The 60,948-nt window shown below is 37.3% G+C and overlaps 2 protein-coding genes across 2 annotated transcripts; both read right to left on the bottom strand.

The window, feature by feature from the left end:
* Positions 1–2,987: 2,987 nt before the first annotated feature.
* Positions 2,988–7,749, bottom strand: LOC308646562 (molybdopterin synthase catalytic subunit). Its single transcript, XM_081289683.1, has 4 exons — positions 7,628–7,749; positions 6,863–7,013; positions 5,867–5,990; positions 2,988–3,681 (listed from the first exon to the last, which is right to left on the bottom strand). Exons 1-4 carry the CDS (start codon positions 7,746–7,748, stop codon positions 3,613–3,615), a joined length of 465 nt encoding a protein of 154 aa, XP_081145809.1. The 5' UTR covers position 7,749; the 3' UTR covers positions 2,988–3,612.
* A 3,057-nt stretch (positions 7,750–10,806) lies between these two features.
* Positions 10,807–13,478, bottom strand: MOCS2 (molybdenum cofactor synthesis 2). The gene is made up of 3 exons (XM_081289693.1): positions 13,349–13,478; positions 12,216–12,337; positions 10,807–10,951 (listed from the first exon to the last, which is right to left on the bottom strand). Exons 1-3 carry the CDS (start codon positions 13,364–13,366, stop codon positions 10,825–10,827), a joined length of 267 nt encoding a protein of 88 aa, XP_081145819.1. The 5' UTR covers positions 13,367–13,478; the 3' UTR covers positions 10,807–10,824.
* Positions 13,479–60,948: the final 47,470 nt, after the last annotated feature.

Genomic DNA, 60,948 nt, shown 5'->3' with positions numbered 1-60,948 from the left:
TCATTGCATAAAATGGTGCTCTCGTACAGAGTTTGGGTAGAACATCCATTTGTGCTGCCATTTATATCAGTGCACAGAAGTCTCCTGTTCCTGTCAGGCATGCTGTCACATGCCTCCATGACCACCTCATGGTAATGAAACAGCTATGGACAATTTACTGCAGAACAACTACCAACACATGTGGCATCTCTCTCACATTAAATTCAATGTTAGAAAAAAGAGAGCATTAGTAGTTTTTAACACAGCAAGTTAGCAAAGATCTGTATTAAAGCTATCATTTTGTCCTATGAAGTTCACTGGAAAATAATCTCATATTTACTCATTTTTAAGGGTAATTCCTTTTACTTATTCTATATTACCTGTTAAAAACTACAAACAGCATTTTTTAAAAATTCTTCTCTCATCCTACCATAACTCTTTAATTTTAAAGTAAAATACTAATGAAAGATTGGACATCATCTTACACAAAATAGGGCCTATTTTCACTGAAGGACAACTCCCACCTTATATTAAAGAAAATGGCCACTAAACTGAACTTTTTCATGCAAAATAAAACTGAAGATTCAAAGTTGTTTTTACTATACCCTGACTCTATCACCCTCTGCTGGATGATACACCTAACTACAGCCAAAGTTCATCACTGCTGTAAAAGAGATCCTAATATTCTAGATGTCATGGTACGAAAGTAGGAAAAGGAGTGGAAAAGACAAGTTCATCTACCCATTCAGTAATTTATCCAGATGTTTTTTCACACTTTTAAAATACGACAATTATACATGCTTCAGGTATGTTTAATTTGGGACAGAATATATAACACTGGTAATTCATTCACCAAATATTTGAGTGGCAGACATAGTACATCAAGTATCACTAAGTACCACAACAAAATAAAAATCAGAGAAGGGGACAGTTTCCCAGTTTTTAAAGAGGTAGCCAGAAAAACTCTCTGTGGGAGGTAACATTTAATCAGAGACTGAAATAAAGAGAGGAAGCTGACCATGGGGATGTCTGTAGGAAGAGTAATCTAGAAAGAACAAGTAAAGCTTCTCCAAGGTAGAAATATTCTACCAGCACCAGTCCCCACAAAGCAGCAAGATTTGAGCAAGATGGGGGGTGAGGGGCAGGCTAGGGCCCCACTGCTCGGGACTTCAGGCCATGGTGAGAACTGTGAGGTCTGAGGATGTGGTTAACTATGAGAAGGCCCTTACAGATCTACTTTAGGGAGGGAAGCATGGCAGCAGGACTGTCAGCAGGCCAAGCAAATCCACAATCACAAGAAGTAGATTGGAGGTCTGGACCATGGAAGGGGTAGTAAAGGAAAGGAAGAAACAACTAGGTTCAAAATATATCCAGAAATCCACCTTCTAACTCTCAAATAGGTTTATTTTCAGGGATCCAAAATCAAGACCCAAACTACTGCCTTCTTAATCACCAATTCTCAAAAAATACTGGAAATATACTGGGATTCTAAACATCATATTCAAAAGACAAAAATATCCACAGAATATTTCACTCATTGAATATCAGCTGTTACTTTCAAATATGATGAAATCTTTCCCATTAAAAATACTTGGAGCATAAATATGAATTTCCCAATTCTTGAATGAATTCACCTACTAATCAGTCAAAGCTTCAAGGTGACCTTGAAAACCTTGCAGGCAATCCACTTAAAGGCTGATTTTTTTTGTTTGTTTTAGGTTACTCTTCTATTAGTTGTGTAGTCAAGTTGCAAAGGCTACATGTCAGAATGATACCAGCCCCTTAATATCTCAACTACCAATTAATTCAGCCACTCCTAAGGAAGTAAGGATTAATGAAGATTCTATTTAGGTCCAGTATAATGCATTATAAAACTTTAAAAAATGTTCCAGATTCAGCATGCTCCAGGTGAAATATTTCACTTCTACATATATCTCATATTAACATTATACATTAAACATAATAAACATTATGTTAACAACATAGGTAAATCCTAGAAATAACTACAATGGCCCACTAACTTTAGTATGCTTTCAGATACAGTGCAACTGACTTTATCCAATACCTGAACCCTGATCTCCAGTGGGGTCAGGTGACAACTCTAGGAAAGGAGAGGAAGGCATTGAGCTGAAAGGGTAAGGCTGAGACCAGAAAGACTAACCTAACCAGTGAGGAATTGGTGGATATTTGTCTTTCTTACCAGTGTCCTTCTAGCATACTCTCTCCATACAGGCCAAGGAATAGGAGCTAAGTAACAGGAGATTCCTAAAGTGGATGTGGCTATCTTATAGTTCCCAGCCAGAGAGTACATGCAGAATCTTCCTTGTGATATTTCTTGGAAGACAAGGATGGATGTCTGGCACAGAACAGATATTCAATATGTATCTATTGAATAAATGAGTTCCTTACAGATAGGTTTTTCTTTTTGTCACAGAAAGTAGGAAAACTTTTAACCTAATTGTCTGAAACTACAGTTTTTGTTCTTAATAGGCAAATGCTAATTTTATGATGATGCCCATTGCCCAAAGTAGGCCAATATTTTGTTACTTTAAGAACTGCAATACCTCAATAAAGCTGGAAAATCTTTCATAAAAAATTGTATGGGGGGCTGGGGATGTGGCTCAAGTGGTAGCGCATTCGCCTGGCATGCGCGGGGCACTGGGTTCGATCCTCAGCACCACATAAAAATAAAATAAAAGATGTTGTGTCCACTGAAAACTAAAAAATAAATATTAAAAAATTCTCTCTCTCTCTCTCTTAAAAAAAAATTGTATGGGATTTATACTCAAATCTATCAAAACACCATATGTAGGTTGACTAATCAAAAATTTGATCATTGTTTAGTATAAGAAGGAAAACTATCCTAAAAATGCTTTAACAAATAATCATATAATTTCTCTTACATTAATTTCCTTAATATAATTTGTTTAAATAGCTATGGGTCAAATTTTAAAAATCAACTAACATATTAACACAAACCAATGAAGTGTTGCTAGTTAGGCTGGTAGTTAGGTTCAATAATTTTATATGGACTTGTATATTAACAAATATTAATAACTAATAAGACAGAATATTATGGTATAATTACAGATTCCAAAATACTAAAAGTCTTTGCAATATAAAATATTTTAGGTATTATTTAATTTTTAAAAACAAAAAAGTACTATTTTTTTACTTTTGAAAATCATGGGTTTATTTAGGTTTATTTTTTTAAAATATGTATGTTCTGAAAATATATAACATACAATATCAAAACTGACAATGACTTTCCAGTTCGACCAATATTTCCAAAATACACCCTGATATTAACACCATCAATGCAATGGCATGGAAGTAGTGAGGAGGGGGCCATACTTCAATGATATTTGAGTTTCAATTGAAAATTAGTCATGAAGGGATATGATATATCTCCACAGACATCTCTCAATTATCACAGTTCTTCCCTATTGCTAGCCCCAAGTAATCCTTCATCCTACATACCCACGTATTTTGCTTTCTTTTTTGTCATTTGTCCCACAGGTATAACCTGTGCTTCAGTAAACTTCAGTAAACTGTGGAGAAGAAAGATCAAAATGTGATCAACAATAGAACTTTACTAAATTTAAGATTTAGTGCTCGAAAAAACATAAGTGATTAACTGTTGGTTGCCCAAAAGCATTCTTTGTTTCTTTTCCAAGATGATGATGATTCTTCATATAGTTCCTAAAAAACAGAACCAAAATAGGTACTCAAAATAGATCATTTTAATAAATAAAAATATATTTGAATAAATTAGACAAATGAATAACATATCTATTTCAACCTGCTCCACTTTTAATAATCCAATCAACATTTTTACATAAGGCACTGAGAACAGAAAAGTGAATACACGTGTTCCCTACACTTAAGGACTCCCAACCCTAATTGGGGGAATGAGAGCCCAGAAGCTCTATCAAGACGAAGTACAACTACAGGAGGATAAGTAATTAATTCCACTCAGGCCATGACAAGAGACATCAGTTTATGCAAGGGAAGATGGAAAGTTGTTAGTTTTAAACATTTTTTTTATTTCCAACACACCTACTACCTTACATTGCTAAGCAGTACACTTTTCCAAAGGGAAATGGGATATTCCATTAGTTGTGAAAGCAGCTAATGCACTCTGGTGTGAAAGGCTCAATACAGTATGAGCCTACCTGCCGGCTACTTTCTTACACCTCAGATGATCTCCAAGCCTAGAGGCTAGACTGAGACTAGATTTCAGATCCCTGTAGAAGGAGGGGAGAGAACACACTGCTTTCTTTTCCCACCCTAGTCAGAACCCTTATGGAGGAGATTCCAAAGTCAACTGACTTTAAGTTCATTCACTGTAGTTTTCAGCTCCAGGATCTGTCTCTTTTTTCAAAATTGTTTTCATTATTTCAATTTCTTTGTTAAATTTTCTGATAAATTTCTGAATTGCTTTTCTGAATTCTTTTGGAGCTGAGTTTCCTCAAAACAGCCATTTTGAATTCTTGGTCTGAATGGCCTCTCAGCTCCATCTAATGAGGATTGGGCACTGGTATCCTGTTGGTTCCATTTGGTGAGCTTAACATTCCCTGTAAGATCTTAACTCTCATGGACATAATCACTGAATACACGCAATTCCCCCAACCCTCTACAGAGAGAGAAAAGCAAATAGAAAACCCAGCTGGTCCTTAAAGCCTAAAAATGACAGTATGTCTCAACTCCTGCCCTTTGCCCTTACTTCCTGGGGCTACCCTCTCTTCTACATTCTGTTGGCTCACTGTGAACTCCTTTATCCTTGGTAAAGAAAGCCATCCCTGCTGCCTAGGCTGGAAGCTCATTTTGAAATGCCTTTCCTACCTCTCCTTCTTCCAGGGCCTGCCTTAGGCTCTGTAAAAAGCCTATGACTGCCTTGTTCATAGCAAAGCAACAATACATCTGGGCTTTACTAAGCTTCCTTTCATATATCCTATCCTCTAATCCCCAATTATTTCCTAAAATCTGAAACCTAATAATACATTTCAGATTTTATTCAGAAAATTAGGATATGAAACTCCTTAGGCCCTGGTTCAGAGTCCTACTTGCTCATCTTTCCTACTGACTGAGGCCAGAGGCTCCTGAAAGGACAGAAGATTCACCCTTTAAAGCCTTGGCCCTCTCCTCTCCTCTGCTCTTCTGATCCCCTGAGCTGCTCATTAATTCCTCAGCTTTGCCAATAGCCATACTGCTATGGGCAACTCTGTGGTTAGAAGTATAATTACACGTGTTTATAAGTACAGAACAATGCCACTGTTAATGCTCCAAAACCAGGGGAGAAATTAGAGGAGTTTAGAATGCTCTATTTAAAAAGAGAAATGCTTGTGCTTGACTTATTGACAAAAAATAAGCTATGATTTTCTATTTATGCTTTTAAATTCACTCACTATGCATTTCTCAGAGGCAGCAATATCTAACCCTTTTATTTATTTATTTCATATAAAGAAGCTTTAGAAAAAAGCTCTTTTGCCCTGAGGAATTTCTATTTTAGCCATTGCCTAAGTAGTCAGAGACCATGTACAACTCTGCACAAGAAAGACCCTCTAATTGAAGGGGATTCTCCCAAGGGAATACTTCACCCATGGATCCCAGAGAACACTGCCGTCTACAAATTCTAACTGCTTCTGCTTGCTGGGCCTGCTATGTGCCATGCATTCTTTGGGGCCTGTGTTTGTCAAGCTTAACAAACTTGGAAGGGAGGTATTACATAAATGTGCTGTTTTACATATAAAGAAAACAAGATTCAATTATTAAGGAAAGTACATAAGTACAAATTGTGTATGTTCTCCTATTCCCCATGCTTTATCAAAGAACTCCTAAGAAAAATAATGTCCACATGGCAAAATGAGGCAACTTCTTAACCTACCTTTTTCCATATGGGCACCCTGGCTTTTAAAGTGTCAATGGCATAGGTGACAGCTTCAAGGGATGCAGCCCTGTGGGCTGAGGACACAGCAATAATTATGCTTGCTTCAGACACTGGAACCAAACTTGAAAAAGATGATGAAAAAAAATTACCATCACCTCCTAATATACATGTAGGAAAAAATCCAGTTATACATTAGAACATATGGTAGTTCTATTTCAAACATCCAATTTAATTAGAAAACAGTAATTCATTCCAGTTGCATTCAGCAGAGGGGATGCTGAGGCTGATCTTGTGGCCAATTTGTTAGCAACTATCCACAAATCCCCTTTGTTAGGGACTAAGAAAAAAAAAAAGAGTCCTTTTGTTGACCCAATAAATATCTGACTCTAACAAAGCACACTGCCAGGTAACTCCTAAAGCTACAAAGTTGCCACATGATAAGAATAACATAGAATTTAAATAATAAATAGCAAACGATATTAAGGAATAGGACTGATCATGCTTGTTATTAATAAAAATACTGGTTATTAACAAAAGTATAATTAACAACAAAATAACAACTAACATGACAGATATAGGCTTAACTGCTGATTCTTTTTAAAGTTTTACACTCTAATCTTTTTAGTTTTACAAAAAGGGAAATTACTTCAATGATTCAGATCTATAACAGATTCTTATATAAACAGAGTACAGACCATAAGACAATTCTCAAAGACCTCAAGGACTTTAACATAGGCCCTTAGCCCCAGGGTCTGAAAATCTTGGCACATTTGCACTTTGTTACAGCAAAAGAGACAGTAAGGGCTCTCCAAAATTACAACCCAACAAGTAGCCTTTAAGGTACTGGGAACTATCTTCATTGTCCTCCAGAAAAATATTCAAACCTTCCTCTTACGGTAACATAGGATTCCTAAGATTACAGAAACAGCATTCATTCGTACAAATATGGAAAACAATCATGCTCAACTTCAAGACTGGTAAAGAAAATCATACCCAAGTCTATGGAACACTGCTATGTGCTTGACTGGCCATTTTTGCCTAATGTCACTACAAATTTTTCTGATTTCATTTTCTGCCATTGGTAGATATGCTTCATATTCTAAGCTAATAACTTTTTTTCCTTCAAAGTTATTTCTTGTAGTCCCTAAAAAAAAAAGAAGAAACAATTAGGCTTTCCCCCCCGACAACAGAAATAACACATTAACAGAATTTAAAAGGATTATGGTTGAGTTAAAAGGATTATATTTAAATTGTAAATAAACAGCATAAATTTTTGTCTGAAAATTGCTTTGAAATTTCCTAAGAACAAAACTTGATTAGGAAAATCACAGATAATCATCCCAAAAATGTTAAGGAAATAAGAGAACACTGATTAAGCAAGCTTACTGAAAACATTTGCATGACAAAACAGGCTATATTACTTTTCTGAGTAATAGCATTTGACATTTAAAAAGAAAAATATTTTTGTTTTTAGAATTATAATCAAGTATATGTTTTACTCAACATTTGGAAAATATACAACTTTCTCTCCTAGCAATGACTTCTATCATACCCTTTTAATGCCTGGTAATTTGATATAGGTTAATCTGAAGGTTACTAAAGTAAACAAAATGAACACTAAAACAATTTCTACCCACTTTCATGGGTAATCGTGGTTTATCGCTCAAAGTCCTCTGACAATTAATGCTGAAGAGGGACAGCCCTAACTGATTTCTACTGCCACGTGCAGACAATAGACACTGTTAAAATACAACTCACCTACAAACAGGGATATTGCCCCACAGAGAGGAGATGTCACTAACTGGGAGACATCATCCACAGAAAGTTTCTCAGCAGTAAATTTTATTATGTCTTTAGATGTCTCTTCAACTTTGTCCATATCTTTTCTGGAAATAAGATATTAATAAACTTTAGTACAAATACTAGAAGCAAAACCCTCAACTTATGAACTGTTTATATTTTCTCTACATCAGATGTGTTAGGAGACATGATTGATCTGGGTGATAAAAACAAGCAAATGTAAAATTTTAGTATAACTGCTATATTCATAAATAGCCCTAATGAATCAGGCATGTGTAAAAAGTAATTCAATATTAGCACGGTCACTGTCATGTAACACAGCTCTTCTGTCAATTTATTGCAACTCTGCAATTGCTACCTGTATCTCCCATCATGGTATAGTTGAAATATTACCACCTTTGCCTTCATTCAATTCACCTCTAATCACTATGTAACCAAGCACCACACCCAGACTGCCTTTTCCTTTATCCAAAAAGAAGACTGGGAAAGCAAGAATGACAGTGACTTCCACAGGAACTAAGTTGCTTTCACACCGAGGTATGACCCCAGTCAAGTAATAGAAGAAATAGAGAATAAACTGTACACCTTTTACCCAAGTGTTGTACAAAGGCTTTTGCATGTATTTTGCATTTAATTCATCAAACAGTATTAAATACTCACTAAGTGTCAGAGACTGTGACATTAATTACAGACCCAGGGGTTGGGGGATCACAGTCCCAGCTGGGTGTGCTAGCGCATGCCTATAATCCCAGTAACTCAGGAGGCTCAGGCAGGAGGATCACAAGTTCAAAGCCAGCCTCAGCAACTGGCAAGATGTTAAGCAACTCAATGAGACCCCGTCTCTAAATAAAATACAAAATAGGTCTGGAGATGTGGCTCAGTACTTGAATGCCCCTGAGTTTAATCCCCAGTACCCCCCCACACCAAAAAAAATCATAGGCTTCTGTCATCAGGGTGTTGGATTCCAAGGGAAGAAACAGCAATAAAGAAGAATCATAAATGGGGATAACTTACAGAAATAAACAGGTTCTGAGACAAAGTGTGGGGGCTATTAGAGAAAAGGGATCCCAAAGGTCTCCCTCAAGAGGGAAGATTTCAAAAAGAGACCTAAAAGACAAGAAGGCAGCCATGTGATGAAATGGGATAGATTCCCAAATAAAGAGACGGGACTAGCAAATGTGAAGGTTCTGGAACAAGAAAGAGTTTGACACATTCAGAACCTCCAGGAGACCTAAGCACAGTGAGCAAAGAAGAGAGGAAGACCTGAGGCCGGACAGGGAGGTAAGACCTTGCAGACCCTAAGAAGTATGATTACAAATCCTGGAGATTTCACCTTAATTGAAAAATGAAAGGAGGCTTAGAGAAATTATGGACTCTTCAAGGTGCTGAAATTCTAACAAAGAACTCTTAGTAAATCTAATTTATATTACCTTATCTCCTTCTAACTTCTGAAAAGTACAATTACTTATATATGCCACTAGTTTCCAGGGCATTTCAAATGCTGTACGTGCCACAGAAGCTTCTTACACCTGTTCTTCTTGCTTTTAAACAGGTAACCAAAATGGGGTATCTGTGCTCCAAATCATAGTACACTCTCAAAACTTTTTACTGTACAAGACTACTAAAACCTAACTAGCAGATTCTAAAATTTCATAACATAAATCCTGACAAAAGTATCCACATAATATGCAATGCTGTTGAGTAATCTTTCTAATCTGTCCAAAGAACAGCTACAGTCATTACACACACACACACACACACACACACACCTTTCATGGCAGTCTATTGTCTTCTGAATAAATTCCAAGCTCTGAAAACCAGCATTTTAGAATCTTCTGAAATCACAATGGTGATAAGGTAATTACAGTGTGCATATAAAACTGAGATGCATATCTAACAAAGAATTTCCAGATGATAGGTATGAGAAAGGTCCCTAAATGTAGCCATGCTTGGCAATCCACTGTACAGACTAATTCTGCAATTTTTTGTGGCACTGCCCTCTGAGAAAGTTGGGAAAAGTGGGCAAAAAATTAAATAGGAGTTCTTGGCTTGCTCCTTTCTCTAATGGAACCAAGGTTTGCCATTGAGTAAGATGTTTACTATTGATTTTGGATAAAATCCCTATCAAAGTTACATCTTTTTTTCTTTCCAAAGAGTTTTTAATCAGGAATGATTGATTTCTACCTCATTTATTATTCAGTTGGCAATAAAGTAAGCTTCATTCTGTCTCTTTATACGTAAGAAAAGCATGATATCTCACACTATATTGAAGAATGTTCTTACACTTCGACCTACTCCAATATGGATTAAGTTATTTGGAAAGACTAAGATTTAGCAGATGTCATGGATACACCTATAATACAGCTATAACAACAGAACTATTCCTTTATACTTCCACAATGGTAAGTTTTCTTTTCAGGCACAGTGATCTTTTGATCTTCTAGCTGTGTAATTTTTCTACATTTCTCTGCACCCCACAAAAGCTATTATCTAGTATTATTAAGTACATTTGTTAAAAAAAAAAAAGTACAGAGTTCAATAATATGAATTCCAATTTGGCTCTGCCACTTATTAGATATGTGACCAAAGGCAAATTTTTGTAACTTCGCTGAATTTCAGTTTTTCCACCAGTAAAATATGTATATCAATACTTCAGTCTAGCACTGTGCCCAACACACAAAATATCTCAATAAAATATGTTAAATGAATATAATGATCACATGTAAACTGCTTAAAATAGAGCTGATGCAAGGATGGTAGGGAGGTATTTTAAATTGTATCAAGAAAGAGCAACAGTATCAATAAAGAATTGGTACAAGCCAGACATGATGGCGCATGCCAGTAATCCCAGCAGCTTGGAAGTCTAAGGCAGGAGGATCACAAGTTCAAAGCCAGTCTCAGCAACTTAGCAAGTCCCGAAGCAATTTAGGGTAACCCTGTCTCAAATTAAAAAAAATAAAAAGGGCTGAAGACATGGCTCAGTGGTTGAGTGTCCTTGGGTTCAATCCCCAATACAGGGGAAAAAAAATGAACTGGTGCAATTACAAAGAATATACTGTAACAACAAACCACATACAAATTATCATCTGTTTGACCCTTCCCCAGAAGACTGATTAAGAAAAACAAATCTCACGTACCTAGATAGTTCAAAAGCACTACCCTCCACTAATGGGGGGGATAATGGCAATTTCGTCTCCTGGGTGAAGGAGGAGGAGCTGGTCTCCCAGCTCTACATATTCTTGACGAACTGCAAATATCACTTGATTTCTAACATCAGCCAATCTGGAGGAGAAAAAGTCTGGTGAGAAGTATCAAGGTGTGATAGGCATCAAATCTCTTCAGCTGTATTATTAAAGACATTGCATAAATATTACTATATGAAACATCACCTGCAAAGTTACTAATTAAGTCATACTCTTTGGAGAAAGGATCTAACCACTGAAGAACACACTTATTCGTTGCAAAGAACACATTAAAATGCTAACAACTCTTTAACAAATGCTGTAAACAAACAAAAACTACACTAGTGGCAACATTCAAACCAAAAATTTTCTAATCAGAACATGGGCTTTCCATTGGTCTTTGGTCTAAGTATACTAAGTAGAACTAGGAAGTTTCCTATAAGATCAAGTTTCTGCCCACAAGCAGGTTAAAGGTAAAATAGTACAGAGGCTACTTACTGATTTCACTGAATGAAGGGCAATTTAGGAAATCAAGAAAGGGAGGTTTCCTTGTGAACACACAATGTCCAGTCTTTGTGTATACTGTTTATGTTACTGGCGATCAGACCCAGAGCCTCATCAAGCTTGATGAGCTACACCCACAGACCTCTGAAGTCTTTTTTTAACATAGCCCTAGGACTTCCAAGTCTATATAGACTTCAGTGGCACTACTACTATTTCCGGAACATCCTCAAATAAGTCACTTTCATTTTTTTTGTTCCAAAAGTGATTTGAGGTGAGAATGACAACAATAAAATTACTGGTTTTCAAGAATCTGGGAAAACAAATCAAATATTGCAAAACTCAATTCCAGTAGCATTTAGAGTTTGTGGTAACTCATTTTTCTTTTAATCTTAGAAATTTCTATTTGGAGTATTCTAAAGAGAGAAAAGGACAAAAAAGATTACAGCATGTTTTTAAACAATAAAATTTTCATTTAGTGTTATAAAAATGCAGAATCTATAATTGCAATAAAATTGTAGATTACTAAATTTTTTATTATTACAATTGTAGATTATGAAAATAATTATAGATTATATAACCGTATCTGTCTGGAAGTATCCCAGTTTACTGTGACTTTTTAGTAAATTATCTTTAACTTTCCTTAAAGAATGGTGAATTTCTAAATACTAGAGTTTAAGTTTTCAGGAGTAGATCCAGAAAAATATAACAAAGAATCCCTTTTGATATTCCACATGGAAATCAAAATAAACCATTTTTACTTTTATCATTTATATTTTATTTACATAATACTTCTATGAAATATTTACATTTTACAATATTAAAAAGTATTAATCACATGCATTTTACAAATTTTTAATTACCCAGGATGCCGAGTTTCTATTTCATTCCACAGTTGCAATGCTTTTATTTCTTGTGGCACAGAAATGGTCTCTGAACGAACTCCTGTTATTTCAGCACTTTTTGCAAAATATAATATTTCAACCTGAAAGGAAAGAAAATGATTTTAATATCATAGTCCTTTTCTGACTGTTCATACTGATGTTTTCTCCTTTTCCAAATGTATTATTTAAAAAAAATAATTTTTATGTTAGATAAAATTTGAAAACCCATAAAAAGCAGCATCTCTAAAAGCTCAAATTTTGGAAAATTTTTATGTTTTAAACACAACTCAGTAATGGATGGTTTTTGGTTTTGATTTCCATTAAGCCCATATTCCGTTGACATAAAAGAATATCTTTTTTTTTTTCAAACTGAACAAATGTCTGAGTCAAGAGATGAATTACACAAATGACTGAATCAACAACTGAATGGCTTGTTTTCAAGGTTGCCAAATGACCTTTGATTCCATTCTACATTACATTGATCCAGCCTTCACGGAAGATCAAGTTATGCAACATAAAAATCCTGACATTTATATAAAGCAAGCAGGTTTGAAATACCAGATAAACTGGTATTTCCTAAGAGAAACCTGTGCAATAGGCCTGGTATTAGGGGATCTGGCCAAGTATAGCCACCTGTCACTCAGCACTGATTATTCTCTATGAAATATTGACAGGTTTTGCCAACTATCTAGGGATTGTAAATCCATCGGTGAGGCGCAATTCTTCCCAAGAATTCTTAATTAAGTGCATTTTTAAAAATTAAAGATGTATCTTGGTCAAACTAATACTCTGAGAAAGAGAGCTGTAAAAAAAAAATTCACGCGCCTTCAGAAACGAACGGGTTCTGAACGCCCTGATTTGTTCACCAACAGTTCGTGAAGTGGACTTGACTTTTGTTGGGGTGGCAGGAGCAAAGCCCTCAAAGAAAGAGACCACCTTGGCGGTAGCGGCCCTAGACCCAAGGCGTAGGCCAGGATGGGAGTCCGTGAGGAGCGAGGAATGGAAAAAGGTCATCCTGATCCAGGCTGGGTCGGTGGCGGGAGAGGAGGGGCAGACCGGTCCAGGAGAGCCAGGCACCCTGGCAAGTTCGTTCGCCCACTCTCCCCGCTTACCTGGCATCGCGGCACCATCCCGACAAGGACACCTTGCTCAAAGTAGACCCGCTAAGGCGGAGCCGGACCGACTCACGGCGCAGGCGCAACCGGAAGGCGTCCCGCAAAGAGCATGCGCACGACTAGCTCCGCCCCGTTGTTCCGCAGCCCGGGACCCCTGTTCCTACGGCGGACTGCTCCGCAAAACCTTTAGTTTCCTCCCGCGAAGAGTAAGTGTGGATGTGGTGAAAGAGGTGGCCCTACGTGACCTTTTCTCCTGAGAGAGGTCATGGAGCAGCAGAGCAGACGCTGTACTCACCCGGACACTTGCCATAGCCCAGCAGAGTTCAGGTTTCGCTTTGACATCTTCATACCGCTATTCAGTTTATGATCAGTGTTTCTTACAAACTCAGAGCATTACCTTATCGGAGCTTTCGAACCATATCAGATTGGTAGATACTGCTCATTAGCTGCTCAGGTGACCCAGAGCAGTCCCAGGAAATGTAACATCTGTGCCTAATATTATACTTGGTATACGGAGTTATCATTAATATTTAAGACTTTCCGTCCAGGACTGTAAGCTGCAAGGGGAGGGACACTTACGTCACCTAACTGTAAACAATTTAAAGCAGAGTCCTTGTGGGAATGAAGTTGGGAATGGATAACATGAGGATAAATTACTGAGAGACTAATGAGCAGTAACTACCAATCTGATACGGTTCGAATGCTCTGATAAGGTAATACTCTAAATTTGTAAGAAACACTGATCATAAACTGAATAGTGGTATTAAGATGTCAAAGCGAAGCCTAAAGGTGAACCTGAACTCTGCTGGGTTATGCAAGTGTCTGAGCGAGTACAGCGCCTGCTCTGCTGCACCACGACTGTGCTAAGTCTCACCAAGATGTTTGTGCCAAATGAACTAGAATTGTACAAGCAAATGACCTTGTCAGGATGAGAAATGAGGTCATTTCACTTACCTGTGCCAAGTATATAAAGCAACATTATGAGTTCGCAGAAGGAAAAACAGTTTGCGACTCAGGTGTACCCTAGGCAAGAAAGGAGGTGGTGGGAAGTGAGACTGGTGATACCATCGATACCATCACAGGAAAAATTGGCAAGCACTGACATACATACATATGTGTGTGTGTGTGCGCACACACACACACACACACACACACACACACACTTGTTTTTCCGGGTAAAACTGATAAACATCAAGGATGATGTTTATCCACACAGAAAAACAAGGGAAAGATTATTATGGGCCAGACTATATGGGCAATGACCAAACAGACTTCATTTTACCATGAGACTCCATATTATGTAAGAAATGCTTCTCCCATGGGAAAGCCCCACCTCTATACCCATTAATAGTGATCTAGCATAACATACTTGGCAACATAAAATAGCAATTCTTATAAAATGTTAAATTGTTCTCTTTGGTTTCCATTTTTCATGGGTGATATACCTTGTCAGAGATTGATTGTCTAGATGTTAGTAACCATTCTCTAACTTGTACTCAACTATGGTCATTTTGACCCATTTCCCTTCTGCTTGTTTTCTATTGTGCCAACTTGGAAAATCCTGTGGGAAATACCAGTGTACCCATTGCATTGTCTCGCTAACTGCCCAATTCAGCTTCTGTACCTGCTTGCTTACAGCTACATCAACCCTGATGTAGTTTTTGTCATTGAATATCCTAAAATGCTCAGGCTTGGGGCTGTTCCTTGCAGAGACAGTTATGGGTCCTGCAGGGAGCAATCCCCGGCTTTTTGAGTTCTTTATATACTCTAGAGATTAGGGCTGTATCTGATGTGTGAGGGATAAAACTTTTCTCCCAAGATGTAAGCTCTCTATTTACCTCACAGTATCTTTTGCTGGGAAGAAACTTTTTAGTTTGAATCCTTCCCATTTATTAATTCTTGCTTTTAATACTTGCGCTATAGGAGTCTTATTAAGGAAATTGGGGCCTACTCTGACATGATGAAGATCAGGGCCTACTTTTTCTTCTATTAGACACAGAGTCTCTGGTTTGATTCCTAGGTCCTTGATCTACTTTGAATTGAGTTTTGTGCATGGTGAGAGATAGGGGTTTAATTTCATTTTGTTACATATGGATTTCCAGTTTTCCCAGCACCATTTGTTGAAGAGGCTATCTTTTCTCCAATGCATGTTTTTGCCACCTTTGTCTAATATAAGAGAATTGTAATTTTGTGGGTTAGTCTCTGCATCCTCTATTCTGTACCATTAGTCTACCAGTCTGTTTTGGTGCCAATACCATGCTTTTTTTTTTTGTTACTGTTGCTCTGTAGTATATATAGTTTAAGGTCTGGTATAGTGATGCCACCTGCTTCACTCTTCTTGCTAAGGATTGCTTTAGCTATTCTGAGTCTCTTATTTTTCCAGATGAATTTCATGATTGCTTTTTATATTTCTATGAAGAATGTCATTGGGATTTTGGTTGGATTGCATTAAATCAGTATAGTGCTTTTGAAAGTATGATCATTTTGATAATATTAATTCTACCTATCCAAGAGCAAGGTAGAACTTTCCATCTTCTAAGGTCTTCTTTGATTTTTTTCTTTACAGTTCTGTAGTTTTCATTGTATTGATTTTTCACCTCTTTTGTTAAGTTGATTCCCAAGAATTTTGTTTTTTTGAGGCTATTGTAAATCGGGTAGTTTTCCTCATTTCCCTTTTGGAGGATTTGTCACTGATATACAGAAATGCCTTTGATTTATGGGTGTTGATTTTGTATCCTGCTACTTTGTTGAATTTATTTACTAGTTCTAAAAAATTTTCTGGTGGAGCCTTTGGGTCTTCTACATATAGAATCATGTTATCAGCAAATAGTGCTAATTTAAGTTCTTCTTTTCCTATACATATCTCTTTAATTTCTTTCATCTCTCTAATTGCTCTGGCCAGTGTTTCAAGAACTATGTTAAATAGAAGTGGTGAAAAAAGGCATCCTTGTCTTGTTCCAGTTTTTAGAGGAAATGCCTTCAATTTTTATCCATTTAGAATGATATTGGCCTGGGGCTTAGCATAGATAGTCTTTACTGTGTTGAGATATGTTCCTGTTATCTCTAGTTTTTCTAGTGTTTTGAACATGAAGGGCTGCTGTATTTTGTCAAATGTTTTTTTCTGCCTATATTGAGATGTGGATCAGTTCTTTTAAATAAATAAATCACTAAATCAATATCCCTTATTATAATTTGTAAGCATGTAAAAAAGACTGATATCAGAAAATTCCCATCTTATTCCAAAGGTTTTGGTTTCATTTTAATTATAAATTCTTTAATTAAACCCGTGAATGATCAGAAGAGAATACAATAAACTATTTTATGAATAATAAAACAACTTTAGAAGCAGTAGTTGTATTACACTTCAGCAATAATTTATGATAAACACATAGTTGAGGCCACCATTCACTCTATTATTTTTTACCAGAAGGAATATCATTTGCTTTTAGAAATATTAAATTTGTCAAAAACCCTTCCATTTTATTCTCAGATTAAAAAAAAAAAGACTAAATTCTGTGAGACTGGAAATATAAGAGCATTTCAGACTTTTACAAAAGTTCATTAAAAGATCAGGAAGATCTTTCATGAAAAATAATTTCCCCCAGAAATGCCTGGCAAAATCAGAATTCATTGATGTATTTTTCTATCAATTTTTTAACAAATAGGTAACAGTTTGGGGAATGGATATTTTTTCCTACTCAACTAAAATAGCACAATTACTTTCTTGCCGTGATTAATTCTAATTTTTCATGCTACAGCTCAACCTCCAATTGAACTGAGCTTAAAATGAGAATATTTTTTATAACCTGATTTCTAAAATCCAACTTATCTGCTGAGTTCACACATTTTCAAAATCTAAATATTTTATATTATCTTAGCATAAATACTAACCAGATCCTGTTTTTATTTCCATCCAAATATTTTCTGCCATTATTTTCACCTCCTAAATAGTATCTAATCCTACACCTATTGTTATAAACTCTTCATGAAATGCTACTTAGCACCAGTAATTTTAAGCAGGCTGAGGACTATAATCATATATGTTTAAAAACATAGGATGTAGGTTTTTAAGTCTCAGTTTATAAATATCCTTTACTTTTTAATGTAGCAGAATTTATAATCAGTGAAAACATCTCAAAGGAATTTTGGGATATGTGGTGTGAATTCTAGGTACTGTACTAATGTCTTTAAATTATTTGGGGTTGAATTTAAATTTTTCTTTGAAAAATAGAAGATCCACTAGTTATTTTTTGAAATACAAGTGCAACATATATACATCTAGATTTATGTATCTTATTTGTGCATCTTATTTTTATTACCCAGAATTTCAAGCATCTTTCTATACAAATGACTTTTAAAAACAAAATATAATGTGGTACCAATAAACAGCCCTTCATAGTGTCTTGTACTTTATGGGTGTACAAAATATTGTTGATTCAGTTTTGTGATTGAATTAGGCTACTTAAAAACACCATGTATTTCTTGTATAATTTTATTGCTTGGTCTCTTACAAAAGCAAACCTCAGCATAAAAGCTCTATTCTTAGTTTATTCAAGAAAATTTAGATAAAAAGAAACACTCCCCCTTGTGGTTAGTTTTTCCAATTGCAAATCCTTCACCTCACAAAGAAAGTAGGTAGCTATAAAATAGCTTTTTCGTCTTTGATCATTTTCTAAAATTAATATGCAGTATTATTGTTTCAGATGGAAGAGGAAAGCTGGCTCCAAAATTTTTTTCTGCCGAATCTAAGATATGCACATCGAAATATGCAAGACATTCAGAGTAGGAGAGAAATACACCACTCAGAAGTTGTTGGCCAATGAAAACTAAAGCTCTTTTAAAAGATCATGCTGTAGGATCTAGAAAGCTTCTAACACTGACTTTCTAGAGCTTTAAGAAGGAGATTTATGGAAAGCAAAACCTGATAGTCTCACCAAATGGGTTGGTCAAGCATAATTCTTCATAGAAAGAGAAGATCTACCCAACTCAGAAATAAATAACAGAAGATCTGCGGCAGTTGCAGGTGAGGGAAGAGGCTGAGTCCAGACCCTTGGGAGATAGCTCAGAAGATCCACTAGTTATTTTTTTAAGTCCTAGACTTAAAGATGATCTATAAGGAAGCTAAATGCACCTTTCACACAACTTTCAGTTCTTTGTCAATAGAAACGGCTGATACCTGAATACAAGACAAGAACACAATCTGGATACCTCTCCTTAAAACTATCAAAACCTGCAGAGATTCAAATACCATAGGAGACTGAAGGAGATCTGAATCCCAAGTTTCTCTCCTGGCATTTTAACATTCTATGGCCTGTTTTAATGTATAGACACTGTATGTCCCCCCACCGACCTCCATCTATTGTAGAAATGCAAACTACCAAACTGATGACATTTGAAGGTAGGCATTTGGGAGTTAATTAAGTCATGAGGGTGAATTATTAGTGCCCTAATAAATGAGAACCTGAGAGCTAGCTCAGGCTGCAATGATACATTAAGAAGTTGTTAGTATGTAACATGAAAGAAGCCCCTCAACAGAACCCAGCCGTGCTGCCAGTCTGATCTCAGAATTCTAACCTCTAGAACTAAATAAATTTTTGTTATTTATAAGCCAACCATTCTATAATTTAGTCAACTTTCCCTATGATTGTATCCCCATCTGTGGATTCAACCAACTGCTGATTGAAAATATTTGAACAAAAAATGGCATCTATACTGAATGTGTACAGACTTTTTTCTCATCATTATTCTCTAAACAATGCAGTACAATGACTATTTACATGACATTTATACTGTATTAGTTTTAATAAATAGTCTAGAGATGATTTAAAGTACACAAGAGGATGTAATTATATGTAAATTCTATGCATTTCATATACAGGACTTGTGCATCTGTTAATCTGCCTGTCCATGGGGGATTCTGAAACTCATCCCCTAGGGATGCCAAGGAATGACTCTACCTTACTGTGGCAGCCCAAACCGACAAACACACAAAGTGAACCCAGGGTTTAATAAGACCTTTAATAAAACTGCAAAGAGAAAAATGAACCCAGTTTGACTAATGCAGGCTTTACAACTTCAGGCATCAGCAAACTTTTCTGCAAAAGGACCAGATTGTAAAGAGTGGACTTCCAAAGTCCTGTGGCTTCTGTCATAGCTGCCCAATTCTTTATTGCAACATGAGAACAGTCAGTAGCAATAAGTAAAGTGGATGAGCATAGCTCTGTTTCAGTCAAATTATTCACAAAAATAAAGTGAGTCAACTTGTCATCTTTGCTAACCTTTGTAGTATAGTTCAAAAAGTAAGGAGAAAGGAAAGGAGGACAAATTGGCCACATTATAATTAGCATAAATAGACTCAGATAAATATTTGCATGTTAAGTTTCAGAGAAATGAGAAATAAACAAAAAACAAATTATAAATAAGCATTCGAAGGGCAATATATTTAAGCCCCAAGTGGAAAAAAACTAATATGAAAATTTGTGGCATGCAAATGATGGATGAAAAAATGTTATAAGAGAAAGCAAACCTTTTCCCCAAAGGAAAAATCTCTCAACATGCTTTACTCTATGAGAAAGTTTGTCATAGTTCCCTCTTATCCATGATCTCATTTTCTATAGTTTCAGTTACCCGTGGCCAACTGAAGCCCAAAAATATTAAATGGAAAATGCCAGAAATAAACAATTCTTAATTTTTTTTAAAGAGAGAGGAGAGAGAGAGAGAGAGAGAGAGAGAGAGAGAGAGAGAGAGAATTTTTAATATTTATTTTTTAGTTCTCGGCGGACACAACATCTTTGTTGGTATGTGGTGCTGAGGATCGAACCCGGGCCGCACGCATGCCAGGCGAGCGCGCTACCGCTTGAGCCACATCCCCAGCCCAACAATTCTTAATTTTGAAATCAGACCTCATTCTAAGTAGTTTGATCAAATTTATGCCATCCTGTGTCAACTTGCCAGGGATGTGAAGGGATCTGTACTAGCATATACACCTTGTATATGCTACCTACCCATCAGTCACTTATTAGCCTTCCTTGTTATTAGATTGACATGGTATCACAATGCTATGTTCAAGTCAACCTTACATAATAGCCTAATGCTACATCACAAAGCCTACATCATTCACCTAACTTTACCTCATCACAGAGACATTGTATCATCTCACAACAGTGAATGGTGAACACAGTGCAATAAGATAGTTTGAGAAAATCTACATTTACAAAATTTTAATTACAACAGTGCTACAATTATTCTATTTTATTATTAGTTATTCTTAATCTCTTATTTTGCCTAATATATAAATTAAACTTTATCATAAGTATATGTAGAAAAAATTGTGTGCACATGTGTGTGTGTGTGCCAAACTACACAAGATTTGGTACTATTTTCAGTTTCAGGCATCCATTGGCAGTCTTGGAATGTATCCCCCATGAATAAGAGGAGACTACTGTATAAGGACACAAATTTGTATAAGAAGACTTCAAGGATAAGACAGAACCACAAAATAGAAATGAAATGTTACAAGAAAACATTGAGAACTAAGAGGAACCATTAAAGAACCAAAGGATAAGTTAATATGAAAAAACATCAAACAGTAGAGGCTTAACTATGGCTCTAGAGAATCACTGTCCACTAGAACACTCTAAAATGATGAAAATGCTCTGTCGCTGTGCTATCCAACACCATAGCCACAAGTGCCTACTTAACACTTGAAATGTGGCTAGTGCAGCCCAGGAGTTGAAATTTAATGATTTTTAAATTTTTAATTAGTTCAAATTTACATAGCTACATGTTGCTAGTGGCTATTTACTGAAATGCAGCTCTGGAGGAAACACTAGAGACAACAATATTGGACATAGAAAAACAACGCAGAGGTTAAACATTTACAAAAAAAACCCATAATGAATATAGAGAAAATATATAGAGACCAAAAAATAAATAATCTGTGTCCCTAAAAAAGAATAAACAAATGGAACATGACATCAATTTTAAGTTGTAATAGAATACAACACTTCCAAAAAAAAACAAGGATGAATTCACACTATATGTTCTAAGGAAATAGTATATTCTAATAAAATCTAGCAGCACCAATGGACAAAAAAATATTTTCTCATCTTTGTTGTATTTTAAGAAAAAAAATTTCTTCAGCTATCCAGAAAAACTAAACAAAAATACTTATACACAGAAAAAAAATTGAACTACCCTGTGATTTCTTCATCATAACATTTAGCATTGGAAGATATGGAATGTTACATATAAAATACTGAGGGGAAAGTTGATCCTAAACTGTCTTACATTCAGACCTGTTGACATTCAACTATAAAAGCATAGAAAAAATATGAAATAATTTGGGAACTATAGTACACATAAGACTATCTTACCAAACGTTTCTTATAAAAAAATCTAATCAAACAGGAAATGAAAGTAAAGCCATCATTTAAAAAAAGACTAGTGGCAATCAATGAATCCATTTAAATATACAACCAAGTTTAAATGTGCGTAGAAACTATGATTAGAGAACATAAATACATTTAACTTAAGAGGTAAATACAAGGATTACAAAATTATCATAGGTTTGATCTCTCAGAAATATACCCAGATATTAGGATCCAAGTGCAAGTGATTTAAAAAGTAAATTCCCATTGGGAGGAAAGTGGGAGGTAAATGGGGAGAGGGCAGAAGGTAAGAATTATGGTAAGGTGCAACCTCTGGCAAAATTTCAGCATAGCATTGATGATAAGTTCTAATTAAATATGGCAGGATGAGCTCATATTAAAGTTTACCCTTCTCCTTCTGGAAAAAAATATGATTGAAAGAGAATAATGCAAAATTCACAAGGATAAGAAGGGTAGGAGAAAGAACAAAAGAAAACTGTTGGAAAGTAGGTGGAACAATTCCAGTTCTGCTAATGATCCAGTAGCTAAATTTCACTTTTCTTCCTCAAAAAGAAAAGAAAGCTAGAAAGATATAAGAAATGTCTTCAGGCTTCAGATAGCAAAGCCTTGAAAGAAGAATGCACATGTGTTGAACCTAACACTCATTCCAACTTTCTCTTTGAAGGCATTTTTCAAATCCTGACACAGGGAAATCTTGCTTAAGAAGACAGCAGGCAGATTGAAAATAAGCAGATGAAAGAGAAAGATGTTGCAAACCCTAACCAAAAGAAAGCTGGTGTCATAATGCTCACTAAGATCAAACTAGATTTTAAATCAAGAAGTATTACAAGTGATAAGGAGTGACATTACATCATAATAAAAAGGCCAATTCAAGACGAAGGTATAACAACCCTAAATTAATATGTACTGTATAACATGGCTTCAAAATACATGAGCAAATATTGACAGAACTAAAAGCAAAGACAAATACACAATCATAGTTGGGAATTCTAATACATGTCTATCTGTAACTGATAAACAAGGATACAGAAGTTAGAAGGCATGTAGAAGATATGCATAAACAACCTATTTGATCTAATTGACATATAGAACACTGAACCCAATCATTTTAAGTTGTCAGTTTTTTTTTTTTATTTAGGTACTTAAACAATGTTGTTCCACTACAGTCTGTTTTTTATTTCCTCTTCTACTGTCCTATCTTTGTTGCTCTACTTATCTCTCCACAGAATGTATCTTTTTCCTTCTCTTCTACTTTTTAGTGTTTTCTCCTTATCACTTGCTCAAGTCACTTGAATATGATACAAATATCATATAGTTTTATACAAAATCATATAGTTTCCCCCATGATCTTGGTGCTTAGATCCTTGGGGTTTGAAAAACAATGGACAGTTTTCACTAGATTTAGAGTTTCAGGCATTGCAGTATTTCTTCAATTAATTTATCTCTCAACTACCCCTTTATTTCCCGTGGGGATTATAATCACATACATGGAAGGCCACTGAGGTTGTCCCTCTACTCACTAATACTCTTGTTCACATTTTTCTTCACTTTTTTTCCTGTGTTCCATTTTGCATAGTTTCTATTGATATGTCTTCATGTTAACTTATCTTTTCTGTGATGTCTAATTTACCATTAATAACATCTAGTTTATTTTTAATTTCAAACATTTAAAGTTTTCATCCTTAAAAATTAATTTGACTCTTTAAAAAAATCTCATGTCTTATCTAAGAATTCTGTCAACGAATACATGTCTGCATGATTTGTTGACTGATTTTACCATCTTTATGGATCATATTTTTTTTCTGTTTCTTTGAGTTATGGTTTAGCTATGAGTTGTTCCTGAAAAGCTCAAGTATTAGACAATGCAAGAAAGTTTACAAGTTAAATGATTGCCTTTCATACCAGTAAACTATCACAGGAAGTCAAGGCCAGCGGCCCAGATCCACCCACTCCAACTTACAGAGGACCCAGATCCAGGATGCAGTAACATTCATTGAGGGACACCAGCAGGGTCTGGAAGCCCAACATCAAGGTGAGGTACAGAAAATCTACATGGGTACTACAAGAATATAGGGAAGAAACTGTAATGTCTCAGATCCACACTGCAAGAAAAGAAGACACATAGACAACAGAAAAAAAAAAAAAAACAAGGAAGGAAAGTGTTCCAAACAAACCAGGACAGGATAATTACAGAATCCATTGATAGCAAAGTTGATGAAATGTCAGAGAAGGAGTTCAGAAGGTTCATAACTAAATGATCTGTGAATTAAAGTATGACCTAAATGAGCAAATACAAGAAAAAATTATCTCTCCAAAAATGAGATAAGAGAGAAAATACAGATAGCAAAAGATTACTTCAAGAGACAGAGACTCTGGGGAAAAAAAACAGTCAGAAATTTTGAAATGAAGAATACAATAAATCAAATAAAAAAAACTCAATAGAAAGCATATCCAACAAACTAGATAACTTGGAAGAAAGAATGTCAGATAATGAAGACAAAGTATACAATCTGGAAAATAAAGTTGATCACACAGTAAAGAAAGTTAGAAACAATGAACAGAACATCCAAGAATTGTGGGACAGCATCAAAAGACCAAATCTAAGAGTTGTTGATATAGAGGAAAGCACAGAGTTTCAAACCAAAGGAATGCACAATTTCTTCAATGAGATAATATCAGAAAATTTCCCAAGCATGAAGAATGAATTGGAAAACCAAATACAAGAGGCTTATAGGACACCAAATGTACAAAATTAGAACAAATCTACACTAAGATACATTACAATGAAAATGCCTAGCATACAGAATAAGGATAGAATCTTAAAAGCCACAGGAGAGAGGATTTAAATCACATATCAGGGGAGACCAATTGGTATCTCAGCAGATTTTTCAACCCAGACCCTCAAAACCAGAAGATCCTGGAACAACATATACCAAGCTCTGAAAGAAAATGGATGCCAACCAAGAATATATCCAGCAAAACTAGGCTTTAGATTTGATGATGAAATAAAAACCTTTCATGATAAACAAAAGTTAAAAGAATTTACAACTAGAAAGCCTGCACTACAGAACATCCTCAGCAAAATATTGCAAGAGGAAATGAAAACAAATGACAAAAATCAGCAGTGGGAGGTATTACACTAAAGGAAACTAATCAGAGGAGAAACCAAGTCACGTTAAATACCAAAAATAGCTGGAAATACAAATCATGTCTCAATAATAACCCTGAATGTTAATGACCTAAACTCACCAATCAAAAGAATAGCAGATTGAATAAAAAAAAAAAGACCAAACAATATGCTGCCTCCAAGAGATTCATCTCATAGAAAAGACATACATAGACTGAGGGTGAAGTGTTGGGGAAAATTATACCACTCACATGGACTGTGGAAGCAAGCAGGGGTTTCCATCCTTTATCAAATAAAGTAGACTTCAAACTAAAGTCAATTAAAAAGGATAAAGAAGGATACTACAGCGGCTGGGGCTGGGGCTCAGTGGCAGAGCACTTGCCTAAAATTTGTGAGCCACTGGATTTGATTCTCAGTACCACATACAAATAAATAAATAAAGTAAAGCTATGTGTCCATCCACAACTAAAAATGTTTTTTTTAAAAAAAAAAAGAAGGATACTACATATGGCTCCAGGAAACCATACACCAACAAGACTTAACAATAATAAATATATATGCCTCAAACAATGGAGCAGCTATGTTCATCAAACAAACTTCTCAAGTTCAAGAGTCAAATAGACCACAACACAATAATTTTGGGTGACTTTAACACACTTCTTTCATCACTAGATAGATCTTTCAAACAAAAGCTGAACAAAAAAACTATAGAGCTCAATAATACAATCAATAACTTAGACTTAATTGACATATATAGAGTATTCCATCCTTCAATGAGAGAATATACTTTCATCTCAGCAGCACATGGATCCCTCTCTAAAATAAACCATATACTATGCCACAAAGCAACTCCTAGCAAATATAAAAAACTAGAGATACTACCCTGCATTCTACCAGATAATAATGGAATGAAGTTAGAAATCAATGATAAAATAAGAAATAAAATCCACTCCAACACCTGGAGACTAAATAATATGCTACTGAATGAACAATAGGTTACAGAAGACATCAAGGAGGAGATTAAAAAGTTTTTAGAGGTAAATGAGAACACAGATACAACATATCAAAATCTCTGGGACACTATGAAAGCAGTTCTAAGAGGAAAGTTCATTGCATGGAGTTCATTCCTTAAAAGAAGAAAAAGTAAACAAATAAATGTCTTCACACTACATCTCAAAGCCCTAGGGGGAAAAAAAAGAACAAATCAACAACAAAAGAAGCAGAAGACAGGAAATAATTAAAATCAGAGGTGAAATCAATGAAATTGAAACAAAAGAAACAATTGAAAAAATTGACAGAACAAAAAGTTGGTTCTATGAAAAAATAAATAAAATTGACAGATCCTTAGCCATGCTAATGAAGAGAAGGAGAAAACTCAAATCACTAACATAAAATGATGAAAAAGGAAATATCATAATAGACACTACAGAAATACATTAAAATAATTAGAAATCACTTTGAAAACTTGTACACTAATAAAACAGAAAATATCAAAGACATTGACAAATTTCTAGAGTTATAATTTGCCCAAATTGAATCATGATGATATACGCAATTTAAACAGATCAATTTCAAGTGACAAAATAGCAGACGTCATCAAAAGTCTACCAACCAAGAAAAGCCCAGGACCGGATGGATACACAGCTGAGTTCAACAAGACCTTTAAAGAAGAACTCTCCAATTTATTTCAGGAAATAGAAAAAGAGGCAGCACTTCCAAACTCATTATATGAGGCCAATATCACTCTGATTCCAAAACCAGGCAAAGACACATTAAAAAAAAAAAAACTTCAGACCAATATCTCTAATGAACATAGATGCAAAAATTCTCAGTTAAATTTTGGCAAATCAAATACAAAAACATATTCAAAAGATCGTGCACCATCATCAAGTGGTATTCATCCCAGGGATGCAAGGTTGGTTCAACATATGGAAATCATAAATGTAATTCATCACATCAATAGACTTAAATAATCATATGATCAATAGATGCAGAAATAGCATTTGACAAAATACAGCACCCCTTTATGTTCAAAACACTAGAAAAACTTGAAATAACAGGAACATATCTCAACCTTATAAAAGCTGGGAATTTAGGGTCACCTTTTTTTGGTATAGATATGAAGTTAAATTCTTCCCTTTAGTTGTGCATTCTCACTCCCACACACCATTGTGTTTTAGCTCTAGCTCCAGATTTCTGAGATGTAATTAAAACCTCTTAAATTGCATTATTTTCCTTAAACTCTAGACTATATCACAATTCACTCCATGCTGTTCCTCAAGCTGCTCTTCTTCCAAGTGTTCATTGATCTCTCATCCATTTATCTCTCTCCCTCTCTCCCATAAAACCAGAATGTGTGTTGTTAAAGTTGCTTCATTTTAGTTTAAATTACCATGTGTTCCATCTTCCATATAGACTACAAAAACACCACCTTTATGTTTTGGACTTGCTTGCTTATCTATCTATCTATCTATCTATCTATCTATCTATCTATCTATCTATCTATCTATCTATCCATCCATCCATCCATCCATCCTAGGTATTGAACCAGGGGTGCTTAAACACTGAGCTGCATCCCTATCCCTTTTTATATCTTATTTTAAGACAGGGTCTCACTAAGTTGCTTAGGGCTTCACTAAGTTGTTGAGACTGTCCTTAAAATTGGAACTCTCCTGCCTCAGCCTCCCAAGCCACTGGGATACAGGTATATTTCACTGTGCTCAGTACCTTTATATTTTTAATGCTGGTTAATTCTCTTAGCATCTTATATGTTTATTTTTACTCAGAGAATCAATCAAATTATTAAGCAGAGTTCTAAAGAAAGCAAGGCAATCTAATGTTTATTTAAAAAATATTTTTAGTTGTAGAAGGACACATTTATTTATTTTTATATGGTGTTGAGGACTGAATCCAGTATCTTGCAAGTGCTAGGGAAGTGCTCTACAACTGAGCTACAGTCCTAGCCCCTCCAATGGTTATTAAACATTACACGGGTGCAGAATTTCTCATATTTCACTTAGCTTTAGAAGTTCATTTTGTCATTTGGTTTCCACATTAATTTCTGATCACAAAAATTTAATTATAGGGCTATTGCTTTTCATGCACATTTGAATTACATGCATTTAAAGTCATTGAACTATAAGTCAGCATTAAAATCTATTCTGTGCAATATTTAAAACAGTTATAGATGAATGAAAATCAACATAATCAAAAATTAATTAAAGTTAATAAGAAATTGTTAATTGTCCTGATTCTGAGTGCATGCTATTTTTTGTTCTTGCCACATGGTGGCACCACTTTAATAAATAATTGTAAATATCACCCTCCAATACAATTTGACACATTGTTCATCATTTGAAGGCTGCTAGGTCTTCAGAAATGAATCTGTAACTTAAGCTGTAATCACCAAGTTTGTAGAACTGATCTAACCTATCTCACCCATAAGTGACTTTGGACTATTGAACAGTCAGGGCTCACCTATCAAGGTCACTGGGGACTAGACACTGTTGCTTTCTATATGTTTTCGCTGTCAGCTTTCAGAGATGTCCTTAACACAAAGGCAAAGAAGGTACAAATGGAAGTGTTCTTTTCTTACAGATATATAATTTCAAGTCAGCTAAGAGTACTCACACTGTGTGACTCCAAATGCTGAGGTATTAAAAAGGGTTCCAATCAATAATCAATTAGAAGAAAAAAATATTGTAAAAATATTAGGGAAGGTAGAGATATGGGTAAAATTCATGCCTAATTTATAAGGTAAAAACTACCATGGATAATCAGTGGACACAATTTAATAATATACAAGAAATAATAGTTTAGTGTGCCATCTGCCACCCTTCACCTATTTAATCCTTAAATATCAAGGACCCTTGCTGGCCCTACCTTTTATTTCTCCTCAATAAGAAAAGATAGCATTTTGGAGAGCCTTTTGTGTGCCAAGCACCAAGATCTGTGCTTCTCATTTTTATGCCATTTATTTCTTACAAGATCTGAGATAAGTACAATAATAACTCTTATTTTCTAGATGAAAGGAACTCAGACATTGGTCTAGGGTCATTCATGTAGGAAGGCAGAGAGCCAGAATTTAAAATTAGGTCCTCTGTGCCCCAAAGCCCTATGTTGTCTTTCACCCCACAAGGCTCCCAGGCTTCCCTTGAGTGTGTGCACCTTCACTGCCCATTTATCAGTATTCACCCTTCACCCTGAGATGTACTTGACAGTTTTCTGCTGAGATGATCTAGTTATTCCTTGATTATTTGTAACTATTTTAAAATAACAGTGAAAGGGCCTCATATCTCTGTTATCATCCATTCCCTTGATTAATGTGCACTCGGAATGTCCCTTTGAAAATTCTGAGGGTTTTCTTGAAAGCTTACCTCCAGAGGAAGGTACAGATCAATGCTGCAAGAACCAGATTCAATACTTCATGACTGTCTTAGGACTGAAGAGGAATAACTGAAGTAAGTAGTTCATTCAGAGAGGCTGGGCATCAGATTAAATAGGAGAACTTTAGACTTCTCTAAAGGAAGGGACTATGAAGATTATAGAGTTCAAATAACCAAATGAACTTGAGTATATTCTGCCATGTGCCTACTGAGCAGTCAACCACCCTTTCCTTGAATATCTTAAATACCAGAGCACTCTGTGTAGCCCAAGAATGACTTCAGTCTTGGACAAGTATGACTATTCTTCTTTTCATGTTGACATATGGCGTGGGTGACCTATTATTAAGAAGGTGGAGGTGACAGCTAATGTTCCTGGAGTGTGTCCCACTTAGGCAAAGTTTATTCAGACCTGGATCAGAAACTCTCCCTGGGGAAGAGCCATCACAAGAACTTTGGCAGGACAGAAGGTAGAGGAAAAACACTACAGATACAGATGCCATAAGTTTAAAGTAGATAAAAAGTATTTTGTTTGCATTTTAATGCTCTTATCTGGTCAGTTTTTTAGGTGGAATATACCTAAAGTTAGAATGGACCTAAAGAGCTCTAATAAAAATTCTTAGAACCATTGAATCAGAGGACAGCTTAAAAAAAAAACTTAAGGAAAACAAAAACAAGTCTTACAGCGCAAATCTGTTCAGATTATCATTCTACTTCATGTGAAGCCTTTTTCTAGATTTTATGTATAGACAAAATCATCTGATTAATTTGAAGCCATTAAAATTGTCAGGAAACAGGGCTGGGGATGTGGCTCAAGCGGTAGTGCGCTCGCCTGGCATGCGTGCGGCCCGGGTTTGATCCTCAGCACCACATACAAACAAAGATGTTGTGTCCTCCGAAAATTAAAAAATAAATATTAAAAATTCTCTCTCTCTCTCTCTCTCTCTCTCTCTCTCTCTCTCTCTCTCTCTCTCTTAAAAAAATAAAAAAATAAAATTGTCAGGAAAAAGTACATTTCTGATAGGTATACCACAATGCTTTGCAATATCCAAAATATCTAAAATAATCACTTCCACAAGAGGGTGCCAGTGGATATCTTATTCTCAGAATACTGATTTGGAAGCTCAATTTTGAAATATTGGGTTGTTATATTTTGTATTTGTGTAGATACAACCAAACATTTCAACATAATTCACATAGTATACTTAAGAAAATTATCTTCATTATTACTGTCCTTGCCCTAAAATAACATTTTGGATTACAGAAAAGTGCAGTTTCTAGCTGATATTCAAAAAAGAAGAGCTTTCAAATTAAATTTACATATGTGACATTTAAAAATAAATATTTTTGTATTTTAGAAATATGAATTCATGCTATTAATATTTTTACAATCTAATTAGGTATGAAATTTGAGCAATTCTGCTTTTCTTTAAACAACACAACAAAAATGTGCTTATTTCCCCATTTGGGGGAGAATAAATATAAGCATAAAAGGCCTTGGCAATGTCTTAGGGGGAGTTGCTAAATGCACAGGTGTCTCAAATTTAGCAGAAACTCCAAAGTATCCTATGTTGCTCTTCGGAAATGATTGATGAATCTCTGCTAGCTCAATTCTAGCATGAACATTTTAGTCACAAGCATAAACCCATACATGCAAACACATACAGACATATATGCACGGGCACGTAGATACATGTGTGCAAAGAGACTTTTCACATAGTACTTAAGACAACTTATACACTGAGATCTCCTCCCCCTGCCATCTTTCCACTGTGCCCTGCACTTGCTATGTACAAAGAGTCATAGAAGAAAGAAATGGCAGTAAAATCGGCCCACTTCCTGAGATATTGGTGTCAAATTGTCTCCTTCTAGGAAGTACAAGGAGCACCCTTTATAATTCATAGATTGCACAAGTTTTTCCAAAGTATTGATCTCTGAACATCAAGGAGGAAGTGTTTAGCAATAAAATTAATATTTATTGAACATATAATTGTGCTAGGTGTCATGTAGTAATAATTTTACCCTGCATATTTTGTTATATTTTCTTAGAAACCTAATGACTTAGGTATTTCAATATTTCCATCTTAGAGCTGGGAAGACTGAATATCAGGAAAGTTCAATACTTACATGAGGCTCTTTGCTCCAACAGAGCAAGAATTTGGAGGCAACTTTGTCTTACTCCAAGTCCTTGAATGTTTAATATCTAGTCTTGGTGCCCCTCTACCCAGGAATAGTTCCATTATATCATCAAGTTCACATATTAGAGTCAGGCCTAGTGCCCACAGTGTGGATATGGTTGGATTAAGTTATATTTGGACATGGTGTGGCCTTCTTTGACAGATATCATAGAAGGTTGGGAGGGATGGAGAGAAGTTACTTTCAAACTTCAACTGGTTTTCCTATTGACTTCATTTGTCTTAGAGCCAGGAGCAGGCACATGACCCAGGTGATATTCCAGGATGTCTTTTTGAGCTATTGGGAAAGCTGGCTACTAATGTTGTGGGTCTAGGAGACTCTGCACAAGGCCCTTGAAACTCTTCCATCTACTATTTCTTCAACCAGCAAAAACAGAGTGGAGCAGGAGACCTGGAGAACCAGGATTTAATATGACCTGAAGCCAGATCTTCCCACACTGGGCTTTTGAGATAAGTGAGACAGTGTACTTCCTCACTTGCAGAGCCATTTTTTGATGGAGTTCTCTGTTGCTTATAACCAGAGGTACACTAACTGATTGATCCAGCTGGAATGGAACAATGTAGCAGGATATTGAGCAGGGCTTTCCCAGATTTGGCACCAAGGCTTAGGACAGAGAACACACGTGTAATAAAGAAGCTTGCATTCTGAAGAGAGCAATTGACTACTGATCAGGCACCTCCCTTGGGGCCTACAAAAAGTCTGCAGAACTGAATCTACCACAAGTGACTGTGCCCACTTCCAGTTTTCAAAAACCAAGGACTTGGGAAAGAAAAGAGTAAGACAGTGGATTCCTTGTTGTTAGGGAAACTGTAGAGCTTGGAGAAGAGATGATTTCCCTCTTTTCCCTGGAAAGAAGAGGTGGTTCATTCCCTTCACCAAGGCAAATGACAGGAAGGCTACAAGAGAAGAACTCAGACTCCCTCCGAGGGCTGTAGATTGACTCTCTGGGTGGAAGACAGATGGTCTTCCACTGGTGACATGTCTGCTGAGGCTATGCTGGCCACTTTATCCCTGTGTCTGTCTAAGTGCGAAGAAAGCAACTAGAGAAAGAAAGCAGTAAGGATGGGGGTGGTCTTCCCACCACTGTTTGTGTCAAAGATGAGCAACCTGATTGTAAGCCAATGTCTCCCTCTCCTTGGATAGTGTCACAGAAATGCACCATGTTATAGGTGTCTTGACTTCCTGAGCCAATGGAGCCCCCTAACAAGAAACTGTGGAGGAGTGGCAGGAATTAATTGTAGGTGAAAGAAGTGGAGTCAGAGCTGGATCTTTCAGTCAAACAACCATGGAGTGGCTGGATCCTTCAGGACTCTCTGAAATACTCACATGGACCACACAAGAAACATCAGAAGGGAGGAAAGAGATTTAAATCAACTTTGAGATTGATGCTTTAAAGTAAGCGTAATGTATTAATGGCTCAAAGTAGCTTGAGGTTTATAGGATCTATCCCAGGTAGTATTAAGTGACAAGAAATGGAGAATGGATTAGGTATGGTTGAAGGCAGCAACTGGAAGAAATAAAACCTTTGTATATTTATATGGCACTGGATTGAGACTGCTCATTAACTCCCAAAAAAATATTGGAGAATTTCTCCTTTATCATACAGATATGCGTAAATGGCGCATCAGGCCACAGAAACTCGTGTTCCAGGTCAGAAGTAGCCATGGCAAATGCAGCACCTGGCTATCTGTCTATAGTGGAGTGGCACTGTCTGTCTTTCTAGAAATCGTGTTTCAGGAGGCTTCTATAGAAGAGATTCAGGTTGGGGAAGGCTAAGCCAATGGGAGGTCAAATGTGTGTTCAGTGACTACTCAGATTGCATTCTACTGGACAACTAGAAAACCAATTAGTTTCTTATTTTGAGATGATATGAGAAATTAGCCACTCTTTCCTAAATAAAAATTTTTATTCTGTTTTGACATATTAGGAGATATGACATTTTTATTTTAAGGTCTACTTCTAAAAGATTGCCCACCCATTATCCTATAAGTCTACTGAGGAATAATTCTGGAAATGATGATGTGATATGGGCAAATGAGAGTAGAAACACTAGGTGTTTCACTCAAATATCTGGAGGGATCGATCCAGCAGGCAGGAACTTGATGGAGTAGGAACAGGGCTGGGGCTGTGCAGAACTGTCAAGCAATACAGCTGCTACTCCACTCGGACTGACTGTGGTCATGTGACCGTGCATATCTGGATTAGCCAAGTATTTTAATTTTTCAAGAGAAATGAAAAATTGAAGTTTTTATATAAATCTAATCATTTTTAAGTGTTGGCAACTACTCAAAAATGTTTTAAAGCACTGTATGTGCCAAAGAAAATACATCTGTGAACTGATATAGCTGGTGGGTTTCCAGTAACCTCTGGCATAGGTAATGGGAGAAGGTGGTCTGAACTAAAATATGGAGAAAAGACTCCAAGCCTCTCAAACATTATTGCTGCTAAAATGAGCTCTGTACCAGAGGCATCTCTCAGACTAGAAATAGGAACATTGTAGGAGATCTGAGGAGTAAGGAATAAAGACATTATGTATTAGTGTCCCTAGGATAATGTCACCCACCATGGGAATATGTAAGCTACAAAGAGGCTCAGTTCAGGGACCACTGGGAATAGACAAAGAAATGAGTTCCAACTAAAGCTAGCACCTGCCTTGGTAACATAATGGAATGGACTGCAGGTAAGAACAAGAGAATAAGAATTAAGAAAATGAACCAAGGAGTGGAAGAGAATTTCTCAAACCTAGAAGGGTCAGAGAAACCTTGGGAGAGGAAAAAGTTCTAAATACAAATTTTCTGAAGCCCGTAGGAAAAAAATCTTTTAGAACCCAAAGACTGATGTCTCTCTCTCCTTGGATAGTATCATGGGACTGTCTTGGGTGTAGGTGGATTGGAGAAATACTGGTCCATATACGATCAGGGCAGGTCATGTGTGGTTCTGAGGAAATGCTACACCCATAAACTGGCCACGAGCTGCACATCATGGTTCAACATCTAACCCAGACTGGGCTGGATATATACATTTCTAAGAGAAGAGCTCATCTAGTATTTGCACACTTGATTGCCTCCCCACTATTCTCCCTGTTTATGAATTTGATCTCTACAGTTTGTTCTCAGCACAGAAACCAAAGCGATCCTTTTAAAACTTAAATCTGATCATATCGCTCCTCTGTTAAATATTCTTCCATGGTTCCCTGTCTCACTTGGCATAAAAGCCAAAGCCCTTCAGATGAATGACAAGGCCCTTCATCTGTCCCCAGTTCTGCCTTATCTAATGTCATCTCCTTCTACCCTGAACACCTTGCCATTCTGCTCCAGCCGACTACACTGTCCCCAGCGGGGTACTTTCTGTTTCCTCTGCCTGAACTGCTCTTCTCCCTCTCTTCCCTCAGCTATGGTGCCATACAAACTCTCCTCAACCACCCAGTGCAAAACAGCAGCCCTCCTGCCCAGCTCTCTTTTCCCCTTACTGCCTATCTTCTCACATCACTTATCACTCCCTGGTAGACTGTTTTTGTTGTTGTTGTTGTTGTTTGTTTATCTATAATCATTTATTCCCACTAAAATGCAAACTTCATTAAGGTTTTGTCCACTGATCTATTCCCAGAGCCCAGAACAGTGCCTGGCATATAGTAGGCCCTGGATAAATAGCTTTTGAATGAAGGAGTGAGTGAATGAATGAACAAACTAAGGAAATTTTTAATAACATATGAGAAAATTAGCAGTCATAGACCAGGGAACTACTTCGACAATTTTGAAAGAGATTTGGAACCTTGGGCTATTTCCAAACTTTAAAAAAACATGATTCCCGTTGTCTGTTCCACCACTGTGATGAGTAATGTTAGTGACATGAAGTTGAAAGGATGGGTGGTTGCTTTCTGGAAAGAAGGAAGGCTGACTCCTTGAAACTGTTGAAAGATCAGAAAGGAGTAGATAGGATTCCAGGCCTGCATGAAAAACTTGGCATTGAACTTGGCTAGTAAAAGACCCATATGTGGGTTTACAACTGAGAGGACACTATGTCTAAAAACTGTTACTGAGATTGTGCCAGAATCTGTAATCAGGACCTATGACTTTTCTGGATTTCTTAACTTTTTAAAAAAGCCCATGATTTAGATATATTTCTTCAGAATGCTGGCTGTCATCAAGATCTAGTAGTGACAGCAGTCTATGGGGATTACTAGTGGACTTTCTTAATTTGCTGAACATTTTTTTTCTTCTGTAATACAGTTTTATAAAGCAGAATGAGGAAAGAGAAAAAAATATTTGAAACGTTTTCTTCTAAAGCTATTTTTGTCTACTTTCTCCCTCTTTAAGTCATAGATATGTCTGCCTAGATGCATACATTGTGTATTTCTTCCTCCTCATAGAGTAATTTATCCTCAGCCACCCTTTGCTGCTAGAAGTGGTTGGAAGAGACTAGACCTAGGATGAGTAACTTAATTCATTACCTAATATTAGGCATTTAATGTCATATTAATCAAACGGCCCCAACTAGAAAAGACCAGGGGACAAAACAATTCCCATGTCACTACAATAAAAGTCTATATTGTAATGGGCAAGATTTTACCATTTTTAAGACATAAATTTGCTTAATGTTTTGAATTTTAACTTTATTTAGTTTCAAAGGTTTTTCAAGTTCCAGTGTAAAACCAGCTTTGTTTTTAGAATAATTTATTTTAATTCAAGTTTAATAAACTCAAGATGGGGAAATGACTCAAAAACAATGAAATGTGTTTTTCTAAGAAAAAATATTAAGTTATAATTCAAAGAAAGCATGTGAATAAACCACAAATAATACAATTTTTAATTAGAATATCTTATTGGGCCTAGTTTTCCTTGGAAGATATATAGAATTATGTGCCCAATTTCCATTAAATGTAACAAAGCAATGCACAAAAATCTCACCACTTATACAGCTAAAATGTGACTGGAGACCAAAGACATTTCATTCTTTATAATTGTCCCAAGCCACAATTAAGTTGTCCTGTGCTTCGGTGGAACTTTTCATCACCTCTTTGCAAGTATACAATACTCAGTGACTCTATCTGAGGAGTTTACTCTCCCTCTTTGCAGTAGTATTGCTTCTCATTTACTTTTTATTTTAGACACTTGCTACCTATCTCCTTTATTCATTTACCTACTCATCCAGGGAAAAAAAAGATGATTGGAAGCTGTGAGCAGTGAAGCACGCCTATAATCCCAGCAACAGGAGGCTGAGGTAGAAGGATAGCAAGTTTGAAACCAGCCTCAGCAACTTATCAAGGTCCTAAGCAACTTAGTGAGACCTTGTCTCTAAATAATAATAATAATAAATTTTTAAAAAGGGGGCTGAGGATGTGGTTCAGTGGTTAAGTGCCCCTGGGTTCAATCCCCATTACCAAAAAAAAAAAAAAAAAAAAAGATTGGATACTTGTATACCTAATTTCAATCCCTATCCAAAGGGAGATAATGACCCTTCAGTTGAATTTTAGCAACAAGTTCCACAGGAATTCAACGAAGGCTATCACCTCTGGAAGGATCAGGAAAGTTTTTAAGGAGGAGGCAGAATGTCAGATGAACATTGAAGGCTATGTAGAGACAAAGGAGGGAGGTGTTGGCTGGTGGAGGAACACACAAAAAAGGAGTTCTTTGGGGAGGAAATAACACAAGCTATGTCACAGCAAAAAAAAGAGGCCAGAAAGGATTCTAGAAAGAGAAAGTAGTGAAGATTTTTTTGAAACGTGGTCAAGTTGCCAAGCAAATGTAGATGTATGTGGAGTGGCAGCTTCAGATGAGTTGTAGATATTTGAATACCAGCCTGGATTAGTTAGGAACAATGGAATCTTCAAGAGAAAACACGACTTAAACATAAAGATATTTGCTATTTGATTAACAAGAAATTCAGAATTAATCAGTGCCAGGGTTTTGTGAGCAGATCAATGGAGTTCTCATACTCCAGGATCTTTCTACTTCTGCTCTGCTATCCTTAAGGATTTTTAAAATTTATTTGTCTCCTCAAGTTTGAAAGATAGATGCAGAAGTCCCAGGAATCATATCTACATTCAAGACAAGAAGTAGAATGAGAGAATAACAACAACCATTTATGGATTTTTTTAATCAGAAAAACAAAGTCTTTCCAGGAATCCTCCAAAGGCCTTACATAGTCTTATATCTCACTGACAAAAAATGAGTCAATGACACCTGGCAACTGAGACAGAAGCAGGGGAGAAAGTATTTGCTTTCCAGTTTTATAATGGCTATTGCCTATCTTATCCAACCTACCTGTCCTAAAGGGTATTATGTGGATCTTGTAGACAACAGGCAATCATTACAGATTTTCAGACAAGAAACGGAGTGATGTAAGGTTTTGGAACCTTGGTTCCAACCTTTGATATGATCATTCTGTTGGTGTTTTAAGAATGAATTAGAAGGCTGAGAGCCTGGAGGCAAGAAAAAACAAGTGAAGAAGGTGCTTCTTTTAGACGTGTAGAACTTGAGGTCCTATTGGAAACACATCCATTGTGGCTGAGGAGTAGAACTGCCCACCTGAGCCTGGCCTAACTTGCCAGTCCATGTAGTTGTGAGCTGAGTAATGGTTCTTGCTTTGGGCAACTAAAATCTGGGTTAGTTTGTTACTCTACAAAGCTAATGGACACAGCTTCCTAACACATCTTCTGCTACCATCCCAGCCCACTAAGTTCTTAGCCCAGCAGGCAGGAATAACACAAGTAAGAGTCACATCATTGTTTTGGCCCCCACACCACAATGGCTCATATGTGGTAGTCTGTAAGGCTCTGATTATCTGGCTTCCTGTTATTGCTGTGCCCATGTCTCCTGCTACTCAGTCCTCTGCACTCCTCAATCTAGCCACACTGGCTTCCTTGCTACTTTTTGAACATGCCAGGCAAGTCCCTGCCATAGGACCTTCATTTCAGTTAGTCGCTCTGCCTGACATGCTTTCTCCCCTTAGATACCTAGCCAACTCTATCAGTATCATCTGATCTTTTCTCACATCACACTCTCAACAAGGCCTTTCCCAACTAATAGGCCAGTCTTATTCCTGTCCCCAGCATTCCCAGTGGCCTTTATTCTCTCTCTTTGTCATTTATTCTTTTGCACTTGTCATCTTCTAACATGTCATACAGTTTACTTAATTGTATTGTTTATCATTATTATTTTTATTGTATGTTTTTCTGCATTACTCAGGGTCCTCCAGAGAAACAAAAACAATAGCAACCAGATTTAACTGTGTGTGACGTGTGTGTGTGTGTGTGTGTGTGTGTGTGTGTGTGTATCAAGGGGGAGGTACACACACTTAAAGTTATTTCTTTGTCTTTCAGAATTTGTTCATGTGATTATGGGGATTGGAAAGTTCAAATCCTGCAGAGCAGCTGGCAAGCTGGAGATCCATGAAGAGTTGATACTGCTGTTCAAATCTGAAGGTTATCTGGAGACAAATCTCCTTATCCTCAGGGACCTGTCTTCTTCTCTTAGACCTTCTTCAATTGATTAAATGGTCCCATCCACATTAATGTGGGCAATCTGCTTTAAAGTCTACTAATTTAAATGTTAATTCCATCTTTAAAAAATTTTTAAAAAAACCCTTCATATCACCATCTAGACTGGCATTTGAGCAATTATTTGAGAATCATGGGCAAGCCAAGGTAATACAAAAAGTTGACCATTACACTCACTTTACTAAAATATAAGCTCGTTGAGGAAAAAAGATCTTTACTTTGTTCAGTAATATATCTCAGGTACCTAGAATTATGCCTAGCATATGGTTGTCACATACTCGATGAATCAGTAAATGAAAGATTGAGCCTTAAAAAATAAAATTGAAGCCCAGCAGGAATTATGTGAGAGTGACTGGAGGTTGGTGGGGACAGTTCAGAAAGCTCCCTGAAAGATGTGTGTTTTACACATAGTTTTGTAAGGAGGTTGGGATGCGATTTGGCAGAAGAAGAAGTGAAGAAACTCCAGGAAATCAGAGTGATGTGTATGTTGGCTCTAAGTGGGGAGAAAGCAAACAAAGTGTGCCCTCTAAGATAACCACATCTTGTGTAAATAAGAGGGACATTTTTCAACTATCCCTGAAAAACTAAACACTTCCTTATTATCTGTTGAAGTTCCAAATCATCATTTGTCTGCCTATAATAGTCAAAATTTGTGGTCTCTTGAACATTTGAACTTCTTCCAAGTGAAATAAAGCATTTATACAAAGCAGATGCATGCAACATAACCTTCAGTAGTGATTTTCCTGTCCCCACAATATGATCACTACAAACAGAAGAAGCCATTTCTTAGGTTAACACAGCACTTTAAAGTCAAATATAATTTCATGATTGCAGGTACCAACCAAACCCAGGCAGTTTTCTGCAGAGACAAGCAGAATCTCTGGCAGACCTGCTGCCAAGTTCACTCAGCTATAAAATTCTCCATGTCTGACCCTGATGAGGGTCAGAGAGAGCCCCCACGCACCTATTATTTCTGTTGAAAACTAAAAACTACAGATAAACTGTAAATGATGTTTTTTAAAACAATTATTTCTCATTGTGATTCATTTAATCAGTCACAAAAATAATCTCCAGTAAACTGACCATCTGTAAGTTTCTCTACCTACCTATCTACCCTGCTTTTTTTATTTTTCATATTCCATGGTTTTATGTACTGTAATTATCCACCAGCATCCAAATTCTAATATACATGCATGCCATCCTTCTGCTTTTTGAGTTAAGGTCGAATGGACTGCTTGCTAGATACAGAGTGCAGAGCCTGCTGACCTTCAGACCAAGTGGTTGCAAATCCCTCAGTGACCACAGTTTAGAAAAGTGGGCTTTACTTTGTCTTTGAGAGGCAGCAAAGGGCTTAACCTTCTCATAGGATAAACTGCCTGAGTTGTACACAAACTTTGAGACCAAAAATCTCCCCAAATCTGGCTGTCCAGGATAGACAATGACAACTCTGGATACTAGCAGTCCTCTCTCTTTAGCAGCAAACAATATTGGAGCAGATTACAAGCCTAGAATACAATTGTTTTTTACAAGATATAAACAGCCATTTATTCAGGCATTCGCAAGACGTTTTTAAGCCATCTCTAGATTTTTCTTTCAAAATATGAATATTAACAATAAGCATATACCTAAACATTACTCCCACTTTTGAATGCTTGTACTTTGAGAGGAAGGGAGCGCAAACTCAAGACATGTTAAATTCCATTTTCAATCATGCCCTATAAAATACTCAGGTAGGTTTAAAATATTTTTTAAAAATATTTTTAGTTGCAGATGGACATAATACCTTTATTTTGCTTAGTTTTTTCTGTGGTGCTGGGGATCGAACCCAGTGTTTCACACGTGCTAGGCAATAGTTCCACCACTAAGCCCCTTGAATATATTTTATAGAGTTGTTAAGCACCATTTACCAACAACTAACAATTTTAATTGCTAATTGAGGGAAGATACAAGGGGCATTCTACTGCAATTGGGTATCAGAATGGTTACCTAGAAATTTTTCTGTAACTCAGTAAAGACGTCAGTGTATATTTGTAGTACATGCAAAGTGTTACCTATTCTTTAGAAGGGAAAGTCCAAGTTTGCTCCAGAATCACTAGAAACCCAAAATATATTTTCTGATCTTCTGGGCACTCTAAACTATTAAGATAAATTACTGTCTGGCTTTTGCAATCCATCTTCATTTTTGGAACATATTACACAGTTGATCACATAGCACTATCATCAGAAAAATGAAGCTTAAGAAAGAAAAAAGTAAAATCATATTTAGATTGCTCATCTGAAAAAGAAGAGGGAAATAGTATTGTATTTGTACTTACATAGTAAGTTTTCTACACACTCTCCCATTCTAATTTGCTTGATTCCAGATATCAAATCTGGTCATTGTCGTGCTAGAAATTCATTTTGTGTAATGGAAGAATACCACCAATAATCTTTATAAATACTTTACAGATCCACAAACTCTTATAGTATAATTTGTAGCCAGGTAACCTCCCACTCAATACCCTCCTAAAAAATAGCAACCAGTTTTTGCAGGTCTTACCTAAAAGTTTGCTGTGAAGGGAATTCAATAAAGATTTTAATTACTCCAAAGTTAACTTGAAGTTGGGGTATCACATGCTGTCATCAAAAGTGTTATTACTGTTGAGTGCAGTGGTGCATGCCTGTAATTCCATAGGCTTGGGAGGCCGAGGCAGGAGGATCACAAGTTCAAAGGCAGCCTAAGCAACTGAGACCCTGTCTCAAATATTTTTTTAAAAAGTGGGGGATGTGGGGGGCACTGGGGATGTGGCTCAGTGGCTAAGCACCCCTGGTTTCAATCCCTGGTACAAAAAAAAGTAAAAAACTGTGATTACAAGTGTTTCTTCTTCTTGGGAAGTTTTAGGAAGCTGAAATAATTTACACTTTGTAGGTGGTATACTGGTTTTTCTGACCTTTACCTCAAAAATGATATGCTTCTCCTAGTAGGCATACCTTACATGGTTGAAGAGAAAATAATATCTACAATGCTACACAAAACCTCTTAATATAATTTATCCTAAATTTGACCTTTGTTTAAGAAAAGCAGAAGAGAGAAAACTGTATTCCAAACTCATTTGTCCCATAAAACAATACAGATGACATGACTTTGCTAATAGAAGAACAGAGGTGGTAATCTAATCTATATCATGAAGTTTATAATAGGATGCTGAAGTTTCCATGGTCCTTATATATGATTTACTTTAATTTTATATAACTTCATATTTTTAACTTTGTAAGCTACATATAAGGCAAAATAAAAAGCTGTGATACAAGTCAAATTCTTAACTGGAATTCTATCTAGACCTAGATGGATTATAAATTATTTTTTATTCCATAAGTCAATATAACTTTATATTTTAACCCAATAAGCTGAATAGAAAGTAAAATAAAATGACAGCAGAACTAAAACTTCAAAAAGTAGTTTGAAAGATAATCTTTTAATCCAGCATTACTCATTGATTAGCCATAATGTACCTTGCACTATCACAGATAATATAGCTTCAAGTATGTATCATGTAATATTGAACTTTAATTGCCATTTTAATTGCAGTGCTCCCATTGTACAAGTAATAAGTAATTCAAGAATTTTTTTAGACAGTGAAGTTCCCTTTTTATTTTCTCAATAAACAAGGGGTAAAAAGAACATAGGCCAAAAGCACCCAACAAGCCATAAATAATATAGAAATGTTTCACATTAAACATGATATATTGATATTTGAAAATACTAATCCATAGAGAGTATCAAACGTGAATGGTTCATTCTAGACTTGATTCTAAAATACTTGTACTTCATTCGTGGATAGTCCATAAATAATCTTTTCTATAGAAGTTCTTCCTATTTGCATACTCTGTCAAGTCATCACAGCAAGAATTAATTCAACAAATGTTGGTAGCCTACCACATTAGAGACTTGTGAGAACTGATGGAAATAAAGATGGCTAGGACAGTCAGGGCCCCAAAGATTGGACAACACAGTTAGGAGAAATGAAGGAGTATAGAAATACTTAGCTAACTAGGATTTAAGTCACCCAAAATCCTTTCTAGATCTAGATAGTTTATAAATTGTTTTGAACTCCATAAGTAAATATAGCTTCATGTTTGTAACCATACAAACTAAATACAAGGTAAAATAAATTGGAAGTATAAATAAAGTTTGATAAAATTGTCTAAATAATGCCAAACAGACATCATAATCTTTGATTCTGGCCCTCTGTTCTCCACATCACTTGAGTTTCATCCAACTCCTAAATAAATTTAGAAAATGACGTTCTGTGGGGGGAAAAAAAAGCCACTGATCTTAAAGCACATGAATGTGGCATTTTCATATAAGTAAATACAAATCTATTCAAAGAAGGATAATCTCTTTGAACAATGAAATACTTTATGCAGAGATTTTAGTTTTGTGATTGTGAGAAGTTGTTACACTGGACGGACAGAGTAAAGTAAGCCAGCTTTGAGGCCAAACCCAAAGTCCAGCCCAGTTCTCCTTCTATTACATGTAGGACTTGAGAAAATTTCTTAACCTAACAACTTCTTAAGAGGTTTAGTTTCTAGATAAGACTCCTTGTTGGTTTGTTTTAAGGACAAGTGTATACTAGTACTCAATAAAGGAAGCTGTTACATTTAGTTTTTTTACACAAAACTATCGAGACAATAGGGGGAAAAAGGTTCTTACATAGAAAGAAAAAAAAAAGCCTCTTAAATATCTTTTCATCTTCACATTTCTACTCCAACCAGAGTAAGTAAATGACAGTGATGCTTGACCAGGAGAACCCCAGATCAGGCCTACAGCCCCTAGGCTTCTGATGCTCTGGAGGCCATATCTCTGTCGATACCATTATTGTTATCAAATGGCTCGCTTCTCCCCCTCTTCCATTTGTTTATCATTTGGATATCCTCTTCCTTTCTTTTGCCCTCCCTAAAGGCCTTCCAGGAGCACCTAATTGAAAACCATAAATATTTCCCCAGTTAGTCACTTGAGATTAAAGACTTTACTGACCTTGAGAGAAATAATAAGATTCTTGTTTTCAATACCACAATCTTATCTACCCCTGAATATTAATTTGGTTAATTATTGGAGCAAGAATGTCATCTATCCTTATTTACTTTGGATCATCACCTTTGGTTAACTCTTCATGGGCCTCAAGAAGCTGACACACCCAGCCACCAGCCCTGCCTGCTTGCTGCCACTGCTTCTAATGAGCAGAGGACACTAGGACAATTTCACTGGCTACAAGTCTCCCATTTCTTTAGTCATGGGTTTATCTTTTTGTTAAAGGGAAATAAAATTAAAAAGGAAATCTAAAATAATGTCTTGTTCAGTTTAATTCCCCCAGATCCTTGAGCTGTTCAGAAGGGACTCTGCTCTAGCCTTCATATTTCGGAACTGTAGGGAGATGAACTTGATGCCTGGTCTCCCACATGGCATGTGCTGTAATACTTTGGCACTGAAACTTCAAGTGGGAAGCATTAGTTTTTAAGTTGTCCCTAAGCTGGCCTTTTATGATACTTTAATGTCACTAAGCTGGCCTTTCATGATATTTTAATGTTATCCTTGTGTTTTAATATGTATTTGAATTTATAAATATAAAGGTTCATTATGAGGCCCTTTGTTTTCTTATCAGCTGGAAAAGAGAATCTGAGTAATTTAGGAAGGCGAAGTTTGTTTAGCTGACTAAAGAAGGGAAATGGTCAAAGATGAAATTGTTTAATTCTTTCTTGCCGAGTAACTGCAGAATTACAGATGTCTCTTGAATGCAATAAATTAATTTCAGTCATGCTTGTTTATTTGTACACATGTTGCCAAAGTAAAGGCCTAATCCAAAAATTAATGATTTGGGAATCCATTGGGTATTCCTCTGGACCCAGGCCAACTATTTTTCACATGAACACGCAGATGAATTCTACTGTACGATGTATAGCCAGCTGAGTGGCTGAGTGGGCAGCTAATGCACAACAAGGCACAGTTAAACTCACTGTTTCAGGCTAAGGCAAAGTTCACCTACTTAACTCCAGTCATCTTTAAACATAATTAATTCTGCTGGGCTTCAGTTACATGGAATCAAAAACTAGAAAAGTTGGGTTATTCAATGGAAATAACTGGTTATAATCCACAGACAAAAAGTAATGAAAGTATTCAAGGGAAGAAATCTTTTGTTAAAAAGAATCAGATGTTGTGTTATTGGCTTTTTAAAAAGTATAACAAACTATTTCATAATTTGCCAAATAGTATCCATCTACGTAAACTAATAAAAGCACCACTGATTAGTAGAAGGAAACTGATTCTTGGGGCAAGAGTTCAATGTCATATGCACTTAACTAGTAGATAGATATTTTTTTCCCCATCACAGTGTCCTTTATGTGTTTATCCATCTGGATGTATAGAAGCAGGCATCCATCGCTCTCAAGTCTCAGGGTGCCTCTAGGCAAGATGTACAACTGCAATATGAAGTACCTAAGATCATTCCTGTCAAAGAACTGGAAGAATCAGGTTGTGATATCTCCCCACTTGCCTCTTGCCAGATTCTCTTAGGATGACACTATAATCACTTATATAGGGACTTTAATTTTTTCTAATAAAAAATTTTGTACAATTTTTTATTATGCCATCACTCAGTGCTATCAGTCTACGCTTCTCCCATTTTCTCAAGCTAGACAAGAGAATATGAAAGCCACTCACTGGCCTGAAAATTGTCCACTTAGTAACAGATTCTTTCTATAAGTATGTGTGAGAAGTAATGTTGTACCTATGGGATCATCAACCAAATTCCTACAATTAAACAAAATTTCTACCTACATATAGAAAAGGAAGTTCCTGTTTGCATTACCACATCATTAAAATATTGACAAATATGGATATCGTTATGGCCATGATGAAGTTTTAGAATTTAGAAGCATGAAGTTTTAGAGTTGACAAAGTGAAGCTTTATTAAGGCCATGTCTTAGTCTTGAAAGGATTGTCTATGTACCATTTCTAAGTCTTCTATCTATTGTATGAAATAAGTTATAATTTTTGACTCTGAAGAAAGAAAGATTGATTATATTTTTGTGGTCATCTTAATAGTGAAAATTGCAGGGAGGGTTGAGTCTCATTCTCTGTCAAATGGCTTAGGATAAGGTGATAGGTAGGAAATGTGAGAATTAGGGGGAAGCTGGAGAACAAACCGCCTGGGAATTAGCAGTCACTCTTGGAAGGACTTTAACTTCCCACAGACCATGGTATTTGAAAGGCCAAAGTATCACGAAGGCCCCCAATGACATCTGCGACATACTGATTGACATGGCATCAGCACACCTCTGCTACTCTCTTTGGAAGATTTAGGGAGAAATGACAATTTTGCATTTAGACTTGTTAGAAAAGGTGAGTGCATTCCTGGTGGCTGGGAGTGCAATGTAGTCGAGGAACTGACCTGCTCTCCTACTCAGAACTCAGTTCTTAGGCAAAACTTGGGTGCTGCTTCTAGAACACTGTTATCCCCTCATCCGAGTCATTCACCGAATGCATTCCTTCTAGACTTCAACATCTCTTTAGCCAATATTTTCTTATTATAGGGCTAAATAACCAAATGGGTCTCCTGTTGTATCCTAGCTGCCAGGATGCTCAAGCTCATTATTCTAGGCATCACCAGCAACTATGTAGGTGACACCCAGAACATATATTGATTTCTTTAGCGTGAACAGTTTTAAATTTGCTGCACATCAGCCCCTCAGTACCCAGGGTGGTGATCTATAACAGGTTCTAATTCATCCTACACTGCTGCCTTAGACAAGCTTTACCATCATCTGCAACAGAGAAACCTAAGAACACAAACTCTAGCATATTAGCATCTGCTGGCATGTGACCTCCTCATGGTTTCCTTCCCTTCCTTTCCACTCTGATGAATCACACTATAATCTCCCTTGCCAGCACCCTGAACATTCTGGTCCCATTTTTTTCCCACTACACTCATGATGAAAACCTTTATTTTTATTATCACTTCTTAGGCCAATCCCATCATGTGCATTGTGAATACCTACTCCCTGGAAGCCAAGCACGGTCAAAGAAAAAAACACATAAATCAAATTGATTGGTGCCAATGCAAATTTGTGGACCTTAGCCTTGGCTTGGCTTCAGTATTGCTCTATGATCTCTGTGGCTGGCTGGCTTTCTCATTTTTCCATAGCAGTTATTTCAAACCTTTGCTTCTTTCTTCTTTATGTAATACCTTATCTGTTCTTTTCCCCCACAATGTTATAATGCTTTAAAACTTGAGTAATGTTCATTGTATTTCTTTGTTTGATTCCCAGTCATACTCACCTCCCTTGTGTTTTAGTTCCCTTTGAAATTGCTCTAGATAAAATTTTTATTGTTGCCAGGCATGATGGAGCACACCTGTAATCCCAGAGGCTCTGTGGGCTGAGGCAGGAGGATCATGAAATCAAAGCAAGTCTCAACAATGATGGCAAGGTGCTAAGCAATTCAGTGAGACCTTGTCTCTAAATAAAATACAAAACAGGATTGGGGCTGTGGCTCAGTGGTCAAGTGTCCCTGAGTTCAATCCCTGGTACTGCCCCCTAAAAAATTTGTTATTGTCTTTGTTGCTAATCCCAATTAATATTTTCAGTGACCCATTTTACCATCTTTTGTACCTTTTCTTTATGAAATAATTCTCCTTGATTTTATTTATTTCTCCTCTATCAGCTGTGTCTTCTCAGTACCCCTTTACCATTCCTCTTCCTTTGCCTGCCCCTCTTTTTTATTCTCTGAACTACCATCTTTTCTTCCCTTACTCACAGATCATAACATACTGACCTTGTATCATTAAGTACCAAATCTTTACCATCAACCCACCCTTCTTTCCTAGGTTCCAGACCCATACAACTCGCTACCCACAAGGGCATTTGGCACTGATATTTTTGCTAAGTAAGCCCAGGAGCTCATGCTGCAGGGCCCATGCATAGCTTCAATCTTTGCCAACAGGACCACTTTGTCTTATGTCCATTTGTGACAGCAATGAGGAAGTCAGTGATGAAATTTGGCTGATACCTACTGCCAAGTCATTTTAATTACCTGATAGTTCAGCACCTCTTCTGTGAGAGAGGCTCTGTGGTTGGTAGTAAACTGATACACAAATACTTTCACACTTTATATCCATTCCTGTAAGTCCACTTATTTCCAGCTTAAAATTTCCTTATTGCCAGGTTTTTGGAGATTGAAACAAACTACTTGGCACTGGGAGTAAGTCCAAGTGCACTGGATATATTTTAACCTCAGGCTACTTCTCTTTCAATTCAAGGTGGAGGAACCAGTATACTCCTTGAACTTCTGTTCCTTGTGAAGATCTCCTTTGACTACATATGCAACAGTGGTAGATGACATAGGAGGGGGGAGGTCTTGTCTGCCATTTCCTGACACTTGGGTCTTCTCTATTGGTCCTACTTATGCTTGATCTTGGAGGTACTACTTATAATAATATTGTGGAGGCATCACAATAGTAAGATTGATTGGTGTTAAGGACACTTGACATTAGAATTTGCTAGATTTGACAATATCATGAGAGTAGGTCTAGTGATAATATAACTGGATATTTCATGGCCAGTTGTCTTTATCAGAACCTAAATAAAAACTATTTATTGAGAGGTGTATAATTTTACATTGCAGATGGCATAGCTTTGCTCCAGACCCCAAAAGAGCTTCATTATAATACCCTCATTGAAGCTTGCTAGAAACTCTGAAAGTGCCTTTTCCCACCATTATGCTTCTAATGATATAGATCTTACAGATGATAGCATCAGAGCAGTACATATGCTGACACTGCAGCATGGAACTGATGTAAAGCCTTTTCCTCATCTGGAACCCTCCCAAATCTAGCACACTCTTTTTTTTTCAGTTCTGAGAATTGAACGTAGGGCCTTGTGCATGGTTGGAAAGTGCTTTACTACTGAGCTACACCTGCAGCCCCTCTAACAATCTTTGGTGTCACTCACTGTATTAATTGGAGCAGTATTAATAGAAGTGGAATTGCTGCTTCCAAAATGCAAAGTCACTAGACATTCTACTTTATTTTAGGGGTTGGTAGGTGCCATATGCAGCAATATGTTTGCAACTTTGAAAGGAAGAACCCAGCATGCCCCAGACCACTAGACATCTGAACCTAAATTTTCTTAGGTTTTATCTCTCCCTTTGAAGTGCATGTATCTTGCAACACTTTAAATGTACTCCCAGTTTGTTCTCATCTGATCCCATTGGTATGACATCCCACTGACATGATGTTCTGCATAATATCCAGTAAGCCCAAGTCTTCTTGGACAAAGGCCTGAAGAATCGAACCAGCTTTGAGGTAAAGGCTAGAGATGTATATTGTGGCTTATTCAAAATAAATGCTAAATGATTCATAACCTCTTTTCTGAACAAGAATGCATTCACCAAATCAATGGTATATTACCCCATTCCTGGGTTTTTATTAATTTGCTTCAGCGAAGATGCTACGTCTGGCAGAACAACTTCAGTAGGGGCTTCTATTTTGTAGGTTTCACAATAGTCTACTGTAATCCTGTAGGATCTGTCTTGTTAAGTTAGGGACTCCCAAATTAAACAGAAATATTAAATATTAATATTAAATATTAAACCACTACCACCTTTGTATCATGTTTACCTTTAAAGCTGGAATTGATTTCTGTGATAACCCTCAAATTTGACATTGCTTTTAATTTCCTCTCTTAGTCTGAGGAAAGGTAGTTTCAGAGGCTTCTTCTTCTACTCTCACCCCACAGGCCCAGAAACTAACATGGGATATACCAACCACCAATTTGTTCATTTCATTATGCATTTGAGACGAGGAAAATAGCCACAGAATAGTTTGTGGATCCAGTAAACCCACTGGGAACCATATTTTCCTTTATTTCCTGCAACCTCATCCAAATCAGAATACACAAGAGCACTGCAGCTTACCAGACATGAATGTCAGTGCAGACCCTGTAACGAAAAGTCCTCAAAGTATATATTTTTACTCTTTCCTCAGAGGATATTTATCTAAGCGAATAACTGAGTCCTTTGGGAAGAATTGGGGGACTATTATTATAAACATTTATTGTGCTATTGCAAATTCTTTCTCCTGGGGACCTGTCTTTTCTTCAGTCAGTTGATTCTAGGTCTAAAAACTGCCTCACGTCTGAAAACCGAGCAACTGTCCAATCTCTTGATCATTCATCCTTAATTTCCTTTGCCATTAGAAATACCATGTTCTTTTAGCCATACTGTAACTCTCTGTAGGTTGGTGCACCTCCTCTTCTCCTTGCCACTTATTTTGACCAGTGTATTCACTGTTGGCAAAGTGGCACCACCTTCTCTATGCTGTTTCAGGGTTCTGTCACCCACTTAAGTTATAATAAATCCTTCATTCTTGAAAGGGAATCTGGACGGCACACATACAATGTTACAGTGTATTCTCACTAAACAAAGCATGTCTTCACAACCTTCCATTTATCATTTTTCCAAGATTAGGTGAATCAAAAAATCTCTAGAAGGAATCCCACAAACTGATCCTAGAGCTTAGGGTAATTGATACCTATTAAGAGTATGCCCATGTTTATGTCTACTCCTTAAGCAGAGCTCTATAAACATTGTCTTCACATAAAATATGGCATCCTTCTCATAGTTGGGAGCCCAGTGAACTTATGTCTTAAGTTTGTGCACTTGTAAAGGCTAGAACATGTTGGCTAGACAAGGTTGTAGCATCTTCCTGCCTTGAAGATAAACCACAGTCTCACAGTGTTGTTCATTATAAGAAAAAGTAGCAAGGAGACAAGTCTGAGGGAATAGGTTTCCTCATTAATGACATATTGTTCAGAACTGTGACACAAGGATCGCATGGTACTTCATGGGACAATCTTGTCAGTACTAGCAGAAGAAATATGAAGAAAAGTGGAATGAGTAGCTTATTTACAAGAAAGTCAATTCACAGACCCCTGGCTAAGGAGGTGAAGTCTGCCCTTTGATGTAAAAAGCACATGATCCAGTGATCCAAAATCTCAGAGTGTTTCCCACATCTCTCTCAATGGATGTGGTCTCCTGGGTCACTAACTCAACAAGTGAAGCAATTCTTATGCATACCAAAGTTAGATCCTTGAAGTAGATAGTGAGCCTGATCTACTGAAGTTCAGTCCATTAATGAACCTATCATTGTCATGACTTGGAAGCAAACATCCACCTACTGAAAATATGTTAGAATTATAACTCTCTGTTATGGTTTAGATGTGGTTTCCCCTAAAAGCTCACATATAAGACAATGCAAAAGGTTTGGAGGAAAAATGGTTGGGTTATAACCTTAGCCTGATCAGTGAATTAATCCCTGATGGGGTTAACTGAGTGGTAACTACAGGCAGGTGGGGTGTGGCTGGAGGAAGTGGTTCACTGGGGTACATATTTTGTATCCAGAGAGTGGAGTCACTTCCAGCTTTCTGATCATCATGTGAGCCTCTTCCCTCTACATTACTCTTCCTCTGTGATGTTGTGTTTCACCTCAAGCCCAAAGGAATGGAGATGACCTTCTATGATCTAAGATCTCTGAAACCTTGGTCCCCTACATAAACCTTTCCTTCTTTACATTTGTTCTGGTCAGGTCCTTTTGTCATAGCAGCAAAAAATCTGACTAGAACAGAAATTGGTACCAAGAAATGGGGTTGTTGCTGTGACTAGCCTGGCCATGTGGTTCAGAAACTTTTTGAGTTTTTTGGAACTGGTGGGTGGAATTTTGAGATGTTTAGCAGTTCAAGCTGGAAATGCTTTGGGTTGTTGTAAACCGAGCTTAATGGCCAGTTTTGGTGGGAAATCAGAAGATCAGAATACCAATAGGACCAAGGACAGTGAAGACAGACTAGAGGGTTCAGAGGAGGACTCTGTTGGAATGTGGAGTAGAGGCCATTTGTGTTATCTTCTGGCTTAGAAGTTGTCTACATTTTGCTCATATCCTGAGATTTTCTGTGAGGCTGATTTTAAAACCAATGGTCTTCCTAATCTGGTGATAGAAATATCTAAGCAGCATAGCATTCAGGCAGTGGTGTGGGTATTGCTAAAGGCTTTTAGCTAAGTTTATTGTGATAATCAGGAGCAGAAAGTAGAGCAGAAAGATTTGAAAATCTTAGACTAAAAGGAAAGAGCAAAACCTAACCAAGGAAGTTGCAGTTGTTAAACACATTACTGCCACTAAAGAAATGCTAAAGACTTTGCTCAGAAACAATAGGAAAGATGGCCTTCGGGCATCTCAGGAAGACAAGACCACTCTCATCTCAGACTCAAGGAAGTAAAAGTAAAAAATATCATTTACTAGGAGTCCTAGGAAGTTTCTTCAACATGCTTAGCCACCCAGATACTCAGAGGCTGCTGCAGCCAAGGTCCCTGGAGGTTTTGCTTCTGCTGGAGATGAAGTCAGACCCTGGCATAAATCATGTGGTGCTGGTTCTGCAGAAATGCAGGATATTGGAGTTAGGGGTTCATGGAGGCTTCCACAAAGATTTCAAAGGAAGGCCTTGGAGGCCAGGCGAAATCCAGCAGAGTGGAAGTCCCTGTAAGCACCACATGAGAAAGTTAAATGTGGAGATTTGAGGAAGAAGCTGAAGCTGCAGTGGAGACTGCCAAGATTAAGAAATGTCAGTAATGTGGGACATTGTACTAGGAAAGCTGTAGAATCAAGCAGAGATAAACCAACCGAAAGGCCACTTGGGCTGCAACCAACATGGCCACAGAGACGAGCTACACAAGCCCTTTGGATGTGCCCCAGATGCCAGACAATGGAGCTACAGGACTTGTTTGCCCAGCTGGATTTCGGTCTTTCTTTGATCTTATCCCTTCTTTCTCTGCCCCTAACTGTTTGAATGGAAACATTTACTCTGCACCATTATATACTGAATACTTGTAAATTGCCTTTAATTTTACACGAGCTCACAATGTGAAATTGCCATGAGCCTCAGAGAAGACTTGCACTTGAACTTGAGCAATCTCAAAACTGTTGAGATGATGGGAACTCTTGGGAAGGGACTAAATGTATTTTCCATTGTAAGATGAGTTTGAGATTTTGAGGGCCAGGAGCAGAATGTTATAGTTTATATATTTGGTGTCCTCCAAAATCTCAAGTATAAGACAATGCAAGAAGGTTTGAAGAAAAAATGATTGGGTGATAGCCTTAACCTAAATCAGTGAATTAATCCCTGATGGCATTAACTGGGTGGGGTCTGGCTGGAGTATATGGCTCGTTGGGTTTGTGGCTATGGGGTACATATTTTGTATCCAGAGAGTGGAGTCTCTCTCTCTGATCATCATGTGGGTCTCTTCCCTCTACCACACTCTTCTGCCATATTGTTCTGCCTCACCAGGAGCCGTGACAAACGGAGCTGGCCTTCTATGTACTAAGATCTCTGAAACCATGAGCCCCTAAATAAACCTTTCCTCCTTTACGGTTGTTCTGGTCGGTCCTTTAGTCACAGCAGTGAAATAGCTGCCTAAAACTCTCTCCTTCAGGGAACTAAGACCTACTATGCAGCAGAATTAGTTCCATCTGGGAGATTTGGGAAAGAGTAGAAGAAGGGTAGGCTAGAAGAGCCAAATCAAGGCATGCCTTTCCTCTTGGTAGGCATGGTAACAGTAGTAAATTAAATGTGATTCTTCGATTAGTTTCACATCTGACATCAAGGCTAAGATCACCAGCCTGTAGAAGTGGGGACTTTAGTGCCTTTTTATACATTAATCGCATGAAGCTGTTTTAAGACTGCCCAGGAGCATCAACCAAAGAGATAGGCTTGGGAAAAGAAACTGAAATCTGCAGTGTAATTAGTAATTGACCTCTACAAGAACCTAAGACAGAAAACATTTATTATGGCTTGGATCTGGAATGTCCTCCAAAGGCTTATATGTTGAAGGCTGATCCCCAATTCAACAATGTTCAAAAATAGGGAATTTTATTAAATAATTGCATCATGAGGGCTCTAACTTCATCCATGTATTAATCCATTTGGTGATTTAATAATTTTAATGGACTACTGGGATATGGTAGAAACTATAGACAAATGGGACATAGTTGGAAGAAGTAGGCCACTGAGGGTATACACTTGAAAGCTAAATCTTGCCCCCAACTCTCCCCACTACTGCTCCCTAACTGCAAAGACTTCCTTCTGCTGTGCTCTTCCACCATGATGTACTTCCTACCTCAAGCCTAAAATGATGGAATCAACCAATCATAGACTGAAACCTTTTAAACCATGAGCCAAATAAATATGTCTTCCTTTGTTTTTCCTCAGGTATTTTGGCACCGTGACAAAAAGCTTACTAACACAGTGTTTGTCTTATCCTACTTTATGCAGCTATAACAGACTAGATAAATTATTTTTAAATAAGAGGTTTACTTGGCTGACAAGTAAACTGTGAAGAATAAGATTGAGTGGTCACATCTGATGAGGACCTTCTTGCTGCATCATAATGTGGCAGAAGAGCAAGTGAACCCTGTCCTTGTGTGAGACACAGAGAGGGAACAAGGAGGGACCAAACTCATAAACATCCACTCTTGCAATAATTAACCCACTTCCTTTATAACTACATTAATCTGTTTATGAGGTCTTAGTTGATGTCCTAATCACCATTTAAATCTCCCCTCTTAATACTGTTATGATGATAATTAAATTTCAACATGAGTTTTGAAGAGGGCATTCAAAACATGGCAATATTGATGGTCAGTTCACATAGCTGTTGACCATATGACTTAGCGTGACTGAAAGACACCTGATGACAATTTTGTTATCTTTACCAAGCACAAAACCAAGATGGCTACCCATGCTCCTGGCTCATATGAGATAAGAACTTGATTTATCTCCTAATAAAAATATTCTATGAGAGGGAACACAAGGTCCCCAGATAATCATGATTTCTCTGAGGTTGGCAGTAGCAGGATACAGAGTTTTGATGGGATTGGCTAAAGTTGCATTGAAATGGGTGGTGGTCTTAACCTAGGTTTGGAATATACCATTAACAATCAAGTATAATGCCTTAATCCATTGACTTTCAAAACAGGAGATTGAAAAGCTTCCCAAGATATACAGGTTCTTCACCTACACAAATGTCCAGTGGATATGAAACATCTCTTTACTATGATATCTAGCGCTCTTGGCCCTACTCAGTAAACGTCTATATTACTGAGAATATGAAGTTAGAAAGGGGCACTATTATACCATGCCCACACCAGAACTCTTGAGGTGAAAGGAAAATGTTAAGGGCTCTAAACAAATATGGATAAATCACTAGCTTAACATTTTCCACTGGGTCCCATCTTTTATAGTCATAGTGCTCAATCCTCCATTTTTATAAAAAATATTTTGCAGTACCTTTTTATTATCCTGAAATAAAATTCATAAATAAGTCTTATCTTCCTATATATATTTAAAGTAAAACAATAGAAAAACAATAAACAGAATTTTTTCTAAATTTATTATGGAAGAAATGGAAGTAAAGTTACAACAATACAACTGTCATTAATAAATGCATGGACAAAAACAATAGAAGATATAATCAAGTAGAATCACCATGTTGATGACATGTTTATCATGTGGTTTATGTTAAATCACCAAGTATGTCACAGTTAGATATGCTGAGCAATGAAGGCATACTTTTGGAAAAATAAATACAAAAATGACAACCTGGTTTTCTGAAATTGTGAATAATGTTTGGACATTGAAAATTTTTTTTTTGCAAATTATGTGATTTTATGTGTAAAAAAAATCCTAAAAATGACCCACCAAAAAGAGAGACTTAATAAATGAATTCAGCAAAGTAGGAGAAGTCAAAGTCAATACACAAAAATCCGTTGCATTTCTGTACGCTAACTACGACCAACTTTGATTGTTACTGACTTTCAAAGTCAGTAACATCAAAAAGGATAAAATACTTCAAAATTAACTTAAACAAGAAGACTAAAATTGTACAATTAAAATTTAAAAAACATTGCTGCAAGAAATTAAAGAAAACATAAGTAAATGTCAGCAGATCCCATGTCCATGGATTGGAAGACATAATATTGTTAAGATATCAGTGCTATCCAAAGCAATTTTTAGATTCAGAGAAATCCTTATCAAAATCACAATTTATTTTGTAGAAATAGAAAAACATATTTTAAAATTCTCATGGAATTTCAAGAGACCACAAAAAGTCAAAACAAAATTGAAAAAAACAAAATTAGAGAACTCACGCTTTTTGATTTCAACACCCAACCTCAAAGGAGTCAAAGAAAGTGTGTTGCTGGCATACTGACAAGCATATAGAACAACGGAATAGAACACAGAGTCCAAAAATAAAGGCTTACAATCAAGGTCAAAGGTTTTTGACAAGGATGTAACCATTTAATGGGGAAAGCACAGACTTTTCAACGAATGTAATGTAAATAAAACCATTACAAAAATTAACTAAAATTGAGTTAAAAACCCAACACTTAAAACTATAAAAGTCTTTGAAGTAAAACAGGTAAATGCTTCATGATATTAGATCTAACAATGATTTTTTTTGGATATGCACCAAAGGCACGACAGCAGAAGAAAAAACATATCCCTTGTATTTCATTGAACACTAAAGCATTTTGTGCATCCAAAGACAACATGGATAGAGTAAAAAGGCAACATAACAGAATGAGAAAAAAATATTTGAAAATCATGTATCTAACTAAGGATTAACATGCAGAATATATAGTGAATCCTGAAACTCAACAAAATAACAAACAAAACAAAACAAAAAAATACCTTTGCTTTAAAAAAATGGCAAAGAACTTGAATAGACATTTTTCTAAAGAAAATACATAGATGAAACAATGTTCATCTATATCTAAATTGTGTTCATCACCAATCATTAAGGAAATGCAAATCAAAACTATAATAATATACTATGTCACCAGTAGGATGACTACTATTAAAAGAAGAAAAAAATAAAAAACAAAAACTGTTGTTCAGGCTTAACTAGGATGGCGGCGAAGGGAATGCATCACCCCAGTGCGCCGAGTCACTGTGTGGGAGAAAGACGAAGTGAAACAGCTGAAGGCTATCTTGTTGGGAATTTCCAGTGAAATTGAGGTGCTCCAGAATCTAGTGGACGGATTTCCATCGCGCGAGGTTCGGCTGCGGGGGCTCGATTTCTCCGCACGGAGGGTTGCATTGCCTGATCGGTGGACTGCCCCGCAGCTGGAGAATGCGGCGAGGTGCCGGAGCGGGGGTGCAGCGATGCGGATTCTGGGGGCTCTTGCCAGTGGTGCAATGGCCGTGCTTAGTGCTGAGTTCCAGCTTTGAGACAGAGGAGAGAAGCGGTCCAGTTCGGTTCTCAACACTGGTCGGACCACGGAGGAGGACAGCAGCCGCCATCTTGGAGAGCTGATGGAATCATCCCTGTTTTCTACTGATCTCAGCTCATTCAGCTACGGAACAGGTGATTTCAGGCTGGTATTTGCCTGCGTCTCGCAGACAGATCGCTCAGGCTCGGGGCTGGAGAACCTGTGGAGAATACTCCTTGGAGCTCACTCCTGGCAAGGCGTGCGCCGGGCTCTGAGCGGCCGGATTCTGGTTCCCGGGGCTGCTTTGGCCCAGGGCTGGGGAACCTGCGGAGACTGCGTGTTGAGGCCAGCTCCAAGTGGAGCGTGCGCTGAGCTCGGGGCGGCTGGGTTCTGACTCCCAGAACAGTTTTGGCCCGGGGCTGGGGAGCCCGTGGGGACTGCATCTTTGAGCCTGCTCCCAGCGGAGTGTGCACCGAGCTCAGAGACCTCCGAGCGGCCAGGCTCTGGCTCCCAGAGCTGCTTTGGCCTGGGGCTGGGGAACCCGCGGGGGTCGCTCCTTGGAGCCTGCTCCTAGCGGAGCGGGCACCAGGATCGGAGAGGCCAGGTTCTGGCTCCCGAAGCTGCTTTGCCCCAGGGCTGGGGAACCTGTGGAAACTGCTTCTCGGTCTGGGTCCTGCTGGGTGCTGTGGGGGCCAGGGGGGCAGAGTGGAGCTGCCGCCTGTGCCCAGAGCAGGCCAAGTGACCCGCCGGTGTGTTATCACGACACCCCAACTGCACCTGGGGCCGAAGAGAGTAGCCGCCCACGCCTAGAACAGGACCAGCGACCCGAAGGCGCGGTAGCCAAGTCACCCCATTTGGAGTAGGGGCTGTGTAGAGCCGCCGTCTGATCCTGCAAGGTAGGCAGACCTGCGACCCACTGGCAGGACAGGCCCGGTAGCCTGCCAGCATGGTGGAAACGTAGCACCGAAGCAGTCACGTCACACTGGTTGGAGTGGGGGTGGAGAAGAGCCGCCGCCTGTGTCCGGGAAAGGCCCAGCGACCCGTTGGAGAGGCAGTCAGGTACCCCCATTGGGAGTGGGGACTGAGTAGAACTGCCACCCGAGCCCGCAAGGTAGGCAGACCTGCGACCCACCAGCGGAACAGGCCTAGAGGCCTGCCAGCGTGGTAGACACGTCACACCAATTGGAGTAGGGGCCGAGCAGAGCCGCTGCCCACATCTGGATCAGGACCAACGACGCGAGGGCATGATAGTTACGTCACCACAATTGGAGTGGGGGCAGAGCAGAGCCACAACCCATGCCCGCAGGGTAGGCAGACCTGCGACCGACCAGCATGGTAGACAGATCACCCTAATTAGAGGAGGACCACAGCCACTACCCGCCGTGCAAGGGAGATCTCCCAACTATACAAGAGCAATATAAATAAATAGGAGGAAAATTTCAAAAACACAACAGTTTCACCAAGCAGAAAGAAACGCAAGCAGTATGAAAAGACAAGGAAAGAAAGGACCACAAGCAATGCAGGTCAACTCAACTTTAGAAGAGGTAATAGCTGCAACAGATGGAATGTCAGATAAAGAGTTCAGGATATACATGCTTCAGATGATCTGGAGTCTCAAGGAAGACATGAGACAGCAAAATCAGACAATGAAAGATCACTTTGACAAGGAACTACATAAACAAATCCAGGAAGTAAAAGATCAATTTCACAGGGAGATAGAGGTAATAAAAAACAAACAAATAGAAATCCTAGAAATGCAGGAAGCAATAAACCAACTTAAAAACTCAATTGAGAATACTACCAGCAGAATAGATCACTTAGAAGATAGAACATCAGACAATGAAGACAAAGTATTTCGACTTGAAAAGAACATAGACAGCTCAGCAAGTCTGCTAAGAAACCATGAGCAGAACATCGAAGAAATATGGGATAACATTAAAAGACCAAACTTAAGAGTCATTGGGATACAGGAAGGCACAGAGCTCCAAACCAAAGGAATAAACAATCTATTCAATGAAATAATACAAGAAAACTTCCCAGACTTGAAGAATGAAACAGAATCCCAAATCCTAGAAGCCTACAGGACGCCGAATGTGCAAAATCATAAGAGATGCACACCTAGACACATTATAATGAAGATGTCCAACATACAGAATAAGGAGAGAATTTTAAAAGCTACAAGAGAAAGGAAGCAGATTACATTTAGGGGTAAACCAATCAGGATAACAGCTGATCTCTCAACACAGACTCTGAAAGCTAGAAGATCCTGGAATAACATATTTCAAACACTGAAAGAAAATGGGTTCCAACCAAGAATCGTGTATCCGGCAAAATTAAGCTTCAGGATGGAAGATGAAATTAAAACCTTCCACGATAAACAAAAGTTAAAAGAATTCGCAGCTAGAAAACCATCTCTTCAAAAAATCCTTGGCAAAACATTACAGGAAGAGGAAATGGAAAATAACATTGAAAACCAACAGTGGGAGGTAGGACAGTAAAGGGGGGAAAGTAATCAAAGAGGAAAACAAATCAGGTTTAGTAACATTAATAAACAAATATGGCTGGAAGAACAAACCATATCTCAATAATAACCCTAAATGTTAATGGTTTAAACTCACCAATTAAGAGATACAGGCTAGTTGAATGGATCACAAAACAAGACCCAACAATATGCTGCCTACAGGAGACGCATTTGATAGGAAAAGATATACATAGACTGAAGGTAAAAGGCTGGGAAAAATCATACCACTCATATGGACTGCGGAAACAAGAAGGAGTGTCCATACTCATATCTAATAAAATAGATTTCAAGCCAAAGTTAATCAAAAGGGATAAAGAGGGACACTACATACTGCTCAAGGGAACCATACACCAACAAGACATAACAATCATAAATATATATGCCCCAAACAATGGTGCAGCTATGTTCACCAAGCAAACTCTTCTCAAGTTCAAGAGTCTAATAGACCACCATACAATAATCATGGGAGACTTCAACAAACCTCTCTCACCACTGGACAGATCTTCCAAACAAAAGTTAAATAAGGAAACTATAGAAATCAATAACACAATTAACAACCTAGACTTAATTGACATATATAGAATATACCACCCAACATCAAGCAGTTACACTTTTTTCTCAGCAGCACATGGATCCTTCTCAAAAATAGATCCTATATTATGTCACAGGGCAACTCTTAGACAATATAAAGGAGTAGAGATAATACCATGCATCTTATCTGATCATAATGGAATGAAACTGAAAATCAACGATAAAAGAAGGAAGGAAAAATCATGCATCACTTGGAGAATGAACAATAGGTTACTGAATGATCAATGGGTTTTAGAAAACATCAAGGAGGAAATTAAAAACTTCTTAGAGTTAAATGAAAACACAGACACAACAATCGGAATCTATGGGACACATTGAAAGCAGTTCTAAGAGGAAAATTCATTGCTTGGAGTTCATTCCTTAAAAAAAGAAAAAACCAACAAATAAATGATCTCATACTTCATCTCAAAATCCTAGAAACAGAAGAGCAAAACAACAGCAAAAGAAGTAGAAGGCAAGAAATAATTAAAATCAGAGCTGAAATTAATGAAATCGAAACAAAAGAAACAATTGAAAAAATTGACAAAACTAAAAGTTGGTTCTTTGAAAAAATAAATAAAATCAACAGACCCTTAGCCATGCTAACGAAGAGAAGAAGAGAG

This window comes from Spermophilus citellus, assembly GCF_964194105.1.
Source record: "Spermophilus citellus genome assembly, chromosome: 1".
NCBI classification, from domain to species: domain Eukaryota; kingdom Metazoa; phylum Chordata; class Mammalia; order Rodentia; family Sciuridae; genus Spermophilus; species Spermophilus citellus.
Note: the sequence above shows the minus strand (reverse complement) of the source record. Positions and strands in the feature narration are given on the sequence as shown.

Excerpts from the sequence above, each read along its gene's own strand:
- LOC308646562 (XM_081289683.1), bottom strand. The coding sequence starts at position 7,748 with ATGGACAAAGTTGAAGAGACATCTAAAGACATAATAAAATTTACTGCT. Across the intron at positions 7,014-7,627 it reads GGCAATATCCCTGTTTGTAG|GGACTACAAGAAATAACTTT; the intron begins GTGAGTTGTATT and ends TTTTTTTTTTAG. Across the intron at positions 3,682-5,866 it reads GGGTGCCCATATGGAAAAAG|GAACTATATGAAGAATCATC; the intron begins GTAGGTTAAGAA and ends TCTGTTTTTTAG.
- MOCS2 (XM_081289693.1), bottom strand. Across the intron at positions 10,952-12,215 it reads ATAGAAACTCGGCATCCTGG|ATTGGCTGATGTTAGAAATC; the intron begins GTAATTAAAAAT and ends TTTCTCCTCCAG.